Source organism: Schistocerca serialis, chromosome 3 (genome assembly GCF_023864345.2).
Source record: "Schistocerca serialis cubense isolate TAMUIC-IGC-003099 chromosome 3, iqSchSeri2.2, whole genome shotgun sequence".
Taxonomy (NCBI): Eukaryota; Metazoa; Arthropoda; class Insecta; order Orthoptera; family Acrididae; genus Schistocerca; species Schistocerca serialis.
The window spans coordinates 96766527-96838615 of NC_064640.1; the positions used below are offsets into that span (position 1 = coordinate 96766527).

Consider the following 72089-nt stretch of genomic DNA (forward strand, 5'->3'; position numbering starts at 1 on the left):
GCGAAAATGAAGTAAGAGCACTAAATGTTCCTTCTGTCAGAAGGGGGCAAATACAACAAACAAAGCTGGACTGAGCTGATCAAAGAGGACGACACGTGGCCATGGTAACAGCCGCAAAGAGTGTGTACATGTATACCCTGCGAACCACTGTGAAGTGCATGGCAGAGGGAACGTCCCATTGTACCAGTTATTACGGCTTTTTCCCGATCCATTCACATGTGGAGAGCGAGAAGAACGATTATATAACTGCCTCTGTGTTGCTGTAATTAATGTTTTCCTCACGATCTCTATGGGAGCGATGTGTAGGAAGGTGTAGCATATTCCTACAGTCATCACTTAAAGTCGGTTCTTGGAACTTTGATAATAGACTTTCTCAGGATAGTTTCCATTTATCTTCTACAGGGTGCCACCTCAGTTCTTTCAATATCTTTCTGGCGCTCTCTCGCAGGTGAAACAAACCTGTGACCATTCGTGCTGTCCTTCTCCGTATACGTTCAGTTTCTCCAGTTACTTCTGTCTGGTACAGGTCCTACACAGTTGAGCAATATTTTAGTATTATTTCAGGCAGTCTTCTTTGTAGGGTGATTGCGTTTTCCTGTTATTCTGCCAATAAAATTAAGTCTGCTGTCTATTTTGCATACGACAGAGGCTATGTGATCGTTCCATTTCATATCACAACTAAGTGCTACACCCAGGTATTGGTATGAGATAACCCCTTCCAGTGACATGCTCCCACAGTAAAAGAACAAATATTTACAAGTTACTTTAAATAAATTGCATATTGTTATATTTACACCAGTGATGAACAACAATTCAACGTAACTGAGGGCAAAGGCATATGTAGGATAACTAACAAATTTTACTAAAATAATTATACTCTTTCCTGTGTTAAGTATGTTAACACATCGACCTTACATATAAGAGCTTTGCAATAACTGCTCAAAAGTAACGTGTCGCTAATACAACGAAAAACCTTTCTTATTTGTTTTATGACTATTACATGCAGTCATAGGAGCAAGGAAGTACATGGCGTAATACACTACTACAGATTAAGCCATAAAGTAAGTTATAATGCGCCTAATATATCTACAGATATGACTTGTTCCTATGTCAAAATCACAAGTGTCACCAATGTATCCGATGTATAATGCTTCCGTTTTAGATACTTGAAAACAGTCTAAGGCCGAAATTGCACAATCGTACTGAAAGGAAGAGAACGGCAGCTGAAGCTATCACGAAATCATTCAAAAAATATTCCAGCAGTGACTCACTAATTGTCAGTACAGAGAGCCTGTAGAAATATATAGAGAGCAAGCAACGTCGATATGCCAGGCTCTACAGGGAAAGAATTTGGTGGTGGCAATGGATACCAATGCTAAGTCATTCCCGTGGCAGAGTGGTCAACAAGATGAAAAGAGACACTTATTAGAGGATTTAATAAGTGAACAAATTTTCCATGTTGTGAACAAACCTGGACACATATACGTACTTACACAAGTCGGACTTGAGCGAGGTCACATATTGACTTTACTCTGGTAAGCAATGTGGCTGCAAACAAGATAGAAGACTGGGTAGTCCTAGACTCTCAGAAATCTAGTGATCATAATTTTATAATGATCACACTTCCATCTGAACCAACAGCTGTGCGGCAGGAATGGATCTCTAGATGTAATTATAAGAAGGCAGACTAGGACTTGCTCCTTCGGGAATATACTCCCCCAGAACTGGCTGAGAATTTTTATGCGTATGAGGCCGCTGTGGCGATGATTGAGTCAATACAGAATGCGATTTCTGTCACTACACGAATGCTGGGAGGAATCCAGAGCGTCCTCCCGGCGCCAAGGACTCCCGAACCAACTGATCTTCGTAGATCTGTGGGCAGTGCTCGAGGAAAGGGCCAGCGCTTCTTGAATCCGTGGGACTAATAATATACTCTTAACATATATCGTTCACAGCGGGAAAGATACAAACAGAAGATATATGAGGTGAGGAAGGAAGGCTGGGACAAGCTTGTACAGGAAAACTTAGCCATGTCCCCATGGGGAACGCCATTTTGTAAGAGAGAAAATAAGGGCACCTACAGTGTTGGCATCAGTTAAGAGATCAGGTCAAGAGGAGTATGCGACATCGTGCCAGAATACAATTGTAGTCTTGCTGGAGATCCTGCCACCTGACGGTGTGACAGAGCAGGACTCTCCGGCGCAGACTAGAGTACATAGGCGCTTGGAGGAACCAGAGAAAGCAACAGCTGTGTACCCTTGTTCAGCTCTGGAGGCCTCTAACATCATCAGGAGATTAAAAAAAGTCTCCGGGACCAGATGGAATTCCACTTGAGGTATTACAAACTCTGACACCTAAGATCACCCCATATTTGGTCCAAATCTTTAATAAATGTTTAGAGACTTGCAGATTTCCACGTATATAGAAACTACGCAAACAAGATAAAGATCCACGCGACGCTAAGTGATATAGACCAATTTGTTTACTAGACACCCTGGAGAAAGGGCTGGAGAAGCTGCTCTGCGACAGACTATGAAGTCATCAGGAAATAGCTCATATGATTGAGTGACAAATCGGATTACGCCGAGGTCGGTCCATAAAGGATGCGTTCAATCTGTTAGCCGAATTTGTGTGATCGGCGACCTGCTCTGGGAGTGATGGTAGATTTCTCCGGTGAATCTGACAATCTTTCGTGGCCGGCGCTGTTATCCTGCTTGCGGGACATGCAATGTGTGGTGTCGCTGTGTGGTTGCCGTATGGATTACTGCAGGCACTGAGTGCCAAAGATGACTTCCCGCAATTCAGTTGTAGTCAAAGACATATATAGAGGACGTACTGAGGATTCAGTATGGAGCCCCTTCTGAGGTCCTTCCAGGTGTACGCTTCGGTATCGGGGCCTGTCGCTTACGCTGATGACTTACTCGTGTTGGTGCAGGGAAATAGTCGCCTTGAACTGGATTGAAGAACTCGCATATGGTGATAATAATGGACTGGTGTGAAAAATCTAAGTGGAGTATAGCACCACAGAAGTTGTTGTATATGTTGCTAAAAGGAAAGCTTAATAGAGGTCCCACAAGAAATGAGAATTCGGTGTAAATACCTTGGGGTATACCTGGACCAGGACTGGAACTTCGCGTCACACAGGCAAAAAGGCACTGGATGTGCTACACGGATTAATAAGTATTGGGCAGAGGAAATTTTATCTTCAACCTCGTGTAATAAGATTATATCATGGTAGCCTGTAGGTTTCAATGGTGGTATACGGTTCCAGCCTATGGGCTTATAGATTGTGTTTGATGAGACCCGGAATGGCTGTGAGAAGAGTACAAAGAAACGTATTAATCGGGACAATTGAAGATTTTGGCACTTCTCCCACTGATGGATTACTGGTGATAATGGGCTTATGTTACTAATAAGGCAGAGTGCTGCATACTACTGGTTATGGGAAAGGGATTACAGAAAGGTAAGGGAAATTATGGGAAAGCACCTAAATAATAAAAGAGAAATATGAGAAGAGACCGTGAATATATGGCAAGAGCAATGGGACACGTCAACAACTGCGAGAAGAGTCTCTGGATTCTTACCTAATGTAATGGAAAAGTTAAACATGAAATATTTTGCACTTAGGCGGGGATTAATATATCTTCTCACATGCCATCGGCCATATCCTGTGTATTTGCACAAGATTGGAAAGCGAGACTCAGCAAGATGCGACTGTGGTGCTCTAAAGGATACCTGTGAGCATATACTATTCGAGTGTCCAACTTTCAGTAATGTAGCCTCAGAAGAACGTGAGGGTCTATCAGCTGCTGATATAAAATAGTTGCTGTATGACTATGTAGTTTGCATCGGACAAGACGCAAGATCGAACAGGAGAATGGAGTGAGCGGTTGGTCCTCCAACCTTCGCTCTTGCGGGGGACTGAAGGATTTTGAAGGTGTTTGGGGGATTTGCCGAAGCACGCCGGCTGGCAGCCGCTGTTCGGATCGGATGCGTGGGATTGGGATCGGCTCGTCGGTTGCTGGTTATCTCCCCTCCATCTACTCATCTAAGTAGTATTGTACGGTGCCCAGTAAAATAGATAGTTACTGTTGCAGTAGGAGCGGTGGAATGTCGTTTAGTATGGTAATGGGTGAAAATTAATAAATTTTTGTTAAGTATCAAGGCAGTAGCTTCGTAAATGGATATTAGCGGCCAGCGTCCTCGTCACTACGTATGGGCAACCTACTAGGATCTCCCAGTACGGCTAATCAGGCTGATTGTGTTGTATTCATGTTTTTGCATTATTTGTAAATTAAAGTACAACTGTAGTTTGAAGTAGAATTGTTTAGTATATTGCAGTACGGTCCATTGTATTGTAGAAGGTAGTGGATCTTAATTGTAATTAAGTCTAAGAAAAGTGACTCACTGATATTATATTCGTACGATACTGTTTTTTCGTCTTGTGAAGTGCATAGTTTTACACTTACGAACATCTTAAGCAATTTCGCTATCTCTGAAACTTTGTCAAGGTCTGCCAGAATACTTGTCGAGATTCGTTCAGACTGTACTTTATTGAACATAACTGCATAATCTGCGAAAAGTCTGAGATCACAATTAATATTGTCAACAAGGTCATAAATATACAACATAAACAGGAAGGGACACAGCACACTTCCCTAGAGCGCACCCGAAGTTACTTGTACCCAATCCAGTAACAAATTTCGTGGGTGTGGAACTGGGTCAAATACTTTTAGGTAATCGACAAATACTGCATCTACCTGACTGCCTTGATCCATCGTTTTCAGGATGTCTTGTGGGAAAAGTGCGAGTTGGGTTTCACATTATTTATGGTTACGAAATCCGTGCTGGCATAGGGGAGATCGTTCGGTTCGATAGACCTCATTGTCTTTGAGCTCACAATATGTCCTAAGATTCCACTACATATGGATATCAAGGATTCTGGACAGTAGTTTCGTGAATCACTTCTGCCACCGTTTTGTTGACAGAAGCGAGCTGTTCTTTCTACCAGCTACGGTTCTTTTGTTCGAGGGTTCTACGATAGATTATAGTTAACAGAAGGGCTAATCCGGCTGCAAGTTGGGTACAGGATGTGATACGGAATCCATTTGCTGCTGGGGCTTTTTCAGTTTTAACGATTTGAGCTGTTTATCAATGCCAATCACACTGTTATATATTTCACTCATCTTTTCAGTGATACAAAGATTAAATGTCGTAGCACTCCTAGGTTTTCCTTTATAAAGGATCGTTTGAAAACAGAATTAAGAATTTCTGCTATTGCTGTGGATATATTAGATAATATTCCCCACACTTTTGTGACCACGTTTCAGACAACGAGCAAGCAAAACATAGAAAGGGAAATGTATTAAAATAACATGTCATTAAAATGCTCGCAAAGCTGCGTTGCTGCCAGCGAAACAACCGCACAAAATATCACTCTGCAAATGAAGTGGAAGACTGTTGGATAATGTTACATATTCACATGCAACATACACCACTTTCTGAGAAAATGATAAATTTCTGACAGTGTAACAACGGACCACATGACTCATCAGCTTCATAAATTCATCACTTACTTCAAACATAAAGAGTCAGTAAAAGTACCGAACCGTGATGGATATTCGCGACGTAAGGCTCCAGCATTGTGCGCGTATGTCTATCAGAAGTATGTGGAAGAGACAAACGGTCGACTTGCGAAATATCTTTTACATTCCAGACATTGTGTGTAATTTGATATTAGCCCCTCAGACGACCGATTAAGAGGTGGTGGTATCGTCGCCAGAAAATGATACTAGAATAATGTATCAAAAGTGCGAAATAGTCACAAAAGACAGGAAACTGTATTACTTTAGTCACCCAACTCAAGCGTTTAGAAGTGTGGACGTGGCCCTGTCGCAAAACCTTAGCATTAGTCTTATGGCATTGAAGATTAGGCTACATTCATATTGATAAAGCTAAGAAATAGGTCTAATGTAATGAAATAAACCTCGAAGTGTGAGATGACAGGAATAATCAGTTGTGCTGTATTTGAATCGAAGGCAAAAGGAAAGCTAGACCTTTCCCCAAACATTCTGTAAACATAGCAAATGAACAGCTGTGTTTGATGCACAGCGATGTAACGTGTGTCTTTGGCTCAGCTAAGCTATAACATTCATTGACGATTATTCGAGATATGCAGCAGTCTATTTGCTAAAAGCTAAATCTGAAATTTTTAGTCATTCAGAAATATAAATTGTACACAGATAATTTTCTACAGAAAAGAATAGAAATGCCCCATTGGGACAATGAAGGTGAACAAATGAGTAATGATTTCGAAGCATTTCTTGGTAAAGATGGAATTCAGAGGCAGATTACTGCCCATACCAGACACCAAGAAATTGATGTTGCAGAACGGTGGAACCAAACCCTTGCAAATACTGCACGATGTACGCTTTTGAAGAGGGGACTAGCACAAAATTACTGGAGCAGAGTGAGAGCACCGGCAAATTACTTGCAAAGTAGATGTCAGACAACAGAAAACAATGGAGAAACCAAACAGTGATCATCTACTGTTAATCGTATGTTGTGCATGGGCAAAAATGAAAGACACACGTTGCAAATTTGAACAATAGCACAATTTCATTTAATGGTTAGATATCCAGAAATAATGGACGCCTACAGGCTCTGGCACAATGTTTATAAAAGCTCTAGATACTAACTGGTATCTGATCACATATAAGTTATTATTTCATTCAGAATGTGCTGTAACTCATAAAATATTTCTTTTGAGCTACAGGTACAATCCATATGCTCAACGTACAGCAGTAGATTTTGAAACAATATCATTTATTTTAAAGTAAAAGAAATAATTAAAAAACAAAGAGGGAACTAATAATCCAAATAAAACTTCATATACCTTTTGTATTGTCCATTAAACACGTAGTGTGTAATCAACATATTCTTAAAATTGTCGAAACTTTAAGATGTTTCCCATTAAGCTTTTTTATTCAGTATGTAGTTAGCAGACTCCTGCTTATGATATGTAATTAGCGTTATGAAAAATATATTATTTAAAGATATATGGTAAAATCACGATACCTAAAAAGCAGGTATTACTCCAGACTTTATTACAATTACAGACCATGCATTCGCGTAGAGAGAATCAGCAACTATGTTGATTTTAAAAATTTTTATATGTGTAACCTTTACTTTTCTGTAGCGTAATTCCGATAGACAAACAACAGGGAGCTTCCACAAACTACATAGTTCTGAAGATAATCCAGTGAGACTGAAATTTGTCATACTGCAAAAAAAAATCCAGTTGGGACTGAAAAATAAATCATATATACGAATGAATTAAATATTTTTATTAGCTTAGACATAACTCAATGGAAACCTACTTTTCTCAGCTGTTGAAAGAACAATTTTCCTTTTCCAAAAATAATTTCTTTGAAAAGTTATTGATGATAGCAGCTTTCATAATCTAGAGTATGATTTTACAAAACTGAATAAGACTTGAATAACAAAGACTATAGTATTGTAGCACTAATTCTCAGGTTTCTTACAGTTTGCACTTTTGTCAAAATTAATATTCCAGTTATAAAATTATAGTGATTAAAATGTTTCCATTCCATGACAATTCTGCTGGGTAATATAAGATTACAAATATGGGCGTTGCTCGCCAATCCCGAGAATCTGTGCTTAGATTCCGGTCTGCAAACATACTAAGCTACTAGTCTCAAGATGATTGTCATTTGTTTCACTTGTCTTTTGAAGCAATGTCGTGAATAGCTAATCTGATACTAATATACTCTGAAGAGCCAAAGAAACTGGTACACCTGCGTAATATCGTGTAGGGCCCCCGTGAGCACGCGGAAGTGGCGTAACACGACGTGGCATGGACTCGACTAATGTCTGAAGTAGTGCTGGAGGGAATTGACACCATGAATCCTGCAGGGCAATCCATAAATCCGTAAGAGCACGTTGCAAGGCATCCCACATATGCTCAATAATGTTCATGGTGGGACGTTTGGTGGCCAGCGGAAAGTTTAAACTCAGAATGTGTACCTGGAGCCATTCTATAGTAATTCGGGACGAGTGAGGTGTCACGTTGTCCTACTGAAATTGCCCAAGTCAGTCGGAATGCACAATGGACACGAATGGATACAGGTGATCAGACAGGATGCTTACGTACGTGACACCAGTCAGAGTCGTACCTAGACGTCTCAAGGGTCCCATATCTGTCCAGCTGCACGCGCACACACCACAACAGAGCCTCCACTAGTTTGAACAGTCCCTTTCTAACATGCAGGGTCTGTGGATTCATGAGGTTGTGTCCATAACCGTACACGTCCATCCGCTCGATGCTATTCTTGACGAGACTCGCAACATGTTTCCAGTTATCAGCAGTCCAACGTCGGTGTTGACTGGCCCAGGCGAGGCGTGAAGCTTTGTGACGTGCAGTCATCAAGGGTATACGAGTGGGCCTTCGGCTCCGAAAGCCCATATCGATGATGATTCGTTGAATGGCTCGCAGGCTGACACTTGTTGCATTGAAATCTGCAGCAATTTTCAGAAGAGTTGCACTTCTGTCATGTTGAACGATTCTCTTTAGTCATCGTTGGTCCCGTTCTTGCAGGATCTTTTTCCGGCCGTAGCGATGTCGGTGACATGATGTTTTACCAGATTCCTGATATTCACGGTACATTCCGAAATGGTCGTACGGGAAAATACTCACTTCATCGCTACTTCGGTGATGCTCTGTCCCATGGCTCGTGGGCCGACTATAACACCACGTTCAAACTCACTTAAATCTTGATAACCCGTCATTGTAGCAGGAGTGACCAATCTAAGAACTACGCCAGAAACTTGTTGTCTTATTTAGGCGTTACCGACCGCAGCATTCTCTACTGCCTGTTTACATACCTCTGTATTTGAATACGCATGCCTATACCAGTTTCTTTGGCACTAAAGTGTATGAAAACGGCAAAGAAATATGTTTCAACCATTTCGTAACAAACCTGAACTTTGACTACCACCAAGAGGCCAGAGACAAAAATAAGTAAAACGTATTGTGATTATAATTATTTCTTCCCAATGATAATTAAGTATCGCAAAAATGGTGAATATTTATACCTGAAAAGTATTTACGTTGTTTGGTGTTTAACTTTGTTGTATACTAATTGGGATGAAATATTAGAACGTACCGCTGAAAAGCAGTGTACAACTAAAAGAAAAAGATCCATAAAGCATACAAGAATCAACGTCAGCTAATGATAAAAATAAATGGCAAGAAATAATGGAAAACCTAATGCAAAACCCTACCTGGACATCTTTACCACTAGTTAACAATACAAAGACAATATAAAAAATTTGAGTTTTCAAGCGAAAGCATGATGAGAATCAAAGAATTTTCAGATATAGATTGTGAGCGGTGGCTTTAAGTAATTAGCGAAGTCCCGGAATAGATTTTGACAAATGTTACGGTCCAGCTATAAAGATGAAATTTATGCAGTTCCTTACAGGAATAGTAGTCAAACGAGACTTGGACATTCGTCGTTTGGAAGGCATTGCAGCATTTCAGATGATGGAAGTAAAAGATGAGGCCCATGTGGAACTAACGATGTATTTCACAGATGCCACTATCAAATGACGAAGGAAATTCAGTGCCACACCAAATTAGAAGGAATCGCAGAACAGTGAGTGCCTCCACAGATCTGAAAAGGATTGCATCAGTCCAGCAGGAGGTGGAATGGAGCAATCAGTGAGTTCCTGCATATGCAAGGAATACTGTGTTCAAGAGTCGGAAAGGAAATAACTGAAATGAAACAGATATCAAGCGTAGAATAAGGAACCTCGGAGTAGCAGGTCATGAAGTCAGTCTAGGGATGGCGACCATTAATGAAGGAACCGGAATTCGGATATATCGGTAATTTTCCACGCGAGCTTAATCTGACAGTTAAAATCCTTCAATTAACCGGTTTCTGAAATAGCCACTTTTCGGTTTTTTTGTTCCTACTATTACCTGGAATAAACGTGGAAACAGAGCAAAGGTTGATAATTTTGATTCCATCAGTTTCAAGTTACATAGAACCAAAATATTAAATTAAGTCGGAAAATAAAAGAAAACTTAGCCAATCCACCGTTTCTCGAAAAGTGGCAAGTGGTTGAATACTACAAACATTACCAGTATGCTCATACGCATCGTAATTTATTGAAATTCTGCTCAAAAGTCACGTTTTAATCGAGGATCATACCAATATTTGGGCATTACGGGTACTCAGTGAAAAAGGATGAAGCCTGGGTTGAAGAACTCTGTTTTTCTTTTTAATCTGTCCGTTTTCAAGGGCAGCAAGCAGATGAAGGTATTTTATGTAGACACATGCAGCAGATCAGCTACGTGTTGTTAGTGTTTAGTTTATCACTGTTACCATAATTGCTTCCTCTTTTATTATTTCATAGAAATGGCAGTTCCCCCTCCCCCCCCCCCCCCCCCCTCCCATGAACCATGGACCTTGACTTTGGTGGGGAGGCTCGCGTGCCTTAGCGATACAGATAGCCGTATTGCAGGTACGATGACAACGGACGGGTATCTGTTGAAAGGCCAAACAAACGTGCCGTTCCCGAAGAGGGGCATCAGCCTTTTCAATAGTTCCAGGAGCAACAGTCTGGATGACTGACTGATCTTGTCTTGTAACATTGACGAAAACGGTCTTGCTGTGTTGGTACTGCGAACGGCTGAAAGCAAGGGGAAACTACAGCCATAATTTTTCTCGAGGGCATGCAGCTTTACTACATGGTTAAATGATGATGGGGTCCTCTTGGGTAAAATATTCCGGAAGTAAAATAGTCCCCCATTCGGATCTCCGGGCGGGACTACTCAGGAGGATGTCGTTATCAGGAGAAAGAAAATTGGCGATCTACTGATCGGAGCGTGGAATGTCAGATCCCTTAATCGGGCAGGTAGATTAGAAAATTTAAAAAGGGAAATGGATTGGTTAAATTAGATATAGGGGTAGTTAGTGAAGTTCGGTGGCAGGAGGAACAATACTTCTTGTCAGGTGAATACGGGGTTATAAATACAAAATCAAATAGGGGTAATGAAAGAGAGGTTTTAATAATGAATAAAAAAATAGGAGCGCTGGTAAGCTACTACGAACAGCGTAGTGAACGCATTATTGAGGCCACGATAGACACGAAGTCCATGCCTACCAAAGTAGTACAAGTTTATGTGCCCACTAGCTCCGCAGATGAAGAGATTGATGAAATGTATGATGAGATATGAGAAATTATTCAGATAGTGAAGGGAGACGAAAATTTAATAGTCATGGGTGACTGGAATTCGATAGCAGGAAAAGGAAACGCAGTGAAGGTGGAATGGGGATAAGGAATGATAGAGAAAGCCGCCTGGTAGAATTTTGCACAGAGCATAACTCAATCATAGATAACACTTGGTTTGAGAATCACGAAAGAAGGTTGTATACGTGGAAGAGGCCTGGAGACGCTGAAAGGTTTCAGATATATTGTATAATGGTAAGACAGAGATTTAGGAAAAAAGTTTTAAATTGTGAGACATTTACGGGGGCAGATGTTGACTCTGACCACCATCTATTGGTTATGAACTATAGATTAAAACTGAAGAAACTGCAAAAAGGTGGGAATTTGAGGAGATGGCATCTCGATTAACTGAAAGAACCAGAGATTGTAGAGAGTTTCAGTGAGAGCATTAGGGAACGATTGACAGGAATAGGGTAAAGAAATAGAGTAGAAGAAGAATGGGTACCTTTGAGAGATGAATTAGTGAATGCAGCAGAGGATCAAGTAGGTAAAAAGACAAGGGCTAGTAGAAATCCTTGAGTAACGGAAGAGATATTGTATTTAACTGAGAAAAGGAAAAAATATAAAAATACAGTAAATAGAGCAGGCAAGAAGAAATACAAACGTCTCAAAAATGAGATGGACAGGAAGTGCAAAATAGCTAAGCAGGAATAGCTAGAGGACAAACGTAAGGATGTAGAGACATATATCTTAATGGGTAAGATAGATACTGCCTACAAGAAAGTTAAGGAGACCTTTTAGAGAACCACTTGTATGAATATCAAGGGCGCAGATAGAAAACCAGTTCCAAGCAGAGAACGGAAAGCAGAAAGGTAGAAGGAGTATGTAGAGGGTCTGTACAAGAGCAATGTACTCGAGGGCAATATTATGGAAAGGGAAGAGGACGTAGGTGAAGACGAAATGGGAGAAGAATTTGACGGAGCACTGAAAGACCTAAGTCGAAACAAGGCCCCAGGAGTACACAAGATTCCATTAGAACTACTGATAGCCTTGGGAGAGCCAGCCCTGACAAAACTCTACCATCTGATGAGCAAGATGTATGAGACAGGCGAAATATCCTCAGACCTCAAGAAGGATATGGTAATTCCAATCAGAAAGAAAGCAGGTGTTGACAGGTGTGAAAATTACCGAATTGTCAGTTTAATAAGTCACAGCTGCAAAATACTGACTCGAATTCTTTACAGATGAATGGATAAGATAGTAGAGGCCGACCTTGGCGGAGATCAGTTTGGATTCCGTAGAAATGCTGGAACACTTGAGGCAATACTGACCCTACGGATTATCTTAGAAGAGAGATTAAGGAAAGGCAAACCTATGTTTCTAGCATTTGTAAACTTAGAGAAAGCTTTTGAAAATGTTGAGTGGAATACTCTGTTTCAAACTCTGAAGTTGGCAGGGGTCAAATACAGGGAGGCAAAGGCTGTTTACAATTCGTAAAGAAACCAGATGCCAGTTATAAGACTCGAGGGGCATGAAAGGCTAAAATGGTTCAAATGGCTTTGAGCACTATGGGACTTAACATCTATGGTCATCAGTCCCCTAGAACTTAGAACTACTTAAACCTAACTAACCTAAGGACAGCACACAACACCCAGCCATCACGAGGCAGAGATAATCCCTGACCCCGCCGGGAATCGAACCCGGGAACCCGGGCGTGGGAAGCGAGAACGCTACCGTACGACCACGAGATGCGGGCGGCATGAAAGGGAAGCAGTGCTTAGGAAGGCAGAGAGACTGGTTTGTAGCCTATTCCCAATGTTATTCAGTCTATATACTGAGCAAGCAGTAGAGGAAACAAAAGAAAAATTTGGAGAAGGAATTAAAATCCACGGAGAAGAACTAAAAACTTTGAGGCTTGCGGTGACATTGTAATTCTCTGAAGACAGCAAAGGACCTGGAAGAGCAGTTGAACGGAATGGACAGTGTCTTCAAAGGAGGATATGAGAAGAACATCAACAAAAGCAAAACGAGTATAATGGAATGTAGTCTAATTAAATCAGGTGATTCTGAGAGACTTAGACTAGGAGATGAAACACTTAAAGTACCGTAGTAGATGAGTTTTGCTATTTAGGGAGCAAAATAATTGATGATGGTAGAAGTAGAGAGGATATAAAATATAGACTGGCAATGGCAAGAAAAGCGTTTCTGAAGAAGAGAAATTTATTAACATCGAGTATAGACATTAGTGTCAGGAAGTCTTTTCTGAAAGAAGTCGTATGGAGTATAGCCATGTATGGATGTGAAACATGGACGATAAATGGTTTAGACAAGAAGAGAATAGAAGCTTTCGATGTGTGGTGCATAGATGAATGTAGAAGATTAGATGGGTAGATCACATAACTAACGAGGAGTTACTGAATGGAATTGGGGAGAAGAGGAATTTGTGGTACAACTTGACTCGAAGAAGGGATCACTTGGTAGGACGTGTTCTAAGACATCAAGGGATCACCAAGTTAGTACCTTAGGGCAGCGTGGAGGGTAAAACTCGTAGATGGAGACCAAGAGATGAATACATTAAGCAGATTCAGAAGGATGTAGGGTGCAGTAGTTACTTGGAAATGACGAACCTTGTACAGGATAGAGTAGCATGGAGAGCTGCATCAAACCAGTCTCTGAACTGAAGACCGCAACAACCACAACAGAAATGTCAGACAACTCTTTAATCTCTTAAAGTATATGAAGCATTGTACTTTACTGCTAAGTGACTTCGTAAAAATATTTTCAGGATAAGTTGGTGCGATTCTACAATACAACGGATGTCTGGCGACGACAGCGAGAAACTACCGTATAGACCAGGTGGGGTCAAGTCTTGCACGCTGCACGTTCGCGCTTACTTTAAGCCACGACAAGTACCAACAGGGACAGTATTGTCTCAGGAATGCTGTATTAATTCTTATGCCATACGTTTCTTGCTCGTTTCTGTCGACACTGTTATTAAAATATCACTGACTGCTTTTCCCATTTTTTGTAATAACGCAATATTTCAAACAAATGCTAATTTGACTAATAAAAATTACTCCTATTTTGAAAAGGGTTTATTTAAAACTGAAAAATTTTAGGGCAGCTTCTATTGCTAATTGATAAATGGTTTTTTTACTCGGTCATGAGTATAATATAAAAAATCTGTTATAACCGAGTCTACACAAATACCGAGAAATACCTATTATTCAGAACTAAAATCCCGGCATCGGTTTTAACCGGCCGGTTTTTCTCATTCTTAAGTCAGTCTGAGTTACTAGAGAAGATGAAACACCGATTTTAGACCAAACAACGAACACAAAAGAAATCTCGCAATACTTCCGAGTAGAAAACTGCAAGCCTATGAAAACAGTTCTCATCTTGAAAATGAAACTACAAAATACGACGGATAAATTGAAGCCCAACAAAATGGATGCATCAAAATACAGAACCACAGCTGGAAGTCTCCTATACTTGGCAGTGTGTACCAGGCTGTAATTAAGCAAGTTTAGTAGGAATCTGAGTGAGAAAAACTGGCATGCCATCAAACACACTCTAAATTATTTGCGAGAGAAAACAAACGCTACACCCGCTTGTGGCAAGACTGGTAAGAAAATTGGAATTTTTGCGATTCAAACCACCGTAAATCTATTAGAGGATAATCGACAGTCTTTCGGAGTGTGACTGTGAGCTGGAGCAGCAGGAAACAATGGACTGCGCAACAGAGTTAGTTGCACTGAGAGGATCTGTGAGAGAAGCGAAATGGATGAACAGTTTTCTTAGTGAGATTGTTTTTTGTTCCATCCTTCGAAGAATTTCGTCGATAATAAAGACATAAAGAAAGCTGATGAAAACCGGAAGACTTCAGAAAGAACCAATCGTATGGACCCAAAGATGTTCTTTGTGCAAGCGAATGTGGAAGTTTAGAATATATAATGTGAGAAGAATATCACTTTGTGACCGAGGCAATCGACAACCTCAGGTTGAAAATCCATATGAAGTTGATGCGATCGAGGACCAGGGGTGTAATTAATGTGGATAATTTTTCCGACGGTCTTTCAAGTGCTTGAAAAAGCGAGAATCTCTCTCACTGTATTGGTTCGAATGAAATCTGCTTTTACAACTATCATGTGCTGTACATTTATGTATCATTCCTATTGATTTTAAGAGAATATTAGTATTTCCTGCTCAATTTCTTGCTCTCAAATTGTCTGCTGCTATTAATGGAATTTACCTCTTGACTAAAATTCTACATTCAGGAGGTCTTTCCGTTGGCGAGTACTTCTTCTTGCAAGACTAAATTGAACTGGCTGCAGATTAGTGTTAGCTTGCCCAACTAACTTAAGGTAATTTCTTTTCACCAAGAGGCATGGCAGTTCATGTTTTAGGTGTAGATATGGAAATTTGTATGAGGGATGGTTAGTGGGAATCACAATCGCTGCCTCTGAGACCGACCTTTTCACAGATCACTTAAAATTAGCATTCGTGTAATTTCATGATCATTACTTGCTGTCCTGTCTTAGGTAAATTAACGATATTTTTGCCTCATGGAATCATTATGATGATGAGATGTATAATTCTTCCAGTGAAATAATGATTAACTTTTTCCAAATTAACCTTAAAATTTTCTCAGACTTGTTTAATATTCATCAACATTGTCATACATGCTATCAATTACAATCCTTTTATAACGATAAATATTCAGTATTAAATGTCAGATATGTATTCTTCTCATAACATCGTAATATCCTGATCACTGAATGTGTGCATCATATTGTAAACATAAGCCAAGAGTTCTAAAGTAACTACATAAAAGGTGTCTAGTACTTTCACAGACACACACTACTAATTCATAACCGAATTTCTTTTGTCCATCTGACTCTTACGTGACTCAATACCACTCGTCACCAAGAGTCTACTTCTTCGTCATTCTGTTCTTACCTTGGTGATTGTACCATTTTCAAAATGATTTTGTCTTTATGACTGGGTAGATACCTTTTACAGACCCACAGATCAGAATTTTTGTTCAGAGTAGGATCTGTTCATAATACCTGCACCTTTTACCTTATGGATAGCCTCAGCTCTTCTGACCAACTTCTTTTAAATCTCTAATGTCTACTTACGTCATGACAATTGGCGCTACATATTTCTGCTTCCCTCAGCAATCCTTTTCCTAACACCTGCTTTCTGTGCATCTCCTTATTTTCTTCTTTTGCTTCCTTGTTTTTCTCGCCCTCTACTTTCACCCCTCATTTCTGTTAATTGCACATGTATCCTTTCTTTGCATTTTAACATCTACAACTTTTAAATATAAAAAAAGTCATCTCTTACATGTTTTATTTTCATAAGTGGTGTTTGGTTTAGTGTAGTTAATGTAGTTATTAAAATGAAAAAGTTCTTGATGTGGTCAGCATTTTAAAATCAAAGCGGTGTATGTCAAATCGTCTACATATATTTTTCGTACCCCTTCCGAACTCTTGAAGAAGAAGGAATCCCTGATATCACAAAATCTACATCACACATTTATAACAGCTGCCACTTTTCGTACCACCTTCATTGAGAAATATTAAATTTTTGACTCATCCACCAACTACATTAAGGTAAAGGCACTTGTAATTGACATATTGCTGGTAACTGACAACTGCAAATAAATTCGTTTTAGATTTTTAAAAAATTCTCAGTGCCACTTTCGTGTGGGTCATCGTCGACAGTGAAATATGCCCTCACCCCATTAAACAGTATGCCGAGATTTGCACTTAAAGATGGGTCATTGGCACCAACACTGGAGGTTAGGAATTTTATGTCTCCCTTTCTCCTGTACTTGATGATCATCTACTGCTGATGTTAACTCACCACCAGGATTCAAACCATCCACCACTGCTGCGTTGAGCATGACTGCACAAGTGTGAGATGGTGACTCCAGCTACATAAATGACAGAAGTATGTCAGTGTTAACTAGTGATGTTTGTACCTTCAACTCTTTATGTTTTTCTAAAAACAATTTCGACTTATTTAAAGCAATGAATAATAACGTACTGCATACAAAAGCAAGAAAAATATCCCAGAACTTAATCTAATTTGAATGTATTATAAAGTTGGTTTTTATATGTAAAATGTGTGGAGTTTCATTTTTGTAAAATGACAACAACTGGTGATATTACTATTATTAATTAAAATAACGCTAGACTATCACTGCCAGTATTCTATTTACCTCACTCATGCTAATATTATGAACTGGAATGAATGCTGTCATTGACAACCTGATATAATAAAAATGACCTTACTGTGACGCATAGAGTTTGAAAAAAGTACGGAAACACGAAAACCACGACACCTTACCATCCCTGTTACAGTGAAGGAAACCCGTTGTCATTCAAGACAATGTCTAATCGTCTCGAAATACCAGCAAGTTCAGGTAACTATGAAAGAGGTGGATAGCGGTTATGCACCTTCCTCTCCAAAGTAGACCACAAAGGCTCAATAATATTGTAGTACTGAGATCTAGAGACTGTGGTGTCCAGGTGAGACCCGACAATTCATCCTCGTCCTCCAGAAATCAGTCCTGAATGATGTGAGCTATGTGAACAGATAGCCTATCGTCTTGGAACACAGCAGCACCATTGAGGAACAAACAGTGCACCATAGAATAGATCTGACAAGCCTTCACAATAATACGGCCTTGGAGAATAGCGATGGCGCCCATGGAATACCACCATATGGCTGCCCAAATTATTACCAATCCCCACCCCTCGACACCATACATTACTCTTGTAACATAAACCCAGTCAGTAGCTGGAAACAGTATGAAACAAGACTCGCCCAACCAATTTACTTTCATCCATTGCTCCTTAGTCCAGGTTTTATAGCTTCGGCGCCACCTTTTCCAGTTATGGGCATTTGCATCACTGATGAGTGGTTTAGGTATGCCAGTTCGCGCTGTTATGGAGCTCCCTTCGTATTGTTTTGGTGCTGACAGGGTTCGCGAGTGCGACATCCAGTTCTGCAGTAAATTTTGCAGTTGTCGTCCTCTTACTTTTAGTACAATCGCCTTCACTCACCGTCTCTCAAGATTACTCAACATTCATGTCCGTATTGTGACTTAAAAGATGATGTTTTTACGCCCTCCGTGTATACCTTATAATTCTTCGATACAGTTCGTCTTGAAACACGAAAATTTCGGCTCCATTGGTTATGGTAGTACCCACCATACGGGCACCAACAATCTGCAATTCACTTTGCTGCGATATAATTGACTCACAACTTTAGTGTTCTGATCAGAAAATGACGCTTGCAACGCACTGAGGACATTGTACAGGTGCCGTTCGTGGTCAAATACTTTGCTAACCTCTGCATTTATGTTCAGGTATCTGTTTCTCGCGGTGTTTCCATAATTTTCTTCGTCCGTTATAGACGCTGCACGTTGTATGTGAGAGACAGCGAACAATGTTTTGGTTTGAAGTTTCATTGCATCATTGCTTTCTAAATATATGTCCTTGTTGTGATATTATTTGTAGTTTCGTGCACTTACCAGTGAGTGTGAGAGAAATTAGAAAAGCTTGAAAAATATGATGCCTAATAACCGCAACTTACTGAACTTCACACTTGATTACGTAACCAGCATAAGTAACGTGAGGAAAAAGCACAGGTACCGGTATCACTGTTGTGAAATGAATGTAAAATGGTTTGTAAAAAATGTTTTATTCATGAATGTAAATTACGTCAGCAATACAGATACTCTAAAGTTGCACTTGTAAAATATATGGAACTACCGCAATAAATACATATTGCGAATATCACACGCAGACAGAACTGACAACACACGCCACTACCAGAAATTGGGGTATTTTTTTCTGTTGCCAGAAGACTGCCAAATTACTTGTGAATTCGTAGAAGAAATCTCTTACAAAAACAGACCACACTTCAACAAATACTTATTATGAAATATGCTGGATAAAAATTTCTAGTGTTACCATGAAAGTTACTAACATTAACGAGAAACTGTAACTTAAGTGAAACAAACTGGATAGTATTAAGTACACCTTAACTTTAAATAATAGATAACCATTCAAGTAGAGAAAAATAACAAAGTCAATTATTGTTTAGTAATTCTTATTTTTAAGTTATTATGTAGCTCACTGAAAAATTCAACATTATTAAGAGCTGCATGTAGTAGGACAAAAGATCAGCGTAAAAATGGATTTAACAAACACAATTTTTATTTTAGAACTGAATGAAGAATAATAAATTTTTATATTGATGACAGAATTGAGTGTCAGATGTATACATTTACTTTAAAGGTTATTATCTTATTCATGTGTAATCCATTAAGTAGCAGAACAGTCTGTCATTTGAAGAAAAAAATTATATGTTACCCATTTAAAAATAAGTGTCCTGCATTTTCCATTCATAAAAAACTGTGAACGAAAAGTTATTGTGTACGAAACCGAGTACTGTAGCCACTATGCTGTTCCCTTATGTTTTTAAAATGCTTTGCACCATTAAAATTACTCTTTATGTTCCTCTTGTAACACATAATGGTAAATATGTTTGCTATGTCTGACTGTAATGTTATTGCTCTGATTTGTGAAATTCATTTAGAAACATATTAATTGTCACAATTATATATTTGTTACAATCATTGTATTGCTATGAGAAAAGCCATCCTAAAATGTAGTTTAAATTTTAAAGTTTGAAGATCATATTCTACATACTAAATTGTTGTTGCATCATTACTGAAGTAACAGAATATTACAGGTGTACAGATATTTAAAATAATAAGAAAGGAAATAGTGCCTTGTAAGGTGAAAAATCAATATGGGTAACTCAGCTTAATTATAACTTCTGTCTGTAGCTTGAATGGAAAGAGAGACTTTCATTTCATCATGTTTTAGTAGTATAATCAAAACTATAGTTAAACATTACCAGAGTCACTGTACAATTAAAAAAATTATGCAATACATCTACACAGTGCTAGTAATAAATTACACATCCATAGTATGCCTACTCCTGCTTAATAATTTTATTAGGTTGAATGACCTACATATTTACCAAAATTTGTAACAAATTAATACTTATATTACTAAACATTAGGCAGCATAAGAGCTGAAAAGATAAGAATGTAAGTGTCACCCAGTCAAATATCAGTCAGTCTTCGATTCTGTGTGTTTCCTCCATTGACATGCTAGTTTCCAATAAAACAGTCTAGTCATAATAAAAGCTGTGAAATTCAAATTGATGATATGAAGTTTGAATGGATGTAAATGACAATAAATGAAATGAGTTTATGGAATGTTTTTTGGAAATATATAGACACACAATGAGGGAGGAATGTTTTTATTCTAAGGACAACCACACTCATCAACAACCATTTTCGGGAGATCTCTCTTTATTATTTTGTTGTCTAGACCCCAATAAATTAAAGACATTGATGAGAACTTGAGTGGAGCACAACAAGGTTGTAAACCTGGTAGGCTGTCCATCTTTCTATACTCCTCCAGTGGAGGTGTATGGAAGTTCACGTAGGAATCTGGCGTTCTGTGAGGTCCACCACAATCACCACGACAGTAATTTGCGTAGTAACCACTAGGTGCTATAATCCAGTCTTCCCATCCGATTTCTGTAAAATTAACGTAAAATTTGTTTTTGCAGCAAGGACCTTTGTCTCCGTCAGTGCAATCCAATGCTCTTCTTCTGACACGTCTAATGGCAGTTGGATCTGTGTGGACTACTAGAAATGGACGCTGGGCATCATTGGATAGACCCAGACTGCTAGGGTGACTTTGAGAGTACAGGTCACTTGTGGAGTCAATACTGTTAATCACCCTAGAGAAACTAGTCTCAGGATGTGGCTTATAATCAGCATCTGGTGGCCGCTGCTGGAACAGGATGGCTTCCACCATATCAGAACAACCAGAACAGTCTACCAGAAGGCGCAGACGTTCTCTTGGAGCATGTCTAGCAGCATACCAGTTCTGCACTGTTGATGTGAGATCAAATTTCAGCCATCCCAGTCCTGATAGTGTGACAGGTAAGGATGCTGCCATTTCTGTGTAGTCATCGAACTCCTGCAAGAAATAGAAACTGATACATATTGGATAATACCACAACACACAATTTCTCAAGAAAACAACAGGTTATGACTGAGAAACATCTGAAATATCACAGTTACTCCATTTGTTAAAGACAACAGCATATTCTACTAACATTCCGATTCTGCGGTTGAAGAGCACCATTAATCATCAGCATACTAAATAGCTTTCTGCTTTAACTCAAGTGTTCAAGATTCGTCAGATTTATAATAAATATGCACAAATTTCTGAACAAACAATAATTTGGAGTATTTTCATATTTTAAATGAACAGAACTTCTCACGAGGAAACTTATCTACACCCATATTCTACAAACCACTATGAACTGCATGGCAGAAATCACTCCTCATTCTACCACATGTTAAGGTTTCTTAGTGTTTGTTTTGGGCGTAGAGGACAGCAAGAATGGCTGCTTAAATGCTTCTGTGTAGAGAGCGATTACTATAATCTTGTCTTTGTGCTTCCTACGGTAACGATCTGTGGGGGACTGTGGTACATTCCTAGACGCTTATTCAGTACTGATTGTTGAAACGTTTTAAGTAGGCTTTCGCAGGATAATTGACGTCTTTCCTCAAGAATCTGCCAGATCATGTTTTTCAGCATTTCCATGAGTGTCTCTTGGCTCAGACAATCCTGTGAACAATTGTGCCTCCTATCTTTACATACGATCAGCATCATTTATTAGTTATAATAAGTATAATTCCACACACTTCACCAATATCTGGAGGTTGGCTCACAAGAGTTTTGCAGGCGATCTCTTGTTTACAATTACTGTGTTTTTCCAGTGCCCTGGAAATGAATGAAGCCTGCCACCTGCTTTATTTATGATCCATCCTATGTGATCATTCTGTTTCATATCTCCACAAATTGTTACACCGAAGTATATGTATGTGCGGACTAATTTCAACTGTGATTCATTGTTATTGTGGTTATTGGCTATAGTGTTTTGTGAAGCGCACTGTTTTACGTTTATTGCCATTTGCGACACTTTGAAATATTTTTAATACCTGACTAGATATTTGTGCAGATTTTTTCAGACATTATTTTTTTTTATTTCCCTTTGTGTTTGGTAATCATTGTCACAGTAGCTGTCTCATGGTCACTGAACCAGTTTTTGTGGGCAGACTCAGAGAGGTCCGATATATTTGTTGCCATTATATCTAATAATGTTTCCGTCGTGAGTGGGCTTCTGAACTACCGGTTCTAAGCAGTTATAACAGATTAATCTGCAAAGATAATCAGTATAAATGAATGTACTCAGATTGTTAGAACTTACATTCAAAATCAGTGAGAATGGTAGATGATGCTACAGCGGTAAATTTTAGTGAGGATTTTGAATGAACTGACTGTATTCTTGGTTGTTCTGCACTACTATTTTTTTTCTAAAATGTTATGGAAATATATATAAAATACATTTGCAGTTAAAATGTGCATGGCATGGAAAGTGAAACTATCAGATGATGTGCCAGGAGACACATATATAAGGATCTACCACATTAGCAATATTGATTACATGTGTTTATAAATGCCTGAAGAAGACCAGATATATAAATTAATTGAAAACTAAAACTAAACTCCGTCCGAATAGGCCTTGGAAGGCCCAACGGCACCGACCGGCCGCCGTGTCATCCTCAGCCCACAGGCGTCACTGGATGCGGATATGAAGAACTTGCATAGATTTGGTACACATTTAATTGACAGATGAAGTGTGAAGAACATACATGAAACATTCTTGCATCACCAGGGTTCACATTGGCTTACCTCCGAGTTGGGTGTCACCACACAGGCGTGTGTTACTGGCATTGACTACAGAAGTAGACAATGAAGTTCATAACAATATTGGAATGTTAACTAATTTCTAACACAGTTTCTGAATCCAGAAGTCAACATAGATGGCTTTCTACGAATGCATAGCCACTGTTTTGAAAGCTATTGATAAAAAACTGCAAGCTGTAGCTATCACTTTAAACTTAACCATAGATTTCGATATGATGGGCCATAGATCTCTCCTTGAATATTATGGCATTTGGGGCCTATCAAATGAATTGACGCATTCATTTGTTAGCTAATACAAGGAAAAAGTAAATATAAAAGATGCAGAAGTACAATGCCAAGCAGTACCAGAATATTTGTCAGAAGAGTGATTCATCATCTATAAGATACTGTAGGGGCTATTAATGAGCTCTCTTCGATGCCTGATTTATATTAATGATATGAACGTGCATATTGATTCTCATAAAACAGTTCTGTTTCCTGATGACACAACGGTGTTTGTAAAAGCAGCAAAAATGAAGATTTCCATCATGGAATGAGTGTTATAAGTTAGCTCAGTTAATGGTCAACAATAAACTACATCATAATAAACTACAGGAAACAGTATCAATAAATTTCTATAGCTGCTGAAATAACATCTTGCTTAAACCTGAAGTCATTGTAAATAAAGAGGCAAAACGTTTCTTAGTATCTGTATATGAAGTGACCTTAAGCAGTGCAAACATATTGACTACATCAGTTCCAGGATGATTATAGACTGTAACCTTTTAAGTGCCCTGAAAGGCTGAATAAATGATCATTCATTATTGCGTGTTTACGATGCATATCTTAATGCTCATCTGAAATATGGTCTCATATTCTGATGAAATTCCCCAGCAGATCAGGGGGCCTTCAGAATCGAGAAGAAAGTAATTACGGTTATTATAGGGCGCAGAGCTGGACAGTCATGTAAACTACTATATGAATTACTGGTAATGACACCATTACCATGGCTATAGATTATAGGACACACTATTGTTCTTAAAAAATATTATTTGGCAGTGTTTGTAATATGAGAAAAAATTATGACATACAACATCGTAATAGAAGATTAAAAGGAAACTTACGTGTAATCCCAACAAATACATGTTTTTGTCGGATAGGTACATGCTTATGGGAATAAAACTATTCAACAAGTAGTCACGCTATAGTATTTAAAATGTACTGGTAAATTAAATTTAAAGACACTAGAAAGATCTATTTGAGTTTAACTTCAGTATCACTATTTCCATTCAGTAAGTGAACTTTAGCATATGTACATATAGACACGAATATTTTGCTTTTTAAGCACAGATTTAAGTCAAGTACAATATCATTTAGCACACAATACAGCGAATGAATGAACAGGCTAAATAAATAAAATAGTGATTCACTTGTGCATCTGGTATCTTCGATGTCGCGAAGTTTCTTCTGTGCTTTATTGCTATCGATTGTATGGTGATAAGCATATTAAAGGGTATTAAAGGGGTGATTGTGATAAATGTTGTGCTCCGTAGCATCCTTAAATATCTAAATATATGAATAACTACAAAATACAGTTTTATAGGCTAACTGAGAGCAGAAAAACAACGTTTGACGACCTAATACATATGAATACACATAGGTAAATCATTTTAAGAAGCTAATGGAGAATTTTAAGTTATTTCCACAGTAAAATGTTACAGCGTCTAACTTCAGAGTAGAAATCATAGGCTCTTGTGACATTATACTAAACGTATTTTCCGAGTATTACATTGAGAACTGTAGGAGACAATTCAAGTGTAAGGGAAATTTGGATCTGCTGACAATAAATTGGTGAAAATTTTTTGATTCAGTGAATGTATAGATAGTAATCAGGTATTGTAGCATCGTTGATCACTGGTGTTGAAGAAAATGCTAAGAAAGATACTGCTTCGTATCATACGTGACAAGTAAATTATCAGAAGCAGACAACAACAAACTTTCAGCTCTGAGGAGGAGATTGTGTTACAAATATATACATACTGTTTGCCACATACTACATAACCTTGTGCTACAGACAATAGATACAGATGGGAAAGATCTACAATAGTTCATTAACAATATCAGAAAGTTACTACACAAGGAGAAGGATATGCATTCCAGATTCGAACCAAATGGAATCGTTGCTCATAAACAGAATCTGAACGAAGTCAAAAGAAGCATAATGACAGCAGCGCATCAATCATTCAATGAGGTTGAGAGCAAGGTCTTATCAGCAGAGTTCGCGAAAACGCCTAAAACGTTTTGGGCTTACTTAACATCTGCTAATATGTAAAATCAATCAGTGACCGAAATCATTGCTTCCTTAGCCTGAATGATTTCCAGACATGTCACTCGTTGGAGGTGTCTGGAAAAACTGATCAGCTATTTGTTCAACAGGGCCACAAGCATCTAAACCATGAGCAGGGCAACACCACAGGACATATGCAGCCATTTTTTATCCTATAATGTGAAATTAGGGGCTGCAACTGCAACATATGGGATCCTCGTGCCATACCACAGTGTCAGTCAGAAGCCTTATACAGTTCTGTAATGATTATAATTTGTGTATCATCACGTCCTTAACTTGTGACCAATGAAGTTAATTTTAGTGAAATATACTCTTTTTCTTGTTTCAATGAACTCAAAGACTAGTGGTATATAGAGTGGTCAGCAGCAACCTGAAAATCTTGTAATGGTGTTGCAGGGTAGGTTGTGCTGAGAAATAACTGTTAAGAAAAAAAATCGACACATTGCGCCATTTCCGAGTTAATTAGCGTTGAAGTTAACCAGTGAGATTATTGTACATGCAAATTAAACAGGCCCACCAGATATACGGGCATTCAAAAAGAAACGAGTCGGAGGCATAATTACAGAAACCAGTACCTGTATGTTAGAAGTATTGACCCTGGCTGTTGAGCAACTTGTCCCACTGTGGCATAAGGTGGTGAAACTTCCCGGGGCTGCGATGTTAACCAGTTCCGCACGTGCAGCTGCACGTCATCGTCCGAGGTGAATCGTTTGCCCCTCAGAGCCTTTTTAAGGGGACCAAAAATCGCGTAATCACAGGGAGAGAGGTCCGGGCTGTATGGAGGGTGCCCGAGAACCTTCCATTTTAATTTCTGCAGGAGTGTCGCTACCGTGTTGGCCGTATGAGGCTTCGCAATGTCGTGGAGCAGAATGACCCCACGAACGAGAGTGTCTGGTCGTTTTGATTTGATCGCTTGGTGAAGGGTGGTCAAGGTTTTCGAGTAATGCTGAGTATTTGCTGTTGTCCCGTGCTGCATGAAGTGAACCAGAACGGGGTTATCTTGGTCCAAAATGGTTCAAATGGCTCTGGGCACTATGGGACTTCTGAGGTCTTCAGTCCCCTAGAACTTAGACTACTTAAACCTAACTAACCTAAACACATCACACACATCCATGCCCAAGGAAGGATTCGAACCTGCGACCGTAGCGGTCGCACGGTTCCAAACTGAAGCGCCTAGAACCGCTCGGCCACCCCGGCCGGCCAGGGTTATCTTGGTCAAAGAAGAACGTCGCCATAACATTTCCTGCACTCGTGTAGATGGCCTTGGCTTTTTTGGTGGTGGTGACCCTGGATGCTTCCACTGGAGACTTTGTTGTTTTGATTCTGGTTCAAAGTGATGATACCATGACTCATCTCCAGCCACCACTTGTGCCAGGAACACGTTCCCTTGGCGGCAGATGTGGCCGAGCGGTTCTAGGCGCTTCAGTCCGGAAACGCGCTGCTGCTGCGGTCGCAAGTTCGAATCCTGCCTCGGGCATGGATGTGTGTGATGTCCTCAGGTTAGTTAGGTTTAAGTAGTTCTAAGTCTAGGGGACTGATGACCTCAGATGTTAAGTTCCATAGTGCTTGGAGCCATTTGAACACATTCCCTTCCCGAGCATAGTGCTGCAGACGAGCAAGACAGTGGGCCATTCGACATGCTTCCTGGTGTGGTTGAAGACTGTGGGACACCCATTGGGCACACACTTTGCGCATGTGCAGTCGATCCTCCATGATCGTGTGAACACTTTCGATGCTCAATCCGACCATGGCGGCTATGGTTTTCATTGTCACTCGGCGGTCCTGGGTAATGAGTGCATCCACCAGCTGGACGATGTCATCGGTAATGCAGTGTGATGCTACAGATTGTGCATCATCAGCTGAGACCCGTCCTTCCCTGAAACGCTTGTGCCACGCCTTGATCCTGGCAAGGGACATGCAGTGTTCGCCGTACACTTGTGACATTCGTCGATGAATGTCGGTTCCTCCTACTCCTTCCGCTGTCAGAAAACGAACAACACCTCTTTGCTCGTCTGTTGACGCCTCCAAGTCACTGTTTGCAATGCGACTGGCAGCGTTGGAGGATTGATGCATGCTGCTGCTAGCTCTCTATAGTCACGTGACGTGCACGTGTGCCCTCTAGCGACGGGCTGTGAACTTCCACACTCTGGCTGGAACCACACCTCGTACACACGCCACGATGTTACCCTCCTGTCACCGGTTTGCGCATTCCAGACTCCGGCTCGTTTCTTTTTGAACGCCTCTTACACAATTAGTGTCCATTGTACTCATGTCATAGATGATTGCACACGAGACTGGTCAGCCTTTGACTCGGTTTCGATCCTTACTATCGTTCCATGTCCAATTTTTGTATCGCTCTCTTGTTCAGTTTTGGAAAATCAAAGGAAGGAGCACATATGGGGACGCCGTCTCTGGCGGGTAGCTTGAATTTGGGCGGGAACGGCCTGATTGGCTAACTTCAGTGCTGATTAACTTGGAAACGGCGCAACGTATAGAATTTTTTTCTCAACAATTGTTTATCGGCACTACTTACCCTGTAACACCCTTACAATATTTTCAGACTATTTATGGCCACCATGCACATTAAAAAATCTACACAATGGAATAATGGCTTCTCTTTCAATCCAGCATACAGGAAATGACACTGAATTTCTTGTTGACAAATAAACTGAATTGAGGGAATGATTCCTCAGGCTGGAACCACATGTTCTAGCAGGTATTCAAGGATATTTTAATTATGTGTACATAGGTATAATTAATATGTGAACAGCAATATAAATGTTAGTTTAATGAAATGAAGTGAAAATAAATGAAAGACTACTGATACAGTAAACAGCCAATATTGCTAACAAACACTTTTAACACCCCATTTCTTACAGAGGTGGGCTGCTACATTTGTCACCGGTAAGTTTGGCAAGAGATGCAAGTGTTACAGGAACACAAATGGGAATCCCTGGAGGGAAGACGATGTTATTTCCGAGGAACGTCATTGAGAAAATTTAGGAAACCAGCATTTGAAGCTGTCTGCAGGACGATTCTACTGCCGCCAACATACATTTCACATAATGACAACATAATTACACAAATTATGTATTTCCCGTATAGGATAAGACAACTTTATCAGGCAGCGACTTTCAATAAAGTTGTCCTCTCCTGTACGGGAAATACATAATTTGTGAACGAGTACATGTTGTGACGCAGGAACGATGACATATGGAAGTTTGGGTCTGGCACTGATAGCCAAAGCGGTTAAGGCGGCCGCTCGCCTAAAGCGGGAAATCCAGGTTCGACTTCCGATCCGACACAAATTTTCATTGCCGTCATTCCCTTATACAACTAATGGTTGTTCGTACTCGTAACTACGAATACATTTCATGTATGTATGACAATACCAGAGACTGCATAATCTTGTGATCACTGTTCCAGCAAATTAAGGACGACTATAAACGACTTATGGTCGAGTATGGGTGAAAGCAGACTGTCAAATTAAGCTGTCTTGTCGAGACAATACGACACAGCTACTAAATCTGACTTCATTGACACAATGAATGATTTTCTCATAGCGAAGTGAAATTACAATCAGAACACAGCTCCTGGAAAGGGATAATTTCTCAGCTTTTAGTCATAGCTCTTTTCTTTCACTTCTAAATACTAATTTATGAATAATGAATATTTTGTGACGAGTGAATAAAATCTGTTATGTATCACACGTCGTACTAAAACCAATATAGAATAGCTGCAATAAACGTTAACATACTGATTTGGTTTTACTTACAATCTTTAATTCATTTACTACTATGATTACTTAATTTCATGTGCGCATTGTTTGTCATTAGCGTAGTTCGTATAAGTAACAGCTTTCAGTAATGGTTCGTTTTTTTATATCTGCTTGTATGAGTTAAAAAATTGTATATGTTTACGCGGAGTGGGAGGGTGAGGGGGGGGGGGGGGAGCACATTTACCCAGTAAGGTGGAATGTACTTAGTAGGAATATTAATTTTTACGATGGTAATGTTTCAGCAGACTGGTAGTTTTTTATCATTCAGTTTTGAAGGATATGTAAATGACTAGAATTTCCATGATCTGCAACAGCTAGAACCCCATTAGTGTTATTTATTGATGGGATCAGATGATGGAATTACCAGTTGTAATGGCGTTACTAACGATTGTGCAGAAAGTTAAATGGCTCTTAGGTCAGACAGCAGAAGTAGTTTTAAAAGTGGGAATTATTTTAAAGCGAGCCAGTGTTGGACACAAGGAAGGAATAGATCAATCTAGATTATTCTAGATCTTACTGATCACGAAGACTTACAACACCCAACACCAAGGATGAAATACAGCAGAGGCTACTGTATGACATGTGCCTGGCATTCGGAAACCAGTGCTGAATTGTATAGAACCAAACCATCCACTATTAACACTTGGCGACTGTCGACATTTGCATCTACATCAGAGCTCTAGAAGCAAGCGTGTAGGGCGGCGTGAATGGCATATGGTGTATCGCTATCATTTTAACCCCTTCCTATTCTATGTAAGGATCTCACACTGCTCAGGAATACTCCAGAAGAGAATAGACAAGCGTAGTGTAGGCGGCCTCTTTAGCAGATCTTTTGAATCTACTAAGTGTTCTGCCAATAAAATGCAGACTTTGATTCGCCTTCCACACAAACTTTCCCATGTGATGGTTCTAATTTAAGTTTCTCGTTGTTGTTACCCCTAGGTGGTGCGGTGAATCAATAACTCTATGATTTTAACAATACGAGTACACCATTGTTTGAAATGCGCCTACGCCGTCTCTTCGAATACAGAGTACGAAATCCACTTCCGAAAAGTTCCAGAAGCTTGTCTTTACGCACCTGTATACTCCCACAGGATGGTCAGAAACTGTCCGACAAGGGAACCTCCCCATCGCACCCCCCTCAGATTTAGTTATAAGTTGGCACAGTGGATAGGCCTTGAAAAACTGAACACAGATCAATCGAAAAAACAGGAAGAAGTTGTGTGGAACTATGAAAAAATAAGCAAAAAATAGAAACTGAGTAGTCCATGCGCAAGATGGGCGACATCAAGGAGTGTACGAGCTTAGGAGCGCCGTGGTCATGTGGTTAGCGTGAGCACTACGGAGTGAGAGTTCCTAGGTTCAAGTTTTCTATCGAGTGAAAAGTTTTAATTTTTTATTTTCAGACAATTCTGTGGTTAGCGTGAGCAGCTGCGGAGTGAGAGGTCCTTGGTTCAAGTCTTCTCTCGAGTGAAAAGTTTTAATTTTTTATTTCCAGACAATTATCAAAGTTCAGGCACTCGCACGTAATCAACTTCGTTCTCCAAAATTCCAGGACATGTTCAGATTTGCTTGGACATATGCAGGATATGACGGTCTACACACGGAAAAATTTGAAAACGTTAAAAACATATGTTTTGATAGAGCGCAGGGAAAACTGTGCGACTGTGAAACTGTTGCATTCATTTGTTGCAGTTTATATGACAAACTCTTATGTTTTCATCACTTTTGTGGGAGTGATTATCACATCCACAAGAAAACCTAAATCGGCAAGGTAGAAGAATCTTTTTGCCCATTCGCCAAGTGTACAAATTAGGTGGGTCGACAACATATTCCTGTCATGTGACGCACATGCCGTCACCAGTGTCGTATAGAATATATCAGACGTGTTATCCTGTGGAGGAATCGGTTAACCTATGACCTTGCGATCAAATGTTTTCGGTTACCATTGGAGAGGCACGTCCTTTCGTCTACTAATCGCACGTTTTTGCGGTGCGGTCGCAAAACACAGACACTAAACTGATTACAGTGAACAGAGACGTCAATGAACGGACGGAGAGATCATAACTTTGCGAAAATAAAGAAAGTAAGTTTTTCACCCGAGGGAAGACTTGAATCAAGGATCTCTCGCTCCGCAGGTGCTCACGCTAACCACGGGACCACGGCGCTCCTGAGCTCGTATTGGCCTTGATGTTGCTTATCTTGCACAGGGACTACTCAGTTTGTATATTTTGTTTATTTTTTTCATAGTCCCACACAACTTCTTCCTGTTTTCTCGACTGATCTGTGTTCAGTTTTTCAAGGCCTATCCACTGTGCCAACTTATAACTAAATCTAAGGGGGGTGCGATGGGGGAGGTTCCCTTGTGAGAAGCTTGTAAAGGTGTTGCAAGATAAGTTGTGCTGAGAAATAGCTGTTAAGAGAAAGATTCGATACGTTGCTCCGTTTCCGAGTGAATTAGCATTGAAGTTAGACAACCATGCAGTTGCACGTGCATATTCAAGCGGTCTGCCAGATACAATTAGTGTCATCTGTTCTCAAAGCGTAGATCATACCGCACGAGACTGGCCAGCCTTTTTTAAAATTTTCTGTTAATTCTGTAGATGAAAGCTGTGTGTAGTAAAAGAAACAAATAGCAGAATTTTTGTCTCGTGGATTTTAGAACGAACTGACGTCGAAACTGCAATGCGCTCTTCAGATTTAAAATCAGAATTACGGAAACAAAGTGCTGTAATACAAAATGCAGAATATAAAACGTGCTGAATGGGCACTAATAAATTCTTAGCCAGAAAAACTTTTATGCAAGAGAAAAGCAATGGGAATCATGTCATGTAAATTCAAAGTGGATTGGCGGGGAAAGGCTGCAACGAGAATTTATGCGGAATCGCCGGCGACGAGTGCAAATGCGTGCCGACTCACATTACCACCTAGAGCCTCTTATCCGCAGCCCCGTCCATGGTTGGTTGGTTGATTTGAGGGAGGAGACCAAACAGCGAAGTCATCCTTCCCATCGGATGAGGGGAGGATGGGGAAGGAAATCGGCCGCGCCCTTTCAAAGGAACCATCCCGGCATTTGCCTGAAGTGATTTAGGGAAATCACGTAAAACCTAAATGGCCGGACGAGGTATTGAACTGTTGTCCTCCCAAATGCGAGTCCAGGGTGTTAACCATTGCGTCACCTCGCTCGGTTGCTAGCTACTTTGAGACTCACTCAGGAGGTCTAACGTAACTGTGCATCCGCACTGAAGGTGGTGGATTCATTACCCATTAAGGCGATCAGTTATATGAATGTGTGGTGTCTGTTCCTTGGGACAAGTCCCAAAGAACAGGCACCATGCGTTCATATAAGGGAATCATATCGGTAGTCGACTTAGATTTTTGTCTGTCTCTCCCCCTCCTCCTCTCCCCCCTCTCTCTCCCTCTTTCTCCCTCTCTCTCTTTTCCTCTTCCTCTCTCTCTCTCTCTCTCTCTCTCTCTCTCTGTCTCTCTGGGAGACACGGAAGTTCTGTACGGGGTGTCCACAAAGACCATAACGAGAACTGTTTACCTGGACATCCTCGAACAGTTCCTGCAACCACAGATCGAAGAGGTGCAGCCGTCCATCACCTTCCAGCGCGATGGTGTACCCTCGCACTGGAATTTGAACGTGCGAGACGTATTAAATGACACATTTCCTGACAGACGAGTGGGTCGCAGTGGCCCGATGGCACGGCCCCCGCGCTCTCCCTATGTCACGCATTTAGACTTCGTTTTGTGAGGTTACGTCAAGGATGGCGTGTACACAACACCAGTCAATGACATCGCTACCCTTCCTGCACAAATCAGTGAAGCAATGAAGACTGTTGATGACGTAATGCTGACCCGTACATTGGCAGAACTCGAATACCTTTATTTCTAAGAGCTTCGAATGGGGCGCACATTGAAATTCTGCCATAACAAGAAAAACTTTGAGGGCTGATAAACGTTTTACAATAACCCACAATGCTCTAACAATTTCCAAACTATAATCTTTTGAAATGATAGCGGGACTGTATAATGATGATGGTGGTAACACAGGAAACCTACTATTAATTCGACATAGGCATCAATATGAAAAGTCTTCTGACACCCTTTGATGTTCGTTCCAAAGGCCTCAGCCATGACTAAAAGAGTGCATGACCTCTTTGTGCAATCACTAGGACCAACAGTACAATCTTCGGTTAAGGCTTTCCGCTGACTTCTGATCACGGACGGAGGAACTTGTTTACATTCCTCCTGGAGCATTGTGAAGAATTGTTGCTGGGTATTGGGGCTAAATGGTTTGACACGCGTCCTTGACAGAGATGTACGTACACGAGTGCAGGGAACTGGTCGTCCACTGCCACTGAATTCTTCGATTTCGATAAAACTTGGTTAGACGCAGATCAGGGTTGGAAAACAATTGTGCCACAACACGTCACGATAAACAGTTTATTAGTAATGAGAGCAGTTTTGAGTCGAAGTAGTACACGTTCGATTGCATAGCCTGACTTTACTGAGAAGTCATTCAATATCGTGTCCAGAGACATAGTATAGTTGTGACTACGAATTAGCAGAATAGTGTAGTAGTGGGTAGGAAAAAATCAGTTATCAATTTTTAAATCCTAGTTTATATATCTCATTATAGGTTATTTTAGCTGAACTGAAACGTAGATACCGCGTGACTGCTACGGTCGCAGGTTCGAATCCTGCTTCGGGCATGGATGTGTGATGTCCTTAGGTTAGTTAGGTTTAAGTAGTTCTAAGTTCTAGGGGACTGATAACCACAGATGTTAAGTCCCATAGTGCTCAGAGCCATTTGAACCATTTGAAACGTAGGTTGTTTAATTTCGTTTGCATGTTTTGTCTGTTTCATCCTTGGTCAGTCCTGGGATTTTTATCAGCCACTTGCCCCTTCTTTCAAATCCGGAAATGTATGCTGATGTGAAAGACGCCGAGATAAATCGTGGCTAGGGGTTCACGTTAAACTATATACTATTTGATCCACAGTATACAGACACAGCTATGTAATGCGGAATTGACCACTAGGTACCATGAGAGTGGACGGAGAGTATTGTGTTATCAATAGAGAAGCAGCAGCAGGGTAGGTCCGTTAGGAGAGCTCTATGACTTCGAACGTCACTAGTTATTGGATGTCACCTCAATAAAAATGCACCAGAGACATTTCAACCCTTCTAAAGCTGGTGAGTTCGACTGCTGGTGATGTTTCTGTGAAGTGTGAACACGAAGAAACAACCACAGCTAACAGAGTCAGAGACACCTCATTTACTGACGGTCAGAGGCCGTTGAGCGTTTTGGAAAGTGGTTATACAAAATCGCAAGAAATCTGTGGAAGTAATCACTTGTGAGTTCGAAAGTGCAACCAGCAGTCTATCTAGCGCAATGGCTCTGCATACGAAGTTAAAACTAATAGGGTATAATGTAAGAGCAGGTCCTCATAAGCCACACATTTCTGTAACCACATTTCTGTAACCAATGCAAAGTGATACAGTAGGTAGCGAAGCCACTGAACAGAGAAAGACTGGAAACGAGTGATTTGGAGGGATGAATCACGCTATACCCAGTGGCAATCTGACAGGAAATTTTGGATTTGGCTAATGCCTGGAGAACGTTACCTGCCATCTTGTGTAGTGCCAACTTTGAAGTACGGAGGAGGTGATGTTAGGATATGGTGGTATTTGTCACTGTTACAATGTGCTCCCCTTATTGAACTAAAGATAAACGCAAAATGCGGTAGGATATGAGAACATTTTACAGTATTCTGTACTACGTATAGTTCGTAGACGATGACTGATTTTATCAGCACGGCAATGCACCATGTTATAAAGCAGCATCTGTAAGACAATGGTTTTTGGAAAAAAGCATTCCTGATATGGACTGGCTTGTCGAGCGTCCCGACCTGAACCCAGTATAACACTTTTGGTATGAGTTATAACGTCGCCTTCGCTCCAGAGTCCAGCGCACGATATCACTGCCTTCTCTGGTTTCGGCTCTTGAGGAATAATGGGCTTCCATTCCTCCACAGACATTCAGACACCTCATTGAAAGTGTCTCCAGCAGCGTCCAATCCGTCATAATGGCGAAAGGCGGGCACATCACATATGAATGTCCACTAATAGGTGTTCGGATAACTTTGATCAGATGATGTCGGTCCCATTACAACTGGCTGCGTAAGTGAGTTCAAAGGTCGGAGGAAGACAAGACGTAAGACCATATCTAATAAAGCACACCGGTGTTCAGACTAAGGTACAGGGTGATGACAGTTTTAATTTATATGGAACCAATTAACTAACTGTAACAACCAGTATTACGAGGATAAGTCAATTATTATCCGCAATTTAGTTATATTCTTGTTTATTTTGGTAGTACTGTCGTTTTACGTTGATGACGCATGCTTTGTTTATTTGTTGTTATATCTTTGCAATTTTCAAACTGCTAGGTTAGTTTCGTTATCGCTGCCGTGCTGTTAATAATGGCTGCTCCGCTATCTATTTGCACCAAAGAAGAGCAATGTTCAGTGATCTGTTTTTTATGGTCGGAAGGCGTACCAGAGGCCGAATTCATCGAAGACTTTCGGTACAGAACGAGAACAGTGTTTGGCCACAACGAATGGATTGAAAAATTGCCGGCCGGAATGGCAGAGCGGTTCTGGGCGCTACAGTCTGGAACCGCGCGACCGCTACGGTCGCAGGTTCGAATCCTGCCTCGGGCATGGATGTGTGTGATGTCCTTAGGTTAGTTAGGTTTAAGTAGTTCTAAGTCTAGGGGACTGATGACCTCAGAAGTTAAGTCCCATAGTGCTCAGAGCCATTTTGATTGAAGAATTCCAAAATGGTCGCACAAGTGTTACGCACGATGAAGGAGCCGGACGACCGTTTACCGCCACAAATGAAGAAACCACTGAGCGTTCACGTGAAATGATTCTCTTAGAGAGCGATTAACTATTGACGAAGTGGCACATCGTCTTCAAATTAGTCACGGATTTGCCTACGAAATCATCCACAACAGACTTGGGTTTCATAAAGTTTGTGCAAGATGGGTCCCAAGACAACTTGTACAGTTGTATAAACAAACGCGCTTGGACATCTGCAAAAAACATTTGGATCGCTATGGTAACGAAGGGGACAACTTCTTAGACAGGATCATTACTGGTGATGAAACGTGGATCCATCGATACGAACCGGAGAGTAAACGGCAAAGTATGGAATGGAAACATCCAAATTCGCCGTGCAAGAAAAAGTTCAAGACCCAACCGTCTGCAGGGAAACTGATGCTTACGGTTTTTTGGGAGGCACAAGGTGCAGTACTGGAACATTATGGGGAAAGGGACAAAACAATAAACAGTGTACGTTACAGTGAGATGCTTACTGCCAGGCTAAAGACTGAAATTCGAAGCAAACGCCGAAGATTGCTATTAAAAGGTGTTGTGTTGTGCACGACAATGCCCGTCCGCAGACTGCTGCTCACACTGCTGAAACGCTCCAGGAACTCAAATTTGAAGTACTGGATCATCCTCCATATAGTACCGATCTTGCCCTCTTCTGACTATTGTTTGGCCCACTCAAACAGGCATGAAGGGGCCGTCGAACTGCCTTGGACGAAGCAGTGAAAGAAGCGGTGCATTCCTGGCTCGCAGCTCAACTGAGAATCTTCTTTTATGAGGGCATCAGGAAGCTTGTACAACGATGGACCAAGTGCGTTGAAACGCAAGGAGACTATGTCGAAAAATGATGTTCTTGTAAGTTTCCTATTTGATTACAATAAAACTTTATAACTACTTTGCAGATAATAATTGACTTACCCTCGTATCTAACACATAAAGTAATGGGTCCATAATTGGACCCCATAGTAGTAACTTAAATACGAGGCCTGTTAAGAAAGTAAGCTCCGATTGATTGCCAAATTGAAACCACAGTGAACATCAGAAATGTTTTACTTGTAACAATTAGCTACATCTTTCAGCTACTTCTCTACGTAGTCGCCGTTCTGACTTAGACTTTTGTCATAGCGTTGTACCAACTTTTCAATAGCCTCATCATAGAAGGCAGCCGCCAGTGCTTTCCGCCAATTCTCCACGCTGGCCTACACCTCGTTGTCTGTGTAAAAATGTTGTCTTCAAAGACAGCGGTTCATGTGACCAGAGATGAAACTCAGGGGGAGACAATTGCGGACTGTATTGTGGGTAATCTCACATTTCCATTTGAAAACGATGCAGGAGCATCTTCATTGCCCCTGCAGAATGCGGCTGAGAATTGTCTTGAAGAAGAAACAGCACGACAGTTATGTAATGTTAGCTGCATAGCTTCAGGCGAAATTTCTCACCAGGCCCTCGTACTTGGCGGCAGACACTATTTTCTAGACATCTTTACGCACTCACTGCGAGCTCAGAAATGTGAAGAGCGACGTGATGCTAACTGGGGTTATACTAGAGACACTACCGAACACATCTGTGCAAAGCTTTATCGGATTTTCATAGTCGTTTCCATTTCGCGACCGATCGGAGCTTACTTTCTGAACGCCCCTCGTAAATTGCACCAAAAGAATGGGGACTGTCTACCTCGTTCAAAAATATGACTATAGTCGACCATGAGTGGAAGTGAGCTCACTACCAATTTAAGAAATTATCACTTGTTAATGCTGAGAATGTTTGTAAGCTATTTGTTTATTTGATAATTATGTAATACACCTCATCGAGAACAATATCATAGTCAGCATCATTCAAGTACTACTACTATAACCAAAGACAAATTCCGCCATTCAGATCTCAATTATTATTGTAAGTTCATACGGTATATGCAGCTCGTACTGCATTTACTCTATTTCTGTACTGATAACATAAGAGGGGCATGCCATCTACTGGTTGCAAAATATCATAGACAGCACAACAGAACTAAAGGAACTTATTTGAAACCCCATAATGTCTTCTACTGCGAAGCATAAGTTTGAAATTTGGCTCAGAGGTACCTTCCTATAAAATGGTGCAAAAGCGCGGCGCCCTGCGACGGCACCCTTCGATGCGGCGACTCTTCAGACAGCAAAGTGTCGACACGCGCGAAAAAAAGGCCACATCTCAAAAGTTCATGTGAGATTAGGGTTAATAATGTCACACTGACACCACATTTCACCACATTCTGACCAACTCCACCGTGAATGTGTCACACGATGAGGAGGTCGATAGACCCCGTCCTACCCACAATTGTACCCCCTCATTTGCTGCCTCCGCAGTGGAGGTTAGAACCACGACACCTGGCGTTCAAATCTCGCAGTTTTTTCATATGTTTGGTTCAAATGGCTCTAAGCACTATAGGACTTAACATCTGAGGTCATCAGTCCACTAGACTCAGCACTACTTAAACCTAATTAACCTAAGGACATCACACAGATCCATGCTCACGGCAGGATTCGAACCTGCGACCGTAGCAGCAGCGCGGTTCCGGACTGAAGCGCCTGGAACCGCTCGGTAACAGCGGCCGTCTCATATGTGTGGCAAAGGAAAACATTTCAGACACACCGCCGGTCAGAATCAACACGAAAAGACCTTATAAGGTGGTTTAAAGGGTGTCAATGATACCACCTCTTTCCCTGAGGCGTTGATGGCCACACGTTTCGCGGACTAAGACGACAGCTCGCAGTGCGATGAGCGACAGGAAGATGTTCGTGACAACTTTTGACACTGCTGATACTCTCGGACGTTTCAACCTTTATCTAAGGACAATGTGGGGCAACTTCCCCATTGAACATGATTGTACCCGTTTGGAGTGCAGTACGACCGCAATTTTTATTCTCGGGTACAGCTCGAAACTGCTAGGGACCATTCAAAACCATTCGACGAAATTTGAGCGCGATCGAAGCAGTAAAGAATACTTATGCTTTTTCAGCCCTCCTGTGAAGAATTCACACCAATTCAACCTGGTGGCTGCTCTGGCGCCTACGGGTTTGGCAACCCCCTCGACAACCTTGAGAGCGGTTTGTCTGGCTTCAGGCGCTAGAACAGCCGCCAGCCTGTACTAATGTCGAAGTTTCTGACAGGTACATTTGTAACGTGCTCAATAAAGTCGCGTGGGTGGTACCGAGGATGTTGCGAAACTGGAGGATCTTAGAGGGATCCTTTGCCGTTTTATTCACGGATCTGTTACGGTTGCACTGCCACATGCTCACGCCACAAGAGTGCGGAAAATAGAAGTGTTGCAAACTTTACTGCTTCAGATCACGTTCTAATTTCGTCGAATTGTTCTGAACCGTCCTTAGTGGTTCCAACCTGTATACGAGAGTAAAAATTGTGGTCACGCTGCACTCCAAACGGGTACAATCGTGTTTAACGCGGATGCTGTCCTACAGTGTCCTTAGATGAGAGCAGAAACATCCGAGGGTATAAGCAGAGTCTAAAGTTGTCAAGAACACCGCACTTCGAACTGTCGTTTTCGACCTTACACCTCACATGAACTTCTGAGTTGTATCCTTCTTTCCGCATGTGTCGACACCTTCCTGTTTGAAGCGTCGCCAAGCCCGAGAGTGACGTCGCAGGTTGCCAAACTTCTGCATCGTTACAGAGGAAGGTTGTAGGCAGCTTTGAGCAAACTTTTGAACTTACGTCTCTTAATGGAAGACAGTTAAGGTTCAAATGGCTCTGAGCACTATGGGATTTAACTTCTGAGGTCATCAGTCCCCTAGAACTTAGAACTACTTAAACCTAACTAACCTAAGGACATCACACACATCCATGCCCGAGGCAGGATTCGAACCTGCGACCGTAGCGGTCGCGCGGTTCCAGACTGTAGCGCCTAGAACCGCTCGGCCACTCCGGCCGGCGACAATTAAGGGGTTTGGAATGAGTGATCCTTTAATTTTGTTGCACATTGAAGGTTGTAAGTTCATATCTCGTAATACAGCCCTTTGACAAATTTAAATATTTTGCTGTCAGTAACAGAAAGAGAGAGACTGAATCATAGGTCTTGATTACGTTATTCACTGTATACACTAAAAGAAGCATGCATGTAATTTCATATGAAACTGTTTGTAGCTAACAAAATGTTTATAATAACAGTTTAAATAAAGGAAATCAAAGCCTTTAACACAGAGTCTACTGCAAGGTCTTCGTAATGCCGTTTAAGATTTCTTCGACGATCTTATGATTAGAAGAATGAATAATTAATTACTCATAGATAGCCACTGTAATCATGCTAATTAAATACGGGGCGTGTTAGTGGTATCTAGAATCGCAGTCTTTCAAATCACAGAAGTGAACATTTTGAATGTCTCCGGAAACTTGCAGCGAAAATCGTACAGTAGGTTTATTGGGACTTTTTGTTCAGGACATGGACGTAGGTTGGAGACGCCATAGTGAGTAGATGCGTGTAGCAGGACAGGTATTTTGGAGGCGCCACAGTGAGTGGATGCATGGTGTAAGGACTCGGTGGGTAGTTATACTGTGATGATTTTGCGATTGTTCAGTAAATCTGCTGTTTATATAGAACTCACGGCTATCTGTTTTGCCAGCTGAGTGAAAATAACGGAAGCGCAGAGAATCTCTTCGCTCTACATTTTAGAAGAGTTATTGTACGAACTCAGGACCAGAAGGCGACAGGTGAAATGTTGCATATAATGTTGATGACCCAAAGTGTATACGGAGAGAAAGTGTCGAAAAACTGTAAATAAAAATATTCCGGTAAAGCTTTATATGAGGTGGTAGACGGGAGAATGAAAGCAAGCTAGGAGGTCCAAATCCTCTCCAATACACATGAACGATCCCGACTGACAGTGTTCTTACAGAAGTATTACAGAATTAGACTTAAAAAAATCTAGGGAATTTGTCAGCAGAGAGAAGTTTAATGTTTAAATACGGGACAGAAGATAATAAACAAGTCGATTTCACTTAACATAACTATATCATTTATTCATACCGTTGGTATGGTAACTTAGTGAAACGGAAGGAGGTCGAGAGCAAAGAAGAGGAGATGGAGTTTTATTGAGAGGAGACCAAGATTTTATTCGAAATAGCCTAGCTTTGCACATTTGCCGCAAGCCTGCTCCTTGTCACAACGCTTAGGTACAGCTACATATTCTTTAACTATTTCTGACCGAGTGATTCCAATTGGAATCACCAAATAATCTGGTTTGTGGAGCACATATTACGCAGCAAATGTTCCCAGATGGAATCATAAGATGGAGTTCTGTTTTCTGCCAACAGATTGTAGCACCTTGTTGGTCGATAATAATCGACTGTTAGGTCTCAATCTTTTGTTGTTTGTTGACATGCGCATGGCGTTCCTGTTTCGGTATGCAATTGCAACTTTGTAAAATAATAACAGGTATGCATTACATTTATAAATATTAGCTTTTATCGCTTTCTGTTGCTTTAGAATTAGAGAATAATGTGCTTATATTCAATTTCCACAATGAGAAAACAATGATTCCATTTGGAATCAGTAGGTTTTTGTCATGTGCATACTTTAACATACGCTGATGTTGTTTACTGTCGATTAGACAGATATTTAGTTTCTGCTATCCACTTTTATCACTTCTAAATGGGTTATAAGAACAAATATTACATATAACCTGAAGAAGATACTGCTAATGGTTACTTTTAGTGATATTAGATTGCAATTTGTAGGTTATAAGTTACGATGTAATTACTAATTTTATATGCTTTATTTGTAGGTAAGTCGCGGTCACTGACAGATGCAGAAATTGTCGCAATTTTGGAAGGCGATATATCTGATTTTGAAGATGCTGACTTTGAAGAAGATCAGGAATCTAATTTGGAAGCTAGTGTTCAAGAGAGAGTTTTTGGTGATGAAGATCTTGCTAATGAAACTGTAAATATAGACTGTTTAGATATTCCTATGGGAATTCACACACTGAATGACAATTAAGGGGAAGAGCTAGATGAGACTCCCCTCGCTGCACGTCTTGAAGTACAAAATTCAAGTGATCTACATGTATGTCAGGTAAGAAGCAGACGTCGGCTACACAAAAATATGGAACCAGTAGATGTGGCCTATCAGTACACAGTTACTGATCCGCCAAATGAAGAATTAACCCCACTGAATTACATTGAAAAATTTATTGATAGCACCATCATTCAGAACCTAGTAGATCAAACAAATCTATATTCTACGCAAGAAAAAACAGGGTAGTCCATAGACACATCTACAATTGAGGTGTCACAGTTTCTTGGAATCCATATTTTAGCTGGAGTTGTTCCAATGCCAAAGTATAGGATGTACTGGGCTGCTTCTACCTGTTATGAGCCTATAGCAGGAACTATGTCACGAGATCGATTTTGTAAGTTGAGGACTTATTTACACTAAACAATAATGATAACATGGTACCAAGAGAACACAAAGACTATGGCAAATTGTCCAAAATTAGACCTTTTGTCGATCCTCTGAGAAATATATATTTTTTTAAATTGAGCCAGAGGAGTACAACTCAGTAGATGAGATGATGATCTCGCTGAAGTCTCATACATCTATGCTGCAATATATGAAGAGCAAGTCACACCGATGGAGAGTGAAAGTATTTTCACGGATTGGAGTAAGTGGCTTTGTGTATGATTTTGAAATATATGTGGGTAAAGGGACAAAAGTGGAAGATGGCCCTTTAGATATGAGTGGTAATGTCATCATGAGGCTTGTAGATAATTTGTCTAAACATCAAAACTACAAATTATTTGTTGACAATTGGTTTGCCTACTATTATTTGGCTATGGAGCTAAAGAAGCTGGGAATCTACATGGTGGGAACTCTGTCAAAGAATCGACTGGCAGAGTGCTCTTTGCAAACAGATTGTTCTTTGAAACAAACTGGTCAAGGGTCTAATGATTACAGATTAGAGACAAATGAGAACATCATGTTGCTAAAATGGTTTGACAATAAGGGAATCCACCTTATTTCTTCATATAAAAGTCAAGAGTCCCTTGAAGATGTAAGACGATGGTCAGTTGCTGCTAAGCAATACGTCAATGCCCCTAGACCTGCCATAGTAAAAGAGTACAACACTTTTATGTGGGGTGTTGACCTACATGACATGCTAGTACAACTCTAGGGAACAAATTTCAAGGGGCATCGGTTCTACCTCAGAATAATATTTCATCTTGTCAACATGACATGTGTTAAGGCGGTCTGTTGTACAGAAGACATTGTGGACAAAAAATGTAAAATACAGACCACTACTTGATTTTGTCAGTGATATTGCAGAAGGTCTTTTGAAGAGGGGTAATGCAGAACCAAAAAAGAGAGGGCGTCCAGCCAGTTCATCAAGTCCAAATCCAACGAAGAAGAGGAGAACAGGTAAAGCGAATCGTCCAGTTGCTAATGTACACTATGATGTTATAGGCCACTGGCCAGAACACCTCCCTGACAAAGTAAAACGTAAATTGTGGATAACAAGCTATTCTAGGATGAAGTGTATGAAATGCAATGTCTCAGTTTGCCTTAACAAGGATACAAACTGTTTCAGGGATTTTAATGTAATATGTTGATTGTTGCCACGTATTAACTAAAAAAATGTTGCTGTAACAAAAAATTCAAATTTCCATAATTTAATGTGTATTTTGTAAAATGTGCGTAGTTTTGCTTAAATAAAACGTGAACTGTCAAAAGGAAAAATGTTTATTTTTTTGCTCTCGCATGCCAGCCGAAGTGGCCAAGCGGTTCTAGGCGCTTCAGTCTCGGACCGCGCGACCGCTACGGTCGCAGGTTCGAATCCTGCCTCGGGCATGGATGTGTGTGATGTCCTTAGGTTAGTTAGGTTTAAGTAGTTCTAAGTTCTAGGGGTCTGGCCTCAGATGTTAAGTCCCATAGCGCGCAGAGCCATTTGAATCATGTTTTTGCTCTCACATGTCACACCATTGTTCCAATGATTTCAACTGGAGTCATTTCAAAAATCTTACACCAAAATATATTTTTCAAAAATACGATTAAAATTCTTACTCACTGTATCCTAAAGATCACATAAATTGAAAGAAAAAAATTTTCAGTGGTAGAATATAATTCAGGTCAGAAAGGATTAATGGTCAGTGTTTCGAACTGTATGTAGACCCTGACTCTTTGGAGTACGAGTTGACGAACCCTGGGGGAGACCTAAATTATGTTTTTAACTGGCCGCTTCCCCTTTGGTCCTGTCTTGAATTGTATTGCTACTTCTTCCTTAAATTCTTCCTCTGAAATATTTTTGCTCAAGTTGATCTCGTAAAGTTCTTGTAGGAAGTCCTTAAGTGTTAATGTAGCAGGTGTCTGATAGACAGCCAGAAGTAGTCTAAGTGTTCGGAGCTCCTCACACTTGTTATTCTTTAGCTGTGCAGTTTTCTCATGATTTTTTTCCATCCTCTTATGTCTCTACTTCCAGAATCACTGTATTTGCTGTCGACCTAATGGTTCAAATGGTTCAAATGGCTCTGAGCGCTATGAAACTTAACATCTATGGTCATCAGTCCCCTAGAACTTAGAACTACTTAAACCTAACTAACCTAAGGACATCACACAACACCCAGTCATCACGAGGCAGAGAAAATCCCTGACCCCGCCGGGAATCGAACTCGGGAACCCGGGCGCGGTAAGCGAGAACGCTACCGCACGACCACGAGCTGCGGACTGTCGACCTAATGGCCTCGATTTTGATCTTATCTTGTCTAGGGTTGATAGTCTTTGTTAGGGTTTCTCTTACAGCCTTTACGTCGTGATTATTTGCTGATTTAAACAAAATTACACTTTCTGTTTGTCTTTAGCTTGTTCAATGTGTTTTTCAACCTTCCTTATTGGTTTATGTGTTATGCCGTCTGCAGTGACTGCCGCAAAAGATAGTGGAACGGGCTTGTTTTCTATTTCAAGTCTTTGATTCTCTTCTTTAAGGTCTGTTGTTTCTTCCTCCAGGCGCTGGATTTGTGCTGCGAATCTGGGGCATTGGCAACGGCCAGTTCTTTCCGCACTCTGTGAGCCTCTTTACGAAGTTGTTCGTTTTGGTCTACTAGTTTACACCGTGTAAGAGCAAACGCCCATATTTTATTTCGTACATTAGCTGAGATTGCAGTGGTTGCCCTCTTCTGTCTTAGTTCGCTTACAAATTCAGGCAATATGTCATCAATTACAGCGATCTTGTCTGCTGTTGTCGCATCCAAGTGTCATATCCGCAGAATTACTTCGCCTCTCTACACCAGTATTACGTGCGTTATTTTCACCCCTTGACGATGTGGCGCTACCACTGCTGGGAATTGCTGCGGTTGCTGCCAGCTCGGGTCACTGAATTTTTCGTGTCTACGCTTAAACGTGGAGACGGAGTCGGCAAAGTCAAAGAAATGCGACACACACGTCTTAGGTTTTTCAGTGTGCGAATTGTTGAGAGTTAGCGTCGCCTTTGTGTTGACATAAGTCTTCTATGAGTCTAAACAGGCTTCTAAGGTCCACTCGCCTCCCACAATAATGTTTATTAGCAACAGCAGCAGTAGTAGTACGGAGGTATGCTGTCTGCAAGGCCATCGTTTGGTTTCGTTCGCTGAGACAGCCGTTTAGATGCGCGAGGCGAACAAGAACAGCTGAAGGCTGCTAACGCGTCGGTTGCCGTTGCCGTTCACGGCGAAATCGGTGCATTGCTGCGAGGCAAGGCGTGGCGCGGCGTGCTGACGCGTGAGAACCGACTGGCTGATGCGAGAGACCGACAAGCGCAGGGCTGGCGGAAGGGCGGCGAGCCCTCCGCTCCCTCGGTGTACAAGCGCCCCGACGTATGAATAACCACAAAACTTTATTCACTCTCCGTATGTAAATCACAATACCTAACGAGTAAGCAATAAACATACTGAATGAACTTTTCACTCTGCAGTGGAGTGTGCACTGCTATGAAACTTCCTGGAAGATTAAAACTGTGTGCCGGACCGAGACTCGAACTCGGGACCGCAACGTCCGTTCTTCCAGGAGTGCCAGTTCCGCAAGTTTCGCAGGAGAGCTTCTGTAAAGTTTGGAAGGTAGGAGACGAGGTACTGGCGGAACTGAAGCTGTGAGGGCGGGTCGTGAGTCGTGCTTGGGTTGCTCTGTTAGTAGATCACTTGCCCGTGAAAGGCAAAGGCCCGGAGTTCGAGTCTCGATCCGGCACACAGTTTTAAACTGCCAGAAAGTTTAATAAACACACTGTGTGAAAAAACACTCCCGGCACATGCGGACGTAAACACCAACTGTTCCTGCTCAGTTTTAACCTAAGAAAACTGCATCGAAGTGCGGAGCCACGTCACGGTGTTACCGGCTTGGCAGCCATCTTGGGTGCGAAACGGAAATGTTCAACCTGGTGCATAATTCGGACGATTGCCTTCAATGCTCACGGCGATTTTGCCTGATTGGCATACTGATTCTGGACCCTATGGCGTTCGAACGAAAGCTTTTTGGTCGCCCTCTATGTATAATTGTGTGTGTGTGTGTGTGTGTGTGTGTGTGTGCGTGTGTGTGTGTGTGTGTGTGTGTGTGTGTGTGTGTGTGTTCAAAATGGTTCAAATGGCTCTGAGCACTATGGGACTTAACATCTGAGGTCATCAGTCCTCTAGAACTTAGAACTACTTAAACCTAACTAGCCTAAGGACAACACACACATCCATGCCCGAGGCAGGATTCGAACTTGTGACCTTAGCGGTCGCGCGGTTCCAGACTGAAGCGCCTAGAAGCGCTCGGCCACACCGGCCGGCTCTGTGTGTGTGTGTGTGGTGTGTGTGTGTGTGTGTGTGTGTGTGTGTGTATGTATATGTGTGTGTGTGTGTGTGTGTGTACGTGCGTATGTGTGTGTTAATGCGGGCGTTCGCAAATGATACTGTGTTTATAGGAATTCACAACGCCAGGAAACCGTAGCGCATTGTAGGAAGACTGCAGAGAATTAATTGTTGTTGCGGCGGCTACCAGCTGATTCTCGCCCTAAACTGATGTGACTCAGTGCCCGTAAACAGTCGGAAAGTATTCTTATTATTTGATTACACAATCTGACGATTGTTCACTAGAAATTGTCGTTGGAATTACATAACGAGTTGTGTATATCCGGAGCTATTTAAATTGAAACGACGACATAACTAGGAAAAACTGCCAGACTGAAATTCCTTCGAGAAATCCTAAGGAAATACGTTTCATCCACGAAGGAGGTCGTTTACAAAACCATCGTTCGGCCGATTCTTACATTCTGCTCATCAGACTGGGGTCCTTGTTATGTTGGGTTAGTAGCGGCGATATGTACAATCCGAAGAACATCACCAGGTTTCATCAGGGTTCGTTTAATGAGCACGAGGGAGTGAAGAAGATGTTCATCCGACTCCAATGGTAGTCACTGCAAGACAGGCAATGCACGTTAACTCAGAGATCTACTGTTACAATTTTGCGAGCGTACGTTCGAGGAAGTGTGAAGCAGCGTGACACTTCCTCCCACATATCGCGAAATGTCCATGACAGTAACATCAGAGGCGTTCTAACTCTTACAGAGCATAGAACAAGGCACAGTGGAAATGATAGTGTTACACTGCGACATACAACGAAGGTGGTTTGCCAAGTATAGATGTAGATGTAGGTCAAGGGGACAATAACACCATTACCTTATTGGGGTGAAGAGGTGTAGCCCAGTATAACGTTAGAAAAGTAAAGCTGTTGTCCCATTCTGCTCAAGTAAGTTTTCAATGACTGCAAAGCCGAGGGGTATTTTCTTCCTATTTCTATCAAATCGACAGGGCCAGATGACATTGTCGTTATGACACTCGAATTGTGTACTGAAAGAGTGGATGTTCAATTTTTGTCTACCTATTATGATTTACATTTTTCATGGTGCCGCAAAAGAAAAGTCAGCACAAAGCTGTGACGATTCGTAAATTAGACGACAGCTATTTTCGTTTTTCAGCCATGCCCAACAAGAACAACCACCCTGTCCCCGCTTGTTAGAGAAATAAAAGTAAAGTGTGTCCGATGTACCAATTCAAAAAGATTTTTTATGTGAGATAATGAATAAATGTTTAGCTTTCTAGGTAACAAGGGCAACATAACGAAGAAACATTTTTTCTTTATTGTTTTAAGGTGGATGGAGCACCATAAATGAATCGAAAAATGGAGTCTGCACAGGAAAAGGCACGGCTCGTTTCTTGGTTTGTTGAAACGAAGTCAGATACCCAGGTTCAGAGAAATTTCCAAACGGAATACGGGAAACCACCATCCTCTCAGGCAACAAAAAGAAAATGGCACAGGAGCTTCATGGAAACAGGAAGTGAGAATCTGAGGCACCACATAGGCAGGGCAAAGAGAAGTGACGAAGATACGCAGATAATTCGACAGGTTTTCCAGCGTTCACCACGGAAGTCTGTTCGTAAGGCATCAAAAGAACTGGGAATCCCTGGTACGACAATGCACCGGATACTCTGAGAGCGTTTTTATCTGTTCCTCTGAACTTGGGTGTCTGACTTCTTATCAATAAACCAAGCCATTCACTGTGTCTTTCCCTGTACAGAATCAATTTTTTGATTCATTTGTTGTGTTACAGCCACCGTTCAACAACAAAAAAGACTTTTTTCAGTTATGTTGCTCACGTCACTTGTAAAGGTAAAACAGTTAATCATTATCTAACACAAAAAAATGTTGTTGAGTTGGTGCATCAGCCAAACTTTTTTTCTCAAAGTTAATTAAGGTCGAGTCTTATGACACTGAAATTATAACTTACCTTTTGGGACACCCTGTACAATAGAAGATGTGACAGTGCTGTCAGTGAGTGGTACCGGTGAATGGAAAGATTGAAAAACAAAAACTAAACTATAATCAATTCTTGAGTCGGTTAATTGTAACAATTGAGGAAAAATTCTATGAAAAGGCGTAGTAGCGGCTCGTGCGGGCTAAGAAAATGGGTCTTGAACATGCCCCTATGGTACCACAGACACGTTCTGTAATGAAGTGCAGTGCGTACAATGTATTCACTAGCATGTCAGAAAAAAGATCAATGAATCACAGTGTACCTGTAAATACACTAGTGGCCATTAAAATTGCTACACCACGAATATGAAGTGCTACAGACGCGAAATTTAACCGACAGGAAGAAGATGCTGTGATATGCAAATGATTAGCTTTTCAGAGCATTCACACAAGGTTGGCGCCGGTGGTGACACCTACAACGTGCTGACAGGAGGAAAGTTTCTAACCGATTTCTCATACACAAACAGCAGTTGACCGGCGTTGCCTGGTGAAACGTTGTTGTGATGCCTCGTGCAAGGAGGAGAAATGCGTACCATCACGTTTCCGACTTTGATGAAGGTCGGTAATGCGGAACGCCGTGCTGCATCCCAACGGCCTCGTATCACTAGCAGTCGAGATGACAGGCATCTTATCCTCATGGCTGTAACGGATCGTGCAGCCACGTCTCGATCCCTGAGTCAACAGATGGGGACGTTTGCAAGACAACAACCATCTGCACGAACAGTTCGACGACGTTTGCAGCAGCATGGACTATTAGCTCTAAGACCATGGCTGCGTTTACCCTTGACGCTGCATCACAGACAGGAGCGCCTGTGATTGTGTACTCAACGACGAACCTGGGTGCACGAATGGCAAAATGTCATTTTTTCGGATGAATCTAGATTCTGTTTACAGCGTCATGAGGATCGCATCCGTGTTTGAGGACATCGCGGTGAACGCACATTGGAAGCATGTATTCGTCATCGCCATACTGGCATAACACCCGGCGTGATGGTATGGGGTGCCATTGGTTACACGTCTCGGTCACCCATTGTTCGCATTGACGGCACTTTGAACAGTGGACGTTACATTTCACATGTGTTACGACCCGTGGCTCTTCCCTTCATTCCGTCCCTGCGAAACCCTACATTTCAGCAGGATAACGCACGACCGCATGTTGCAGGTCCTGTACGGGCCTTTCTGGATGCAGAAAATGTTCGACTGCTGCCCTGGCCAGCACATTCTCCAGATCTCTCACCAACTGAAAACGTCTGGTCAATGGTGGCCGTGCAACTGGCTCGTCACAATACGCCAGTCACTACTCTTGATGAACTGTGGTATCGTGTTGAAGCTGCATGGGCAGCTGTACCTGTACACGCCATCCAAGCTCTGTTTGACTCAATGCCCAGGCGTATCAAGGCCGTTATTACGGCCAGAGGTGGTTGTTCTGGGTTCTGATTTCTCAGGATCTATGATCCCAAATTGCTTGAAAATGTAATCACATGTCAGTTCTAGTATAATATATTTGTGCAATGAATACCCGTTTATCATCTGCATTTCTTCTTGGTGTAGCGATTTTAATGGCCAGTAGTGTAACAACTAATTAAGAGAAAGCTGTCATCTCTAAATTACAACACTTTCAAACGACAGTGAAATGTATAACTAGTAAATGAAATGGAAAACCCCTGTGAGACAACGTACCTTACCACTCAGGTGCGTGTCATTGGTAAAAGATACAGTGGCCGGCTTGGTTACTTTGAACAGCCAGAGCGTAAGGTTCTTGTCAGGGATGCTCCTCAGGTCCTTAGGGAGCGAAGGGCGGAAGGCGACGCGGACCCACAGAGCAGCAGCCTTCACCCGCAGTTCTGGGCCAGCTCCTTGCCCTTCCATTTCTTGAAATCGAGAGAATTCAAGAAGGGTCTGGCCATTTAAGGTGTGACCCGGAAACATAAAGAGTACAGTTGTTAGTTGTCTGGACACATGAACTGTAATTGTTATTTTTATTGTCTAAATAGAGACAGCAAGTAAGTAAAAAAAAAAACATATATGATCGTGCCCAACGTAAAGTATTGAGGGACTGGAAAAAAAGCGCAGGTGACGCCTGTATATAAGAAGTGTAGAAAGACGGATCCTCAAAATTACAGACCAATATCCTTAACATCGGTTTGTTGTAGGATTCTAGAACATATTCTCAGTTCGAATATAATGAATTTCCTTGAGACAGAGAAGTTGCTGTCCATGCATCAGCACGGCTTTAGAAAGCATCGCTCCTGCGAAACGTAACTCGCCCTTTTTTCACATGATATCTTGCGAACCATGGATGAGGGGTATCAGACGGATGCCATATTCCTTGACTTCCGGAAAGCGTTTGACTCGGTGCCCCACTGCAGACTCCTAACTAAGGTACGAGCATATGGAATTGCCTCCCAAGTATGTAAGTGGCTCGAAGACTTCTTAAGTAACAGAGCCCAGCACGTTGTCCTCGATAGTGAGTGTTCATCGGAGGTGAGGGTATCATCTGGAGTGCCCCAGGGAAGTGTGGTAGGTCCGCTGTTGTTTTCTATCTACATAAATGATCTTTTGGATAGGGTGGATAGCAATGTGCGGCTGTTTGCTGATGATGCTGTGGTGTACGGGAAGGTGTCGTTGTTGAGTGACTGTAGGAGGATACAAGATGACTTGTACAGGATTTGTGATTGGTGTAAAGAATGGCAGCTAACACTATATATAGATAAATGTAAATTAATGCAGATGAATAAGAAAAAGAATCCCGTAATATTTGAATACTCCATTAGTAGTGTAGCGCTTGACACAGTCACGTCGATTAATTATTTGGGCGTAACATTGCAGAGCGATATGAAGTAGGACAAGCATGTAATGGCAGTTGTGGAGAAGGCGGATAGTCGTCTTCGGTTCATTGGTAGAATTTTGGAAAGATGTGGTTCATCTGTAAAGGAGACCGCTTATAAAACACTAATACGACCTATTCTTGAGTACTGCTCGAGCGTTTGGGATCCCTATCAGGTCGGATTGAGGGAGGACATAGAAGCAATTCAGAGGTGAGCTGCTAGATTTGTTACTGGTAAGTTTGATCATCACGCGAGTGTTACGGAAATGCTTCGGGAACTCGGGTGGGAGTCTCTAGAGGAAAGGATGCGTTCTTTTCGTGAATCGCTACTGAGGAAATTTAGAGAACCAGGATTTGAGGCTGACTGCAGTACAATTCTACTGCCGCCAACTTACATTTCGTGGAAAGATCACAAAGATAAGATAAGAGAGATTAGAACTCGTACAGGGGCATATAGGCAGTCATTTTTCCATCGTTCTGTTTGGGAGTGGAACAGGGAGAGAAGATGCTAGTTGTGGTACGAGGTACCCTCCGCCACGCACCGCATGGTGGATTGCGGAGTATGTATGTAAATGTAAATGTAAATCTTTCAGGTTCTTTCGTGATGAAATGTGCAGTTACCCTAGATGCTATTAGCACTGTTACTAAACTATGTTGCGTATAGCGTGTATACAAAGTAATCGCGAGTAGTGAACTATCAAATGACTCAAGTAATAGTAAGTAGAACGGTATATAGATCAGCTTGGTTCCTGAAGTGTTTAGTTTCTGAGTTAATGCCAATGACTTATTTTCTTACGTATTTCGTTGCTTCTTGAAAGTAACTTTGATATCAAATGTACCCATAGCCGAAGACAATAATGCATATGTGTTCCATGTTAATCGATTAGTGGGCAGCTTGTCCGAATCGCGCTTGCAGGAGACAATTAAAACGCTGGTATCAGACTGGTAAGGGGAAGAGAGGTGATAACGTAAAGTATCACCTGACGTTCTATGAAAAAATGCGTTTTTAACTATCAGCCGTTTATTTTAAAACATAAATGTCGACCGGTTTCGGTCATGGACCACCTTCACAGGAAGTAAGATGAAAACAGATAAGGTAAAAACACATTTCATGTTCCATTTAGACTGATATAACGTCAATAATGTCATAATGAGAAATCACAATCAATAGTCAAGTACAGCACTTCCAGAAGCCACGAATACGATTCACAGTGATTAATGTCACTAGGCTATGCACGGTTGGCAGTGGCGTGTTTGTTGCTGTTAGAAGTACATCTACATGACTACTCTGCAATTCACATTTAAGTGCTTGGCAGAAGGTTCGTCGAACCACAATCATTCTAGCTCTCTACCATTCCACTCCCGAACAGCGCGCGGGAAAAACGAACACCTAAACCTTTCTGTTCGAGCTCTGATTTCTCTTATTTTATTTTGATGATCATTCCTACCTATGTATGTTGGGCTCAACAAAATATTTTCGCATTCGGAAGAGAAAATTGGAAACTGAAATTTCGTAAATAGATCCCGCCGCGACGAAAAACGTCTTTGCTGTAATGACTTCCATCCCAATTCGCGTATCATATCTGCCACACTCTCTCCCCTACTACGTGATAATACAAAACGAGCTGCCCTTTTTTGCACCCTTTCGATGTCCTCCGTCAATCCCACCTGGTAAGGATCCCACACCGCGCAGCAATATTCTAACAGAGGACGAACGAGTGTAGTGTAAGCTGTCTCTTTAGTGGACTTGTTGCATCTTCTAAGTGTCCTGCCAATGAAACGCAACCTTTGGTTCGCTTCCCCACAATATTATCTATGTGGTCTTTCCAATTGAAGTTGTTCGTAATTTTAACACCCAGGTACTTAGTTGAATTGACAGCATTGAGAATTGTACTATTTATCGAGTATTTTTCCTTATGCGAACCAAATCGTGAGATCTAAGAGTGTCAGTATCACCATTAGCTAACTCAAGGGGTATAAGTTTGCAAGGCAGCTCACACAAGTTTTCTTCAGCATTTCTCTGTACAACACTATTGACACTCTGAACATTATATCACACCCCCTCGTACACTTGTATCTATTAACGAGTCACTTATGGAAACGGAGCTTATAACCGTCTGTCATCAACAGTGTCTTGCCCTTTTCGCACTAAGTTGACACAAAGTCATGGGACAGCGATATGCACATATTCAGCTGACGCTAGTATCGCGTGTACAAGGTATAAAAGGGCAGCGCATTGACGGAGGCGTCATTTGTACTCAAGCGATTCACGTGAATAGGTTTCCGACGGGTATTAACAGACTTTGAACACGGAGCTGTAGTTGGAGCTAGACGCATGCGACGTTTCATTTCTGAAATCGTTAGAGAGTTCAATATTCCGAGGTTCACAGTGTCAAGAGTATGCTGAGAATAGTAAATTTCAGGTATTACGTCTCACCGCGGACAACGCAATGGCTGACGTCCTTCACTTAACGACCTAGAGTAGCAGCGTTTGCGTAGAGCTGTCAGTGCTAACAGACAAGAAACACTGCGTGAAATAACCAAAAACATTAGTGTGGGACCTGCGACAATGGGATCTCTTAGGTCAGTGCGGCGAAATTTGGCGTTAATGGGGCTTGGCAGCGGATTATAGATACGAGTGCCTTTGCTAACAGCTTGATAACGCTTCCAGCGCCTCTACTGTGCTCGTAACCACATCGTTCGGATCCTTGACGACTGGAAAACCGTGGTCTAGTCAGATGAGTCCCGATCTCAGTTGGTAAAAGCTCATGGTATGGTTCGACTGTGGCGCAGACCCCAGGAAGCCATGGACCTTAGTTGTCAATAAGACACTGTGCAATCTGGTGGTGGCTCCGTAAGGATGTGGGTTGTGCTTACATGGAATGGACTGGGTTCTCTGGTCCAACTTAACCGATCACTGACTGTAAATGGTTATGTTCGGCTACCTGGAGACCATTTGCAGCCATTCATGGACTTAATTTTTATGTATTGACAGTGCGCCATGTCATCGGGCCACAACTGTTCGCAATTGGTCTGAAGATCATCCTGGACAATTCGATCGAATGATTTGGTCACCCAGAACACCCGACATGAATCTCATCGACCCTTTACGGGACATAATAGAGAGGTCAGTCTGCACCGGCAACATTTCCACAATTATGGGCGGCTATAGAGGCAGATTGGCTCCTTGTTTCTGCAGAGACTTTCAACGACTTGTTTGACCCATGCCCGTCGAGTTGCAGCGCCACACCATTGGAAAGGTGGTCCGACACGATATCGGGAGATATCCCATGACTTTAGTCACCTCCACCGCTCATGCACAGTGCAGTGATTGACCTATCTGAGTGGCGGAGAAGTGGAGCAGCGAAGCGCCGTCAGGGCTCAACATGCCGAAAGTGGAAATCAAGTCGTCCACTATTTGACCGCAGGGGGACGCACAGATGCGGAGACGGTATTTGAAAAACTTTCTTTTTGTTTTATTCGAAATTACCTGAGCACGGACGCAGTGAAAATCACGACATACCGAAACCCTCATCACCAACGATTGGAAAAAGGAAAGTAAGCAGAGCCTTCATACAGGCCTCTAGCTCTGAGGAAATACAATTTCATTTTCAATTCGCTTTTTATAAAACAATGAGTTCCTTAACACTGTGGAATTCGATTATCTTCAATATACATCATCATCAATGAACATGAATCTTTAGTGTGAATCACACATGGCTAGCAACAAAATGGAGGAAACGTTTTAGTTGTAGTAAAGCGACTCCATGTCAGCTGGCTTTGTGACACGTATATGTTTAACACCTGTAGCCGCAGTTGTGGAAATTGGCAGTCTCTTTGAGTAATCCTTTCATTGTCTTCCTTCTGGGCAAGGATGCTCCAAGAACTTTTTTCAGATTTAGTCTTTGAGGTTTCTTTGTTCGGTGAGAGAAGTAAAAGAAATGCATCTCCCACGAAAATCGGCGGCGCGGCGCTAGCGACAGAGTCGGCAGCGACGCAGAGCGACAACAAAGGAGCCGCTTCCACATCCGTGGAGCGGCGCCGTGTCCTTCAAAGCTGGCTGACGTAGCCTAGGCGGCCGGAACCATGCGTTGCTGTCTGAAGTTGTCGCCCGGTGCCGCTTTCGGCTGTTCATCACATACGGCGTTTCCTACCCTCTCTGCACAAAACTTGAGTACGGAATATGAGTGTCTTCAGCATCAGACTTACTTAATGAAGGGCTTGTTATAAATGTGAATCAAAAGTCTGTAGAAGCCTGTCACTCTTATCAAGAATCTGTTATGTATATTTATGTGTAAAATAAAGATTTTACCACAGCAGCTTTCAGTGCAAATTAATAATTGGCTGAGTGAGGCGTAGTGCGCTCAACCTTGTAAACAAACTACACGGCTAGTTTCTGAGCAGTCATTGTTTCAACAACAACAAATGACTCATTTTAAAGCAATATTAATGTAAGATCTCAATAGCCCCACCTCGTGGTCGTTTGACGATCCTCGCAGCTCCTGTATTAACGACTGTCAGCGGCAGATCAGGACCGTCTCGATCTTCTTTTCGAGAATCCCTCTTCCCGCGATCTTCTGTAAAGACTTAGCGCTGCAGCTATTCCTTCAGTCATTTTATGTCCGCTTCCATCATCTTTTCTTCTTCTGCTGTCTTTCTTGCTAGCGATCTGAAACACATAATAAAGTTACATCTGCATCTACATATATGCCCTGAAAGCCACCATACGCTCCTTCCTTTTCCACACGCAAGTAGGTCGAGGAAAAAACGTCTATCTATATGCCCCCGTATGAATCTTTAGAGTGAATCACACAGACTAGCAACAAAATAGAGAAAACGTTTTAGTTGTAGTAAAGCGACTCCATGTCAGCTGTCTTGGTGACACGTATATATTTAACATCTGCAGCCGCAGTTGTGTTTCGTGCTCATGGTCCTTAAGCGAAATGTACGTTGGTGGCAATAGGGTCGTCCTGCAGTCAACTTCAAATGTCGGTTCCCTAATTTCTCTCAATAGCGTATCGCGAAGAGAACGTTGGCTCCCCTCCAGAGAGTCCCATTTGAGTTCTCGTAGCAACTCCGTAATACTTGCGTGTTGCCCGAACCTACCGGTAACAAATCTAGCAGCCCGACTCTAAATAGCTTCGACCTTTTCCTTTAACCTTAGATGGTGAGAACCCGTAACACTTGAGCAGCACACAAGAATGGGTCGCACTGGTTCTCTGTACGTGGTGACCTTTATAGATGAACTAAAGTTACCTAAGATTCTCACAGTAATGCGAAGTCGACCTTTCGGCTTCTCTACAACCTTCCTTACATGCTCGTTCCATTTCATATCGCTTAGTAAAGTTTTGCTTAGATATATAATCGGTGTGATTGCGTCAAATAGCACACTACTAATGCTGCATTCGAACATTACGGGATTGTTTTTCCTATTTAGCTGAATTAATTTACTTTTTTACATTAAGAGCAAGCTGCCATTCATCCCAGCAACTAGAATTTAGTCTAAGTCATCTTGTGTCCTCCTACAGTTACTCAATGGCGATATCTTTCCGTACACCACAGGGTCATCAGAAAACAGCCACAGATTGCTGTTCACTATGCCCGTCAAATCATTTATGTATATAGAGAATAATAATCACACTTCCCTGTGGCACTTTTGACGATACCCTTGTCTCTGATGAACATTCGGTGTCGAGGACAATGCACTGGGCTCTTTTATTTAAGGAGCCTTCGAGCCACTCACATAATTGCGAAACCAATCCGTACGCTCGAACCTTCGTTAACAGTCTGCAATGGGGTGTCATCTCAAGCGCTTCCCGGAAATCTAAGAATATGGAACCTGCCTGTTGCCCTTTATGCGTCGTTCACAGGAAATCATGTGAGAAAAGGGCAAGCTGAGATTTGCACGTGCTGATATGTGGACAGAAGCTTTTCTGTATCAGGAAAATTTATTGTATTCGAACTCAGAATGTGTTCAAAATTTCTGAAGTAAACCGATGTTAAGCATATTGGACTGTAATTTTTCGGATCAGTTCTTTTAACTTACATTAGTCTATAACTATGGCGTGCTGAGATGTAAAGCCATCAAGTTTTTATGTGAAAACCCGTAAAGCTTTTTAAATAAAACAAACGTTATTAACTTTCTGCATCTTTATGCTTCACCACTATATTTGTTTCTCAAATAGTCACCCTGTTAACGAACACATTTCTCCCAACGAGAGTCCGGTTTGTTAATGCCACCACTGTAGCATGTTTGATTTTGCTGACTGAACCACGACCTCACCTCTAGTTGCACCGCTTCATCACTATGAAGGTTAAGTCCTTAAAGAAGCTCTTTAAATTTTGGAAACGGATGAGAATAACACTGGACCAAGTCGGGACTGTATGGAGGTTGATCGATGACAGTGAAACCCAGGCATTGCATTTTTGCAGATGTCGCACCGTTCGTGTGTGGTGTGGCATTGCCATGCTGCAGGGGAGGGTGCTCCATGTGTCCATGTGTGGACGGATTCGTCGAATTCGAAACTCGATTATAAAAATCTGCATCTCACGCGCCGAAATAGTTACGTTTCAAACCGCCATAGCACAGGCTACAATTCGGAGCCCTCTAGCGGCAGAGGGCTACAAATATGTAGACATGAAGAATAAAGATGTAGGATGTTAATAAAGTTTGCTTTATGTAAAAAGCTTTAAGAGTTTTCACATTCAAAATTCGTAGGCATTACTTTTCAGCACGCCCTCGTACAAGAGCTTGTTATTCCGCCAGCAAGTGTGGCCATCTGATGATGTGACGCTGCACCTTGTTGTCCAGGTTGCGGATGTATCGTGTCCGTGTCGTCTTATATTTATCGTTGAAGTCACAGGCCGAAATGAGAGAAAATCAACCTCCACTGAAATATAATATGACATAAGCCAATTTTTTACATATTGAGGTTTCCTCTTTCTTTGTTGGTAATTTTTGATCTGGTATGCTAGCCTATAACAAGCAAAAAACTATATTTCACACACCGCTTTAAATAAAAGAAACGATGGTAGTCGTAGAATTTAGACATATTGCATCTTTATTACTAGCCAAATGAATAATTACTCGATGTAATAAATCTACAAATGTAATACATTGGAAGGAAGGGACTGGTCAGAGGGTCAGAACTATACAATGCTTTATGTATATTGCGCACATGCGTGAATGATTCTGGCACATTTGGGTAATCAGATATAATTAGAATATAATTGACTGACACCTCGTTTATGATAATGACTACACACATCTGCGTGCTATTAATGTTTACGTGTATGTTACGCAAATATTGATTTATGCATTCTTTCTAAATATTCTTAAATTTTGTAGTGCAATTGTCGGCTAAGTGAAATTAGTTTGTGGCATTGATGCAAGCATTTTAGTGTATCTGGAATTCTGTAGGCTGCGGAACTATATTTTCAGATTTTTGGTCGCTAACACGACTCGTACCTGCACAGGCGGCCGGTGACTGCAGCCACCCCCTCGCCCCCCCCCCCCCCCTCCTTCCACCACCACACACACATGTTTACAACGCACTGTTGCTGCCAGCCTTACAACAAGTGCAGCTGACAAATCTAGTGTTCAAGAACCAGTCCAGTATAGATGATGCCAATAACAAACGATATCCAAATTTGGAGCAGATGTTGAGAACGAATCTGCGGGAAGAAAAATCGCATAGTGAGTAACATAAGGAAATTCATATTTGTAACACTGTGTCGTTAATGGCTCGAGCCGCGCCGGGCACAAAAAGTGTATCCTGTGTCGCCACTCACTTTGCCTGGTGAGACTTGGTGGTGGGACATGGAAACCATCTCCGTACGAGTCGGTTTGAGTCCGGAAAAGCCGATGTGCGTGAAACGAAACGTTTTAAAGAGAACCAAATCAATGCCTTTAGGCTCGTGAAATGCTCGTTTCTCAGTAACGACATATCTACACTGCAGGCTATTAAAACTGTAACACTATGGATTGGACGCAAAAATCAAACTGTCATGAAGTATACGTACGTAACTGTATGTGCAAATGATTAGCATTTCCGGGCAACGGCACAATGTAGGCAGGAGTGACACCATCTACAGTCAAGTAAAGATTATGCAGCTACTTTCTCGTTCAGGAATGTCATTAAGATGCTATTTGTTCTTGAGAAGATCGTATAATACCTCGTGTGAGAAGGAGAATCGTCTAGTAGCGCGTGTCGGAATTCGACAGCTGCATGATCTTGGCCTATCGAGGCTGCAGTTAATCGTTGCGTGATATTGCTGATCGTGTTCTTCAGGATACCACGAATATCATGCGAATGTGGAACCGAGGGTCTTAGAGGGCCATACAAAATCTCAATGACCCGAACCTACTCGAGCCTGAAATAAATAGCCAATTAGTTCTCTCAGCCATGCGGGATCGTACACCTGCGTCACGTACCTTGAGTGAGGAAATGGGCTTGTTTGCAGCAAGACAAGTAACCATACGGACAGTGCGACAACGTCTGGAGTGGACCCTGGCCAGTCATTACGATTGATAAACTATGACACTAATCTAAAGCAGTACGAAATGACGTTATCGTATCTGTGATCCAAGCTGTGTTCGACTCAAATTCCACCCATTTCGAACCATTGTAGCTGCCAGAGGTAGAAGTTCTGTGTGATAAATTTCGCACCGTGTAGCCCCCAAACAACCGACGTATTAACTCACATATTCTTCCTGCTTTATTCTCTATGCACAATAAGTCACACTTGCTTATTTGCTATCTACATCAACACTCCACATTCCACCTGACAATGGGTCCCGGAGATTACTTCTAATACCACCATCTGATCCCCCTCCCCTTTTCCATTCGCGAATGGTGCTTGCGAAGCATGAAGGATGGTAATCCTTTGTATAAGCTCTAAGTTCTTGAATTTTCTAGCTGTGGTCATTTCGCGAGACACTGTGTTCAATAATATTCACAAATGAGTGAAAGAACCATCACCTCCACCATTTTAATTGATTTCCCTCAACAGGTTGTATGTACTCATTTGATCAGGAATAATGAAGTAGTGTGCATTAAAGGTATTCTCAGTATGCATCTCTTATCTACGAGTATTATTATTTATTTATCAGTATGAGGAAGATGCCCACAAACAACTCTGGTGATTGAAGCTACGAGAGACAGGTTGTGTGGCGTGGTCTACAGTTAATAAATTCGCAGTGCTTAGTTTCTGGTAGTATGGAGTTTGATGTGTTTTCACTGAGCATTTCCCCTGATAGTGACTTGTTGTTTTTGATCTCTACCAGGGACTTGCTCGTAAAAGGTGACTGTTCTTTGTCCGTTTCTGGGATGGTTGTGTCTTTTGTTGAGCAGGTGCAGGATGTGTCTTTCTGTTCAGCTACATTACCGTTTTGTTTTTCGTAGTGACTGTGTGCGCTCCCACCGTAGACAAAACGAACTGGTGTAGTATAGGGTCTACTTTTGGTTGTATTGTATTCTGCTTGTTGCGCGGGTAGTGTGCAACTGCCTTTGTGTCTGCCTGTGGTGTTGGATTTCTTGTGAACTCAGTGACATCTTCATCTGTGCTGTTTTTTCTATTATCTTTTTCTTTTCTACTTGTGATTCTGTTTCAATTATTATTATGGTGTTTCCTGTTGACCTGACTGATTTTATTTTTAATTTGTCTTGCTTGGGGTTCATTGTTTTCTTGATGGTTTCTCTAGTGGTTCTCGCATCTTGGTTAGTTTCTGATTTAAAGAAAAGTGTGCTGGACTGTTTAGCTTTTGCTTGGTGATTGGTTTCCTGTACTTTGCTTTTAGGTTTTGCAATCGGACCGGCAGCCGCAACCGCTGCAAATGAGAGTGAGACAGGTTTATTTTCTGACTTAAGTCTCTGATTTTCGGGTTTTAGTTCCGCTATTTCTTGTTCCAATCGCTGAATGCGTTCCTGGGCATCTGGTGCGTTTTCAGTTCTGAGCTCTTCATTTTGTAGTTACGTTTCTATTCCGCGATCGGTATCTGCCACTTCGACGTTCGTACAACGTATGAAAGGAGGGCCGTGTTACGATCTTCGGCGGTGAAACATTTCTGGAGACCGAATTCAGTATTTCGGCCTTTTCTCTGTTATCTTCCGTTTCGGTGCCAGTATGGTCACTGAGTTAGTGATAGATGATTTTGCCCCACTTATGATTTTACATACGACAAAAGCCTCTTACGGTTTTTACTCGGATCCGTTGCAAAGTTTTACTTTCAAAGTCATTGAACGCTTCTCTCATTGCTCTCCTTACGGTCATTTTCACTTCGTTCAGCTTTTGTTTGGGGGGTTAGGTTAGTGGAGGTAGCCCAATTGACCTGTCTTCCCACCAAAATTCGCCATCTTGAATGACATCACGACCTCCATCTTGGATGGCGCTATCCGATAACGCCACGGCCGCCATCTTGGATAATGGTACTTGGAGTGACACCTCCCTAGCCCCCTACTTCCATCTTACAGGAAATATCCAGTGGCACATTTGTTTCTGCAGTTTTCATTGCGAACAATTGCGCCGACGTTCCAAAATGTCGGTGGGTGCATATCAGTGGCGAAATATCGTCTTATGATTCAAGTCTTAACTGCTACAAATCTTATTATGTCGGGGATGATCCTGCAGTTTGGCTGTTCACTGAGTTTCAAAAACTTTCATGGATAGTTGATAAGGCTTACAGCACCAACATTTCCATGACCAAACCGAAAGAATGAAAATTTGTACAATAACGCAGTTGACTAACATATTTGTGGGATGCCGTTAGATAGAAAAACAGACATACCTGTCGTCTTATGCGGAAGTTCTGTGGCGCAGCCTACAATACATGCAATTTGAAGTACCAGCTACGAAGGCACATACTCATTTTCTTCCACGATTTAAGCGGGTATGACACTCACTTTCTTGCTGAGCACTTGGCTGATTTCAGCATGAAGAAAGAGCAGACCAACGTCCTGCACGAGAATGTTGAAAAATATATTTCATTCTCCAAACAAATGGCGCCAGGAATTACACTCTGCTTCCTTCACACCCTACGTTTCACGTAGGCACCGCTCCAGAAAGTGGTTGAAACTCTACCTTGGGAGAAATGCACATCACTCGAGCTGAATTTCTCCACGAGGAAAAGTTTCAACTTTGAACTAGGAAGGGGTTTTCCCATTTGAGTACCTGGATAGTATTGCAAAACTCAACAAAACCAGGCTGCCTGATATTACACATGGCTTTACATGGACACAGACATGCATTTGCTTGCAGCCGTTTTCGGGAAAAATTCCCGAGTCTATGCGTGACCACATATTCTCTGGATCCTGCCTTTTATTACGCAGTACCTAGACAAAAAGCACAGCATCGAATTATTGACCGATGCTGACATGTTTCTTTTCTTTGAGCGAGGGATATATGGGGGACTTTGCCAACGTGTCCATAGGCACGCCAACGCATATAACCCACCGATGGGTGACAGGTTCAATGCTTGATTTGAGATATGTCATGTACCTGAATGTAAATAGCTTACATGGGCAACAATCACTGCTGCTGATTCTGATGTGGGGTATAGGGTAGAGGCAGAACTCGTGCGCCCTGTTAGTTTGCAAGATACGCAGGCTATTTTTGCACTGTGTTCAGAGCAACTAGTTCTGTGAGGAGGTTCAACCCCAAAACTAATGACAACACTGGGGAATAAGCAGAGATATATTATTAATTATCATAATCTCCAAAAGTACCTCAGTTTTGGGGTGGGGCTGGTTAGAATTACACTGGCTAATTTCTACAAGCAATCCCCCAGGTTCAAGGAGTATATTGATTTGAATACGAGACAGAGAGATTCACCAACGTGTAACTTTGAGAAAGATTTTTATAAATTAATGAATAATTCAATTTTGTACACATCAATGCAGAATTTGGGAGAGCGGCGTGACATTTTGATTACAACCAAATGGGTTAGGCGCTGGGGCATATGAAAATGTATCACCACACCAAATTTTAAGCAGGTCATCATATTCAATGAGAACTTTGTTGCTGTGGAGATGGTGAAGACTGCAGTAGAGCTTATGAAACCTATTTATGTGGGGATGTGCAGATTAGACTAATCCAAAGTCCACACGTACCACTTTCATTATGTGTTTGTGAAAAATCATTTTGCATATCCTATCCTTATCAAAGACGAGGCAAATGGACTGCCAGTTGTGGAGTTAGTAGGTCTGCAATCAAAAAGGTATGTGTATCACACATTGGAAGGTGCCACACAGAAGTGGGCTGAGGGTGTGCATTGTATGGCATCGAGGGCTCTCTCTATTGACGACTATTTGCAGTGCCTGTACACCAGTGTTCATGGTTCTGCACAGCAGCCACTGCATATGATATGGTAAACTAGTATTCAGACGAGGGGACATTAGTTGCACACTATGCTGCAATCTAAAATCGGCCCATCGCCTCATGATGATAGAAGGGTAATCTTGATGATGGGATTGTAACTCGCAAGTACTCACACTATTCACTTGTAGTGAGAGTAGTGATGTGGAACTCTGAGTGAGAGGGAGAGAATGAGTGTGTGTGTGTGTGTGTGTGTGTGTGTGTGTGTGTGTGTGTGTGTGCGTGCGTGTTGTGAGAAAAAAAGTAAAAACAAAAGAAAAATGATTTCAAAGTGTTATAAAGCATAAACAAATGCATGTCATCTAAATATTTATTCATGTGCACTGCATGTGTACTGCGTACATACATGTGGATATATCTACACACCACGTACATCATCTAAATACGATAGTTTTTATGTTTCATCTGCTGCTAGCTGTCCAAGACTATTTAGTTTTTAAGTGTATGTAGCTTAGAGGGCATCAAATTTTTGTAAAACATATACTATTGGGACTGTGGAATTTGGTTGTAGTAGAAAAGTATCTTCATAAAATTTTTCGGCGTGGATTTATACATCTGTAAAATTGTAAATATTCTCACCCAGAACTACTGGAAAGTTGGTATTCTCAACCAGTTTACTGCTGGGGGGTTCTTTTTTCCGTCACTATCAGTAACAGTGGGGATGTTAAAAGCCTCTCTGCACTGAAATATCACAGTCAAGAAATGAACTGTGCCTCAAGAACTGAACTATATCTCAAAAATCAAATTGTATCTGTCTGAATTGAATAAATGAAAAAATTCGTTAACATATGTATTTTTTGTTGTTATTTACAAAACACTATCTGTTATTGCCTTGTTTATAAGAAGGGTGTACGGTACACAAATGACATTTGTTTTGAACATGAAGGTGAAGTTGAACATGGAAAATGATAAACACATCAAAAAAAGTTTTACGTCACCCCATTTCCCAGAACTCCTGAAGATAGCCGTTGACTATGGATATTGTATCACAGACATTGTCCTTTTGACTGTTCAGAGATGTCACTAAACCCGCCCAAAGATATGAACAACCATGCATGAGCAGCGCCTGTTAGATGGAGGAGTCCGACAGACAATTTGTTCCAGTCCTTCCACCAGGAAGGAGGTGTAGTGCCTAGACGGTCAATGCCGCGGTTCGATCGCGTCCGCATCGTTACTCCGTGCCACCTGCTCACCGGTGTTGTGCAACAGGCTGTATAAATGAACTGCTGCTGCGACCTACCCACAGCATTCCACAATGATATCTCAAGGTGTGAACATCATTGCAGACACTCGGTATTTCTGTGAAGATGAGTGTTGACAGTTCATGTTTAAATATGATGAATTTGTAGTGTACACAAAAGATGCAGATATTATGAAGACATTCTCAGCAAACATTGTATCACTGAGGTCTTTCAAGAATGTGATGTGTGCTAAAACACAGAGGAGTGCAAAGTAGTGAATACGTTTCTATGGTGGAATTCAATGTAATAATCGTGGCATACCCTATAAAGATATGGTGTCGTCGCTCTCATTATTTCACCACACAGATACCATCATCTTCATGAAGAGGTAGGAGAATATTGCATAGATGCATTGAATCTACAGGTTTACTGCTATTCAAGATTTACAATTGTACGGGCGTTCTGCTCTCCATCGACTCAAGGCAAAGAAGAAGATGCGTGAAAATATTGTTGTGTCGAAAATGTAAAATTACTTTTAAGTTGGATGAAAAATCAACGATTTTTTCATCTCACAGACCGTGTGTGATTTCTCTTCACCCTGTTCCAACTTTTGTAGCATACAGTTTTACCCAGAAAGTATGCCTATGGTTTTCTTTAAGCATGATAGATATAATTTTAGATATTTTTCCTGTATTTTTTGGAAGCAGACACAATCACATGTCACCTGCTCCAATAAGCCAATACATGGAACACGACAAGCACTATCCCAGGCAACCATTATATGTACACACATCAAAAAAAGTTTTGCAACAGCTTGATTCCAAGAGTTTCGGAACCTGTACAGAAAATTGGAATAGAGATCAACATAAACATCACTTCTGCCCTCTTTATTGCTGATGAAAACCACACAATGCTTGTTGTACCACCATGCAGCGAGACTTTCAGAGATGATGGTCCAGACTTCTGTACTCACCAGTACCTCTAATACCCAGTAGCACGTCTTCTTGCATAGATGCATGCCTTTATTCGTCGTGGCGTAATATCCACAAGTTCATCAAGGCACTGTTGGTCCAGATCGTCCCATTCCACAACTGCGATTCGACGTAGATTAGATTAATACAATGCAGTAAACTGGAGCAGCTTATATTTACAGAATTAACACGATGTCAGAATGAAACACTGTTATGCACTATTAAGAAATTTATGATACACAAAATACCTGATCACGACTGTTGTGACCATGTGTTGTCAAAACTGAAATCTAACAGATATTTTTACTTAAGCTGGCTCATCTATGGAGTAGATCCCTCAGAGTGGTTGCTGGGTCACGTCGTCCATAAACAGCCCTTTTCAAACTATCCCAGGCATGTTCGTAGGGTTCATGTCTGGAGAACATGCTAACCACTCTAGTCGAGCGATGTCGTTATCCTGAAGGAAGTCATTCACAAGATGTGCTGGATGGGGGCGCGAATTGTCGTCTATGAAGACGAATGCCTCGCCAAAACGCTGCCGATATGGTTGCACTATCGGCCTGAGGATGGGATTCACTTATTATACAGCCATTATGGCGCCTTCCATGATCACCAGTGGCGTACGTCGGTCCCAACTAATGCCACCCCAAAACAACAGGGAACCTCCACTTTGCTGCACTGCCTGGACAGTGTGTCTAAGGCGTTCAGCTTCACGGGGCTGATTCAAAACACGTTTTCGACGATTGTCTGGTTGAAGGGATATGCAACACTCATCGGTGAAGAGAACGTGATACCAATCCTGAGCGGTCCATTCGACACGTTTTTGGACCCATCTGTACCGCGCTGCTTGGTGTCGTGGTTGCAAAGCTGGACCTCACCTAGGAAGTCAGGAATGAAGTTGTGCATCATACAGCCTATTGCACACAGTTTGAGTCGTAAAACGACGTCCTGTGGCTGGACGAAAAGCATTATTCAACATGGTGGCGTTGCTGTCAGCGTTCCTCCGAGCCATAATCCGTAGGTAGCGGTCATCCACTGCAGTAGTAGCCCTTGGGCGGCCTGAGCGAGGCATGTCATCGACAATTCCTGTCTCTCTGTATCTCCTCAATATCAGAGCAACATCTCTCTGGTTCACTCTGAGACGCCCGGACACGTCCCTTATTGAGAGCCCTTCCTGGCACGGAGTAACGATGCGGACGCGGTCGAACCGCGGCACTGACCGTCTAGGCACTACACCTGGCACACGATCATGTAGAAATAGTGCATATGCTGTAGTGTATTACTGGAAATTTGTCGAAGATTCAAATTCAGTTTGTACATCTATAGGTCCAGATTTAATTATCTCGTTCCATTCTGTTTTGAACAGTCTATTACGGTGATTGCTGCTAGCTCCATGAATTTCCTGTCCACAATATGAAGCACGGAATCTTGCGTACATATCATATGCTAGATTGTATACATTCTCGTCCCACTGCAAGTGTAAACTATCATACGGGCAGAATTCGGAGTTCAGGTAGATTCTGTCATTACTTAACTTGAAATTTCAAATTTGGTGGGATTATTCACTATATTCTCTCTCCTATTGGTGTGAAACGCAACTATGATGAACCTGGGCGTCTCGAGTTGAGTGGAGGTTTTATTAGATCATCTTTGTCTGCTTACAGTTGGTAGCATTGGATACTCGAAAACTTTCACAAATGGAATGATAACAGTGGAAATACACCAGCATTTAGAACATTTGAAAGCTTAAAACGCTTCTCATCTGATACTCTGATGTGTGGCATTTTGTGTATTTTACTGATGGTGATCTCTTTCTCCTCTTGAGCTCCTTGAATGTATGAGTTGTTATCCATTGCACTCCATACCAGAATAAGTTCCTGTTTAGCATTCAGAACAATTTGGTGCACGTCCTCAAAGTATCCCATAATCAGTTTTAAAGTTATACATGCAATAAATCTCTTGTACTCTTCTACTGTTTTATGCATTGGCTCATCAATGAACCGTCCAGAATTTTCTAAATCGTTCGCATCTGAGGGAGAAATAGAGACACCTTTTTACAGTTGATGTTGACCCTATATTACGTGTGTGGTCAATCTCCACCCCAGTAAGTTCATCTGTTATCTCATGCGACAGGAACACTACAGCATTACATGTAAGGTTCGATGCCACCGTAGGAGCACCATCCCTTTCTGTAAACGATCCTTCAAGATATATTAAACTCTTCCATGGGAGCATTAAAGCCTCTTGGTGTTGGTTGACAATCGGAATTTCATCATTCTTGTTAAATGTGGTTGATGCATAAGGTTTAATCCATAAGTATTCCTGTCGTTTAATACATGCATCATGTTCCATTAGGCTAGTTATGTAGAACGGCGTGATTGTGCGGCTTCAGACCTACTGATTTAAGAAACTCATAGATTGCACTTGTTATCACTTTGCCCTTGTGCAGTCAAATGCCACACTGTGCATTGTGCTCTTTGGTATAATACCTTACGTCCATCCTGTATCCGTTTACAATATAGGGATGCTTTGATCCCTGACCAGTTGGACCTCGCCACTGACGTTTCTGCCCTGGCAAGTTAAAGGTCATCGCTTCTACCTCCAACAGGTCCCGACTGGTGAAGGCTACCCCTGCTTCCTGGTCTCTGCATGTTCAAGGTCACTGCCATTTTTCCTTAAGATGTAGCTTACAATAACTTCCTCGCCACGACAGTCTACAAGTTGACTATCCTGGTCCTCAGTATGCAGCTCCAGATAGTCCAAAGCCTGAATTGTTACTGGGAGGTAAAAAGCATTGGTTGGGGCCTCAATGATCTTATACCCTGTTCCCCCTGATGGGTAGAATTCAAAAATTTTACATATCAATCTTTTGTTGAGATAAGAGTTTGTTGCTATGTTACACTCGACATGGATTGTACTGACAGGAAGTATATCGACTGACTGGTTGGAACCGTAGAATTTATTAGGATCCTTCTACAAAACCTGTCCTTTTGTAAAACCTGGTACCCATCCTATTGATCCTTTCTGGTTAAATTCAGTTGTTGCACTCATTACCTTTATATCAGATTTAAGTATATTGATGTTTCCACACAGCGCAATACCTTTTCTAGACCATTTTAAAACTTCGTTTAAATCATCAATATCATATGCACCAGGTTCTGTTTCCACAATTTCTTCTCCACCATTACCTTCCAGATGAAGTTTACTGCCAACCATTGTGGCCGAGTGGTTCTAGGCGCTTCAGTCCGGAACCGCGCTGCTGCTACGGTCGCAGGTTCGAATCCTGCCTTGGTCATGGATGTGTGCGATGCCCTTATGTTAGTTACGTTTAAGTAGTTCTAAGTCTAGCAGACTGATGACCTCAGAAGATAAGTCCCATAGTGCTCAGAGCCATTTCAACCAATCTTCCCCGACGACGATGTCAACTTTCAGCGCTGTAATTGTCCGTGTCTTGGAACCAGAACCGTGCTACAGTGTTTTGAGGAGCATTATAGTGAACTCAACATTGATCTCACGGCGACCGAATTCGCCTGATGTGAATTCTATGGAACCCATATGAGTCGCAAACGGGCGCCATTACCGCGTACGTAAATCAGCGGCCCGTTACTTACGCGAATTAATGACCTGTGCGTAGAGGTTTGATGCCATATACCTCCAGAAACTTACTCACAAACTGTCGGATCCCTGATATGCAGAATCAGTGAACTATGTCGTTCCAAAGACGGACAACCAAGCTATTAAGCAGGTGGTCATAAAGTTTTGGCTCATCAGTGTACGAGTAGTAAAATTCATGAAAATGTTCAAGTTATCTAGTTTACCTGGGATTAAAAGAAAGTCTACTTCACTTACAAAAAATGCTAACTTTATCTTACTAGTTAGTAGTTACTTTTTCGTACTGTTAATATATCCCACATATTTTGCGTAATATTCTTCATTTTTTGGTGAAGTCGACAATGTAATGGTAGTGAACTGGTTTTCACAAATGTTCTCTATCGTCTCTGTAGTTATCTGGATGCCGTGATATAACTTAATAACTGGTGCAGTGTTTGTTACAATATAGGATGCTCTTAGCAGACACCTTAAATTATGCAGCCAAGATGGGTATCAGTTGTATTAACCCTTTGCACTGCCATCCAACATACAGCAAGAATTTGAGTATCCTACCACTAAGAAACTCATTAGTCACTTTTTCTACAGGCTGTCTACACTAAAAAGCCAAAGAAACTGGTACACCTGCCTAAGATCGTGTAGTGTCCCCACGAGCACGCAGAAGCGCCGCAGCACGACGTGGCACGGACTCAACTAATTTCTGAAGTTGTGCTGGAGGGAACTGACACCATGAATACCGTATGGTTGTCCATAAATCTGTAAGGGTACGAGGGGGTGGAGATCTCATGCGAACAGCACGTTGCAAGGCATCCCAGACAAGCTCAATCATGTTCATGTCTGGGGAGTTTGGCGGCCAGCGAAAGTGTTTGAACTCAGAAGAGTTTTGCTGGAGCAACTCTGTAGCAATTCTGTGGAGTGTCGCATTGTCCTGTTGAAATTGCCCAAGTCCGTCGGAATGCACAATAGACATGAATGGACGTACGTGATCAGAGAAGATGCTTACATTCATTTCACATGTCAGAGTCTTATCTAAACGTATCAGGGGTCCCATATCACTCCAACTGCACACGCCCCACACCCTTACAGAGCCTCCGCCAGCTTCAACAGTCCCCTGCTGACATGCAGGGTGCATGGATTCATGAGATTGTCTGCATATCCGTACACGTCCACCCACTATACGCAATTTGAAACGAGACTCGTCCGACCAGGCAACATGTTTCCAATCATCAACAGTCAAACGTCGAGCGGTCTTGTGCGACACGTCTGTGACGCCGATAACGCCAAACAACACCTATTCCTATGCAAAATATAAAGCGTAAAACCTCTCCACAACCTCTTACTTGATTGAAATTAGATCTATTATTTATTTGTATTTTGGAATTGCGTGAGATGTTTTCATTCTAAGAAAAGAATGAATGCAAATTCCTTGGCGTAACAATCCAAAGCAACCTGAAATGGGACACACATATTGACTCCCTAGCAACTAAGTTGTCAAAAAATATATTTGCAATCAGTACTATTAGCAAGTTCTGTAAAAACACTGTAGTCCTAAAGACTGCATACCATGCTCTTTTCTCCTCTCACTTGAACTACAGTACTGAAATTTGGGGGCAACAGCCAAAGCTAATCTAGATAAGCTACTCATTCTTCAAAAAAGAGGTGTGAGAATAATCTGTGGACCAAAATATTGGGAATCTTGTCGCAACTTGTTTCGAAAAACAGAGGTGTTAACTGTTATAAACACATGCATTCTAAAAGCCATATTGCTTGTGTAAAGACTGCACCCAAACACTTATTCAGATTTCCACCAGTACAATACTAGAAATAAAGGAAGATTTTACATTGGCAACCACACAACAGCACTTTACGAAAAGGGGCCTCAGTACGCAGGTATGAAATTAGCTAATGCACTCCCAAGTGCAGTCATGGCTCTTCCTACAATTAAACTGAAACATCAGCTTAAGAAATTTTTAGTAAAACACCCTTTCTACACATTAGAAGAGTACCATACTTATATGAAGAACAACAAATGCTTTATAAAATTATGTGAATAGAAATCAGTAAACATCTGTTTGTAATTTTGTTGTAAATTAATGATGTATTTAGAAGAATGTGTCTTGTGTATTGTTCAAATAACTTTAATCATTACTGTTTCTTTGTACATATGCAGTGTTGAATAAA

General features: G+C 41.6%; 1 protein-coding gene across 1 annotated transcript; it reads right to left on the minus strand.

Annotated features, from left to right (window-relative positions):
* Positions 1-20337: 20337 nt before the first annotated feature.
* Positions 20338-50877, minus strand: LOC126470703 (inhibin beta chain-like). Its single transcript, XM_050098705.1, has 3 exons — positions 50629-50877; positions 21157-21338; positions 20338-21084 (listed from the first exon to the last, which is right to left on the minus strand). Exons 1-3 carry the CDS (start codon positions 50875-50877, stop codon positions 20613-20615), a joined length of 903 nt encoding a protein of 300 aa, XP_049954662.1. The 3' UTR covers positions 20338-20612.
* Positions 50878-72089: the final 21212 nt, after the last annotated feature.

Bases quoted from the DNA above. Each gene is read 5' to 3' on its own strand.
- LOC126470703 (XM_050098705.1), bottom strand. From the start codon at position 50,877: ATGTTTCCGGGTCACACCTTAAATGGCCAGACCCTTCTTGAATTCTCT. The intron at 21,339-50,628 runs GTACGTTGTCTC...TATTTCTTGCAG, and splicing joins ACACGCACCTGAGTGGTAAG to GAGTTCGATGACTACACAGA. The intron at 21,085-21,156 runs GTTCCAGCAGCG...GGTGATTAACAG, and splicing joins GATATGGTGGAAGCCATCCT to TATTGACTCCACAAGTGACC.